The sequence below is a fragment of the Carassius carassius genome, chromosome 14, assembly GCF_963082965.1.
Source record: "Carassius carassius chromosome 14, fCarCar2.1, whole genome shotgun sequence".
Classification (NCBI taxonomy): Eukaryota; Metazoa; Chordata; class Actinopteri; order Cypriniformes; family Cyprinidae; genus Carassius; species Carassius carassius.
This window is the reverse complement of record NC_081768.1, coordinates 33,661,833-33,714,332: the sequence shown is the minus strand read 5'-3', so window position 1 is coordinate 33,714,332 and position 52,500 is coordinate 33,661,833. Positions and strand designations below refer to the sequence as shown.

General features: G+C 47.1%; 3 protein-coding genes across 3 annotated transcripts in view; 2 read left to right on the top strand and 1 right to left on the bottom strand.

The window, feature by feature from the left end:
- LOC132157533 (solute carrier family 12 member 2-like) overlaps window positions 1-346 on the top strand; it is a 38,983-nt gene extending 38,637 nt beyond the window's left edge. Inside the window, exon 27 of the mRNA XM_059566904.1 lies at window positions 1-346. This exon is cut by the window's left edge and continues 20 nt beyond it. Coding sequence (XP_059422887.1) covers window positions 1-116 — 116 coding nt within the window. The 3' untranslated portion in view covers window positions 117-346.
- Window positions 347-13,207: 12,861 nt separating this feature from the next.
- LOC132157550 (long-chain fatty acid transport protein 6) lies at window positions 13,208-31,195 on the bottom strand. The gene is made up of 11 exons (XM_059566923.1): window positions 31,182-31,195; window positions 30,455-30,993; window positions 27,946-28,143; window positions 26,418-26,576; window positions 26,192-26,316; window positions 25,850-26,044; window positions 25,633-25,723; window positions 25,154-25,352; window positions 23,264-23,361; window positions 22,922-23,052; window positions 13,208-13,747 (listed from the first exon to the last, which is right to left on the bottom strand). The coding sequence occupies exons 1-11, from the start codon at window positions 31,193-31,195 to the stop codon at window positions 13,571-13,573; spliced, it is 1,926 nt and encodes a 641-aa protein (XP_059422906.1). The 3' UTR covers window positions 13,208-13,570.
- Window positions 31,196-52,479: 21,284 nt separating this feature from the next.
- The window catches only part of slc27a6 (solute carrier family 27 member 6), a 31,639-nt gene continuing 31,618 nt past the window's right edge, over window positions 52,480-52,500 (top strand). Inside the window, exon 1 of the mRNA XM_059566903.1 lies at window positions 52,480-52,500. This exon is cut by the window's right edge and continues 580 nt beyond it. The gene's annotated coding sequence lies outside the window, so the exon portion shown is untranslated.

Sequence of the window (52,500 nt, the reverse complement as noted above, 5' to 3'; positions counted from 1 at the left end):
AAGGAGCCGTCTCCAGCGCTCTTTACATGGCCTGGCTGGACACACTATCCAAAGACCTGCCGCCCATCCTCCTGGTGCGTGGGAACCATCAGAGCGTCCTCACCTTCTACTCGTAGAGCGCTCGGAGACAAGCACAGCACTTCAGACTCATGATGATGATGATAGACATTTCTCCACAGAGCTGAAACAAACAGACTCCTTCAACAGGGACGATCTGGGTTTATATTGTCGTCTGCTCACAGGTTTCCGAGCACACCTTCTTACACTGATTATCACTGTTATCCTTATTATGACTGTCACAACTTTTTGACTTGTGGATTTTTTTTATTTGCTCTTGATGAAGCAATAATAACCTCATTTCTTGTTTTCTCACTTTGAAGAAAAACACGATTCTTTGCAACACTTTTGATGGCCTTGTGGATGTGCCTTTCTGTACAATCAGATTCAATTCTTACACTTTTCCCTGACTGGGGATTTATAACGAATAGTGTTTTTATTGGGTTTTAAATGTAAATCTTCCTTGATTTGATCAAGTTTTAACTGAGGTTTCCACTGCGTCACGTTTTCGCTCTCTTGTAGAGCAGTTTCTTGTTTTTTTTTCTTCAGCGTTTTACGTCTTCCTTTAAGAATTGGATGAGTTGTGGAGGTCTAGCGCAGCGCTAACTGCCCCTCCATGTTCTTGTTACAATGATCGAGCTGAACTACAGGGTGATTACAATCTTCTTTCAAGTAGTCTGCTGTACCAGAACTATATTAGTTTCCCTAGTGTGCAGTTGAATGGTTTTGGAGAGATGAAGACTGACAATCAACCGAAGCGCTCCAATCACAGATCCTGCTGCAGACCGCACCTTTGCCTTAACAGATGACTTCAGACAGAAGTGACTCCTCTTCCCTCCTTCCCTCCTGCTGTCATCGCTCCGTGCGTCTCTGTGCTTAAAGGCCTGAACTGTGTTCATGTGTCACCTGAAGCTGGAAGAATGTATTGGGTGTTGAATGAGACGGATGTGTTCCTCTATGCAGGAGTCGTGCGTCCGTGTGTCTGAGCTCAGGATCGTCTGTAACGTAGTTTTTCTTCAGATGTGTGGAGGAAACTGATGCAGATTCGCTCTGTTCTGTTCTTGAATGTGATTGGTTTGTCCGGTTGATTCTAGTGATTGAATGCTGGGATGTTTGAGCAGATGTTTGTCGTATGGCCCATCATGCCTTAGTTCAAGGTGTCCCTCGCACGTCTGACACTAGTTCTGCTCACAGGCTCAGTGTTGAGCCGTCTGTGTACCTGAGAAATACTCCATGTGACAAAGTTAGGATCAATATATTCATATTTCTAGTTCTCATTAACCATGTGTGTGCCGCAGGTGTTTGATTTGAAGTGACTCTCACCTGCTCTGTGTTAGGGTGACCATATGCGCCGTTCATACGGGACACGTCCCAGCCAGGATTTTAATAATGGCTAAAACATCCAGAGCAGTTTCACCAATAACATGCAGGTATTGTACACAATCGACCAATCGTGGGGCTGCGTGTGAGAAGGTGAGCTCTAGAGGGAACGATCAAAGCGATGCAAATATGTGCACGTGTTTGTTCGTTCGATTGACTCGAAGCGTCGCTGCGCACAAATCCAAAAAAAAACAAAGTGCGCCACAATGCTTCAAGTCAAATGAAAGAAGAAACACGTGAAAGTGATTCAGAAGCATAAGGAGCCGTCTGCTCCGCTCTTTATCGCTCTCATGAATGTTACACAACGATCAACCTGCAGTGCAAATAGCCAAAACCTGGATATTTTAGGCATTATTAAAATCCTGGCTGGGACGTGTCCCGTATGAACAGTGCATATGGTCACCCTGTCCTGTGTGTGTTCAGCACCTGACACTGACTAAATCACCAGTTCAGCTGCCTGTTATCTTGAGTCATTCAAACACTTGTCTGTTATATGTAGAGATAGAAAAGGGAGAGTGTGTCACAAGCGTATAATGTGTGCGAGGAGACGTTCCTCTGCTGTTTCTGTAGATCAAGCCGTCTTCTCGTTTCTTGTGTCATGGTGTTTCTCATCCTGCAGAATGTGTTGCCAAGGTCCGTTTCATTTCTCGGTAGCTTATTTCTGCATGTGAAAATGAGTTCACACCTCAAGGTCCAGCTCTAGTTCACACTAGACTTCCTCACTAACTTATTTATCTTTATATCTTTAACCTAATAAGATTAATCAAAGGAGAGGAATAATAACAGTACATTAACATGGTGATAAATATGTTTGAGGAGTTTTCTCTTACAGTAGTTTCATGTGATTTTTCTTCTGTAGTTGTTTGGGTTTAGTCTGCAGATTCTCATCTTCTGGACCGCTCTTAAAGAAGGCTCTTGAGCAGGGTCTGACCGACTGATTGTGCTGGAACAGTAATGTTTTAATATACTGTACTGTTATTTGTCACATGTATGCTTTTTTTCTAACATTGTAATGGTAAAGGGTATCAATGCTTTGTACATCTTTATTGCAATATATAAAAATAAACTGAGATGATAATTCTGGCTGCTCTAGTCTGTCTCTGTGGGTGTCAGATGATCTTCTGTTCAGGCCGTACAGTGCACGCTGGAAGTGTTAGTTTAGCAGTTTACATTAGTATGGTGATTATACTCTTCTCTACACTGAACTGAACTTGTGTCATCTGTGCCTTCGTGTGCTGCTCAGAGAACATGTTGAACACAGACGTCATATTCAGCTTCTGGTTAAACAGTCAGCTGAGGATCATAAGAAACATCTGATGGCCCTGTCAAAATGAACTGCTAATAAATTACACCGTCATATATATATAAACACGATTCCAAAAAAGTTGGGACATTGTGAGTAAAAAGACACAAATTGTGAGTAAAAAAGGAATGGAACAATTTACAAATCTCATAAACTTACATTTTATTCACAATATATTGTAGATAACATATCAAATGTTGAAAGTGAGACATTTTGAAATGTCAATATGCCAAATATTGGCTCATTTTGGATTTCATGAGAGCTACACATTCCAAAAAAGTCGCGGACAAGCGAGTAAATGTACAGCATAAGAGGCTGAAAGTACATTGTATAAGGCATAACAGCTGTATGTAACTTATTAGGTCAATTGGGACATGATCGAGTATAAAAAGAGCCTCTCAGAGTGGCAGTGTCTCTCAGAAGTCAAGATGGGCAGAGGATCACCAATTCCCCCAATGCTGCGGCGAAAAATAGTGGAGCAATATCAGAAAGGAGTTTCTCTGAGAAAAATTGCAAAGAGTTTGAAGTTATCATCATCTACAGTGCATAATATCATCCAAAGATTCAGAGAATCTGGAACAATCTCTGTGAATAAGGGTCAAGGCCAGAAAACCATACTGGATGCCCATGATCTTCAGCTCTTAGACGTCACTGCATCACATACAGGAATGATACTGTAATGGAAATCACAACATGGGCTCAGAAATACTTCCAGAAAACACTGTCGTGAACACAATCCACCGTGCCATTCGCCATTCACAGCTAAAACTCTATAGAAAGAAAGAAGCCATATCTAAACACGATCCAGAAGCGCAGGTGTTTTCTCTTGGCCAAGGCTCATTTAAAGTGGACTGTGGCAAAGTGGAAAACTGTTCTGTGGTCAGACGAATCAAAATGTGAAGTTCTTTTTGGAAAACGAGGACGCCATGTCATCTGGACTAAAGAGGACAAGGACAACCCAAGTTGTTATCAGCGCTCAGTTCAGAAGCCTGCATCTCTGATGGTATGGGGTTGCATGAGTGTGTGTGGCATGGGCAGCTTACACATCTGGAAAGGCACCATCAATGCTGAAAGGTATATCCAAGTTCTAGAACAACATATGCTCCCATCCAGACGTCTTAACATGATCCACTCCATTCAGAAGTCAGCTACAGAACAGGACCGTCTCCTCCTGAGGAGTCAGCTACAGAACAAAACAGTCTCCTCCTGAGGAGTCAGCTACAGAACAGGACCGTCTCCTCCTGAGGAGTCAGCTACAGAACAGGACCGTCTCCTCCTGAGGAGTCAGCTACAGAACAGGACCGTCTCCTCCTGAGGAGTCAGCTACAGAACAGGACCGTCTCCTCCTGAGGAGTCAGCTACAGAACAGGACCGTCTCCTCCTGAGGAGTCAGCTACAGAACAGGACCATTTCCTCCTGAGGAGTCAGCTACAGAACAGGACCGTCTCCTCCTGAGGAGTCAGCTACAGAACAAGAACAGGACCATCTCCTCCTGAGGAGTCAGCTACAGAAAAGGACCATCTCCTCCTGAGGAGTCAGCTACGGAACAAGAACAGGAACATCTCCTCCTGAGGAGTCAGCTACAGAACAAAACCGTCTCCACCTGAGGAGTCAGCTAAAGCACAGGACCGTCTCCTCCTGAGGAGTCGGCTACAGAACAGGACCGTCTCCTCCTGAGGAGTCAGATACAGAACAAGAACAGGACCATCTCCTCCTGAGGAGTCAGCTACAGAACAAGAACAGGACCATCTCCTCCTGAGGAGTCAGCTACAGCACAGGACCGTCTCCTCCTGAGGAGTCAGCTACAGCACAGGACCGTCTCCACCTGAGGAGTCAGCTACAGAACAGGGCCGTCTCCTCCTGAGGAGTCAGCTACAGCACAGGACCGTCTCCACCTGAGGAGTCAGCTACAGAACAGGGCCGTCTCCTCCTGAGGAGTCAGCTACAGAACAAGAACAGGACCGTCTCCTCCTGAGGAGTCAGCTACAGAACAAGAACAGGACCATCTCCTCCTGAGGAGTCAGCTACAGAACAAGAACAGGACCATCTCCTCCTGAGGAGTCAGCTACAGAACAAGAACAGGACCATCTCCTCCTGAGGAGTCAGCTACAGAACAGGACCGTCTCCTCCTGAGGAGTCAGCTACAGCACAGGACCGTCTCCACCTGAGGAGTCAGCTACAGCACAGGACCGTCTCCACCTGAGGAGTCAGCTACAGAACAGGACCGTCTCCTCCTGAGGAGTCAGCTACAGAACAAGAACAGGACCATCTCCTCCTGAGGAGTCAGCTACAGCACAGGACCGTCTCCACCTGAGGAGTCAGCTAAAGCACAGGACCGTCTCCACCTGAGGAGTCAGCTACAGTACAGGACCGTCTCCTCCTGAGGAGTCAGCTACAGAACAAGAAAAGGACCATCTCCTCCTGAGGAGTCAGCTACAGCACAGGACCGTCTCCACCTGAGGAGTCAGCTACAGAACAAGAAAAGGACCATCTCCTCCTGAGGAGTCAGTTACAGAACAGGACCGTCTCCTCCTGAGGAGTCAGCTACAGAACAAGAACAGGACCATCTCCTCCTGAGGAGTCAGCTACAGCACAGGACCGTCTCCACCTGAGGAGTCAGCTACAGAACAGGACCGTCTCCTCCTGAGGAGTCCACTACAGAACAAGAACAGGACCATCTCCTCCTGAGGAGTCAGCTACAGCACAGGACCGTCTCCACCTGAGGAGTCAGCTAAAGCACAGGACCGTCTCCTCCTGAGGAGTCAGCTACAGAACAGGACCGTCTCCTCCTGAGGAGTCGGCTACAGAACAAGAAAAGGACCATCTCCTCCTGAGGAGTCAGCTACAGAACAGGACCGTCTCCTCCTGAGGAGTCAGCTACAGAACAAGAACAGGACCATCTCCTCCTGAGGAGTCAGCTACGGAACAAGAACGGGACCATCTCCTCCTGAGGAGTCAGCTACAGAACAAAACCGTCTCCATCTGAGGAGTCAGCTAAAGCACAGGACCGTCTCCTCCTGAGGAGTCAGCTACAGAACAGGACCGTCTCCTCCTGAGGAGTCAGCTACAGAACAAGAACAGGACCATCTCCTCCTGAGGAGTCAGCTACAGCACAGGACCGTCTCCTCCTGAGGAGTCAGCTACAGAACAAGAACAGGACAATCTCCTCCTGAGGAGTCAGCTACAGAACAAGAACAGGACCGTCTCCACCTGAGGAGTCAGCTAAAGCACAGGACCGTCTCCTCCTGAGGAGTCAGCTACAGAACAGGACCATCTCCTCCTGAGGAGTCAGCTACAGAACAAGAACAGGACCATCTCCTCCTGAGGAGTCAGCTACAGAACAAGAACAGGACCATCTCCTCCTGAGGAGTCAGCTACAGAACAAGAACAGGACCATCTCCTCCTGAGGAGTCAGCTACAGAACAGGACCATCTCCTCCTGAGGAGTCAGCTACAGAACAGGACCATCTCCTCCTGAGGAGTCAGCTACAGAACAGGACCGTCTCCTCCTGAGGAGTCAGCTACAGAGCAAGAACAGGACCATCTCCTCCTGAGGAGTCAGTTACAGAACAAGAACAGGACCGTCTCCTCCTGAGGAGTCAGCTACAGAACAGGACCGTCTCCTCCTGAGGAGTCAGCTACAGAACAGGACCGTCTCCTCCTGAGGAGTCAGCTACAGAACAGGACCGTCTCCTCCTGAGGAGTCAGCTACAGAACAGGACAGTCTCCTCCTGAGGAGTCAGCTACAGAACAGGACCGACTCCTCCTGAGGAGTCAGCTACAGAGCAAGAACAGGACCATCTCCTCCTGAGGAGTCAGCTACAGAACAAGAACAGGACCGTCTCCACCTGAGGAGTCAGCTACAGCACAGGTCCGTCTCCTCCTGAGGAGTCAGCTACAGAACAGGACCATCTCCTCCTGAGGAGTCAGCTACAGAGCAAGAACAGGACCGTCTCCACCTGAGGAGTCAGCTACAGCACAGGACCGTCTCCTCCTGAGGAGTCAGCTACAGCACAGGACCATCTCCTCCTGAGGAGTCAGCTACAGAGCAAGAACAGGACCGTCTCCACCTGAGGAGTCAGCTACAGCACAGGACCGTCTCCACCTGAGGAGTCAGCTACAGCACAGGACCATCTCCTCCTGAGGAGTCAGCTACAGAACAAGAACAGGACCGTCTCCACCTGAGGAGTCAGCTACAGCACAGGACCGTCTCCTCCTGAGGAGTCAGCTACAGCACAGGACCGTCTCCTCCTGAGGAGTCAGCTACAGCACAGGACCGTCTCCTCCTGAGGAGTCAGCTACAGAACAGGACCGTCTCCTCCTGAGGAGTCAGCTACAGAACAGGACCGTCTCCTCCTGAGGAGTCAGCTACAGAACAGGACCGTCTCCTCCTGAGGAGTCAGCTACAGAGCAAGAACAGGACCGTCTCCTCCTGAGGAGTCAGCTACAGAGCAAGAACAGGACCATCTCCTCCTGAGGAGTCAGCTACAGAGCAAGAACAGGACCATCTCCTCCTGAGGAGTCAGCTACAGAACAAGGACAGGACCATCTCCTCCTGAGGAGTCAGCTACAGAACAAGAACAGGACCATCTCCTCCTGAGGAGTCAGCTACAGAACAGGACCATCTCCTCCTGAGGAGTCAGCTACAGAACAGGACCGACTCCTCCTGAGGAGTCAACTACAGAGCAAGAACAGGACCATCTCCTCCTGAGGAGTCAGCTACAGAACAAGAACAGGACCATCTCCTCCTGAGGAGTCAGCTACAGAACAAGAACAGGACCGTCTCCACCTGAGGAGTCAGCTACAGCACAGGACCGTCTCCTCCTGAGGAGTCAGCTACAGAACAGGACCATCTCCTCCTGAGGAGTCAGCTACAGAGCAAGAACAGGACCGTCTCCACCTGAGGAGTCAGCTACAGCACAGGACCGTCTCCTCCTGAGGAGTCAGCTACAGAACAGGACCATCTCCTCCTGAGGAGTCAGCTACAGAGCAAGAACAGGACCGTCTCCACCTGAGGAGTCAGCTACAGAACAGGACCGTCTCCTCCTGAGGAGTCAGCTACAGAGCAAGAACAGGACCGTCTCCTCCTGAGGAGTCAGCTACAGAACAGGACCATCTCCTCCTGAGGAGTCAGCTACAGAGCAAGAACAGGACCATCTCCTCCTGAGGAGTCAGCTACAGAACAGGACCGACTCCTCCTGAGGAGTCAGCTACAGAGCAAGAACAGGACCATCTCCTCCTGAGGAGTCAGCTACAGAACAAGAACAGGACCATCTCCTCCTGAGGAGTCAGCTACAGAACAAGAACAGGACCGTCTCCACCTGAGGAGTCAGCTACAGCACAGGACCGTCTCCTCCTGAGGAGTCAGCTACAGCACAGGACCGTCTCCTCCTGAGGAGTCAGCTACAGCACAGGACCGTCTCCACCTGAGGAGTCAGCTACAGAACAGGGCCGTCTCCTCCTGAGGAGTCAGCTACAGCACAGGACCGTCTCCTCCTGAGGAGTCAGCTACAGCACAGGACCGTCTCCACCTGAGGAGTCAGCTACAGCACAGGACCGTCTCCTCCTGAGGAGTCAGCTACAGAACAGGACCATCTCCTCCTGAGGAGTCAGCTACAGAGCAAGAACAGGACCGTCTCCACCTGAGGAGTCAGCTACAGCACAGGACCGTCTCCTCCTGAGGAGTCAGCTACAGAACAGGACCATCTCCTCCTGAGGAGTCAGCTACAGAGCAAGAACAGGACCGTCTCCACCTGAGGAGTCAGCTAAAGCACAGGACCGTCTCCTCCTGAGGAGTCAGCTGATGCACAGGACCGTCTCGTCCTGAGGAGTCAGATACAGCATTGTGTCTCCAGCAGTGCAGAGCTTACTCAGGAATGGCAGTAGGTTGGTGAGAGAGCATCTGCACACACAGTGAGGACAAGACTTTTGGACAACGGCCTGGCAGCAAAGAAGCCACTTCTCTCCCAGAAAAACATCAAGGAAAGACTGAAATTCTGCAGGAAAGTACAAGGATTGGACAGCAGAAGACTGGTGCAAAGTTATTTTCTCTGAGGAAACTCCCTTCTGACTATTTGGTACTTCTGGAAAATCAATTGTTCGGAAAAGAAAAGGTGAACGCTACCATAAGTCCTGTGTGGTGCCAAGAGTGAAGCATCCTGAGACCATCCATGTGTGGGGATGCTTTTCAACCGTCCTGCAAGTGCGACTTCTTGCATCAATCCATGAGCAATTTGGTGATGATCCGTGCATTTTCCAGCAAGATAGAGTCAGCAAGTGTGATAAAGAAGTGGCACTGAAATTTTTGATCTGTGTCCAGGAAACTCCCCTGTGTTGAGTGAGGGTCGCCAGCAGTTAAAGGGCAGCCATTGTAAATAAGAACCTGTTCTTAATGACTTTGACTGTAAAAATAAAGGTTAAATTAAGCTGACCCTGATGGTACTCACCCATTTACTCTGGAAATCTGTGTTGATCAGGTGCGATAAGTTTTTTTTTTTTTCATTTGATTTGATTTATTATTGTGTTGTTTGTAATAAAGAAATCCTGGGAAGCATGTGTACAGAGTTTAATTAATAGAATTAATTAGTTAGAATTAATAAAGTTTCCTAACCTAACCAAAGCAAGTGATAAAAAAAGAATAGAGTAAAATCTAACAAAATAAAATAGACGACAAACTGGAAACATTTTTGTTCTATGTGTTTTCTACAAGGCATAGAACAAAGCTTTAATTCACTACACATGTTTTCTAGGATTTCTTTATTGGAATACATTTAAGCCAATGGAATTCAAAAGCACATTCATATGGACCTAGAGACTTAGGCACAACATTGCCTCCAGGCAGAATCTTCCAGCCCGGGCTGCAGATGAGATCCACACACATTAGGTCTGCACAAACACAATTAATAAATGCAAAAGAAACCTATGAGACAACGCAATAAGAGGTAATCTGCACACCGATAATTATACATGCTTAAGTATAAGAAGTTCAGTGTAAAACTGTTCATATATCTGTCACACTCTCTATGCTTCTGTAACAACGACATATGTTTCACTCAGAAAAGCCCACGTATCACAGCCTTATATTCTAATAAAAGCTGCATTAGTTTGGATGTGTGTCATAAGACTTGTTTTTCCCATCTCTGAGACCCATCCATATGAACTAGATCCTCCTTTGATTTAACCCAGCAAACCTTTACAGTCAGGTTAGTTTAGGAGATGAATGAATCAGAGCAGATCCTGTTTTTGCCCTGAAATGCAAATAAAGCCCTGAACTGAAAGACAGGAGGAGAACAGCTTGTGGAGGAGAGGATGAAGAGGATCCTAAACTTCTGTCAATGTCATTTATAAATGTAAGAGTCATTTTGTGACACTCAGTAGCTGCTGTACATGAAGTGTGATCGGTCGTGAGAGGAATGAAACTGCTGTGGCTCAACCAGTCCAGCTTTACAGTCATATATTTTAGTGCATTCCTCCGAGACGTAGTCTGTCCTGTACAGAGCACAATCAGTGCTTCTCAGAGATATCAGATGTCTGGAGGTTTGATCATAAACTATGTCATACCCTATACTTGTTCTTTAAGTTTGACTGCTTTTGACAGAATGATCAAATTTAACACTCTTACCCTTACGAAAATTAACCATGGTTTTACTACAAATAAAACCAAAAAACCATGGTTACTATAGTTAAACCATGGTAACCACAAATTAACCATAGTTTTGCTATATTAACCATGGTATTTGTAGTAAATCTGTGGTTATACCAATGGTAGTCAACACGCCAAAAAACCATGGGTTACGACAGTTTTACTATAATAAAACCATGGTTATTTTTAGGGAAATATTTTCATCTAAGGAGAATGTTATGGGGTTCCAAATACGAGTATGACTTTTTTGTTACGAAACAGGGCATAACTTTCAAACCTGTTTTCTGCAGAGGACAAACATCATGTTCATCAGGCCTTTTGAGGAAAAACAACAAGTCAATAGGGAAAGAAATTATCAATATTGATCAATATTCCTATGAGACATGAGATATTCTTATAAAAAAATGTTGCCGTTATTATTCCCATTATTGAACTTTTTTTTCCATTATGGTCTGCCCCAAGAACACATTAATATGCAAATTAGCTGCAATGTATAGATACATTGTATAGAACTGAAAACCAATTTATGGGTATTAAAGCACATATTCCATAAAGTACAGTAGTATATCAGATCATTCTGTTATATCTTTCATAACATAGTTGACAATTTGATTTGGATAAAAAAAAAAATCCGTGTTTTAGCTACAGCATTGACTTCCACGCTGCTGCTTCCTCAAATCCATTCCGCTTGGTTCATTCAGAGCATAGACATGTATAGAAAGGCTAGAGTCAGCTGTGTCGTCACTTGGCGGCCATCTTAGGTCAGGAGACTGCGCTGCTGCTCCCTGCTGCTGTGGACGGAAGGTGAGTGACATACGCCAACTAAAATGCTCGTAACTTGCTGAATTCTTGACGGATTTACAAACGGTTTGGTTTATTTCAAACCTTATTAACGTGGCTATGATTTGTGCTGATGCCGATGTTTAAATTGTAGCTTCACGTTTTGAGAAACGCTTAACATTGCAGCGTAGCTGTGTGTTTCATGGCTGCCCTCTACTCTAAAGTGATACCACAGTCGACATTTTCAATTATTAACAGGTTTCCTGAGACCAACAACGTTTCTTGACAACCTAATCTTTTGTCTAAATGTCATTTTGTGGATGTGGTTGTATTTATTTGCTGGCTAGCAGTGAAGAGGTCGTAAGTGAGTCACCAAGCAATTGTAAATTGGTGGGAGAGGCAGGGTTAGTCTTTCGTTTCAACATAGCTTTGAGTTACACATGATTTCCAAGTGGTTTGGTTTCTTAAAAACATCTTTACATTTGGATTACTTTGTTGGTTTTTTGTTTACAGAACTTCTGATTACGCTTGTGGAAAATGAGAGGAGGAGAGGGAGGGAGCTGTATTGATTATATTGTATTGATGGAAAGAGTTTTGTGTCCAATTGTGTCTTAATGTTTTTTGTTTTTTTTTGTATATTTTGTATATTTTGTTTGTAAGTTTTTTCTAATTGTGTGCCTTTGGACCGAAGTAAAAAAACAAAAAACAAAGACCCATCTCTTTTCTCTTTATTTTACAGAATGGCAACTTGAGACAGATTTATATTATACATAAATTTACACATGTATTTAATAATGTAAATATTAGTAATAAACTAAATTGCACTATTTCATGTTTCATGTACCTTATAAATATTGACATCATTACTGTGTGTGTGTATGGGTATACCTAGTACTTTACCTGTCTAGTCTACTTAATATACTATTTTCTTAATAAACTCCGTGGCTATAATTTTTCACAAGTATGCAGTTAAATAGCCGCATCCCTGAAGTTTATGACACACCAAGCCGTTTGAAAATCGGTTGAAAACTGAGCAAAATATAGTTATTTCAGCACTACATGCACAATAGACTTTAATGTTATAACTGGGCGAGCGGTCCTGTCCTAAGATGGCCGCCGTGTGACGTCGTCGGGTCCCATTGGCTCTCAGCGCCGGTAAGCTATCTAGCCTTTCTATACATGTCTATGATTCAGAGTCCATATAAACTAAACTCTATTCCGTGTTTTAGTTCTCGCTCCTGCTGCCTCTAGCGTCTCTTCCGCTTCCGCTCAGCTCACAGGAGGCTGTGTGCTCACATCCTGTCGCTAAACAAGCTGCTATTAACTCAATGTTCATCATTTGTTCGCCTGTTGCTTTTTAAAGCATCATATAATATTTCTATGCAGCACTGAATAACAGTTAGACGCCCGTGCTTCAACCCTGTATTTTTAAAGGTACTTTTTACTCGTACCTTTAATCTCAAAGTGATCTCGTTGAACTCACCTTACATACATATATAAATAATCAGGTTCACTTCTAGGGGGTTTTTACATGCACCTCCTTATTGAATAAATTTTTCCTTAAAACTGTATGCTGTGGGATAGTAATAAACCAAGGACACACACACACACACACACACACACCGGCATATAATGTATGTTCTTTATTACAAATCACATTTCTGTTGACTTTTATACACAAAATGTGTAAGGTTAGCACTGCCCCCTTGTGGTAAACTACTGCCTTTACAAGTTTGTTATTAACGCTATTGGATCAAGTGCAATCTAACAGATTTTTCGAACAATGAAAAACTGAACTTTATTACAGTGCAACTGAGATTCTAACAAAAGTCATTATCAAGGATCTCCAGTGACCAGTACTACAGTCAAACAAACAGCAGACACAAACTCAACACAAATGAAAGGTGAACATGATTTAAAAAAATCATATACTGTCCAGTCTGTTGCATATTAATGAAATGACAATTTTTGCTCTTTGATGTTCATGACTGCAGTTATAAACCATTTCTGAAATCAAACATACTGCAGCTGGAATATTAATTAGTCTTTTAGATGAAGAAAAGTGTTTGTATTTGATTATTTAACCTATGTAACATTATTAAAGACATTTCTCTACTCTTAAAAATAAATATAAAAACTTTACAGTTAATAAAAAGAGGAGGGAAAAGTTACACACTGAGTGAAGTGGTTAAGAGTGCATTGGTTGCAATAGTTCTTCTCTGTATCAATGTTAAGAAATCCTAACAAAGTCATTCCAGTTTATTTGTGTGCTCAGTGGCCCATAGAGACTAACACACTAAAACACACCAGCCCTGAAATGCCACATACATTTGTGAAGTACACGAATACAAGGATCACTGTAGCCATCTGGTGATGTGGACACTTTCCACTGCATTTCCCACAATGCATCTAAAGTCTGATCTTGCCTGAAACGATGTGGTCATACAGCTGTGCAGTGAGGGGCATGTAGGTTTTCCTCGAAGCGTCCAGGAAGAAGAGCGGCTGCTGGACTGTATCCGGACTGAAGCCCTGCTGCACCAGTCTGCCCTTCTGCTGCTTGAACGTATCCGTCACGTCTAAGGAAGTCTGCGGAGGACAAAAGCAGGAAAACACATGAAGACAATAGGCAATGCCACTGCAGGCAGCATGAATGTGCAAGAGCACACACACACAGACACACACACACACACTCGCTCACACCCTCTCACTCAATCGCATATACACAAACCCACACACGCACTCACTCGCATAACCGCACACACCCACTCACTCGCATAACCACACACACACACTCACTCGCATACACACACACACGCACTCACTCGCATACACACACACACACTCTCATTCGAACGCATATACACTCACACCCACCCTCACTCACTCGCACTCCCACTCCCTCGCATATACAACCACACACACACACTGGGGCGGCAGTGGCTCAGTGGTTCATGTAGGTTGTCTACAAACCGGAAGGTTGGTGGTTCAATCCCCGGCTCCACCTGACCAAGTGTCGAGGTGTCCTTGAGCAAGACACCTAACCCCAGCTGCTCCCGACGAGCTGGATGGCCTTGAATGGCTGACACCAATGCTCTCGCTCGCTCAACCTCACGCTCTCGGTCACACCCACGCTCACACACACTCGCTCACCCTCACACACACTCGCTCACCCTCACGCTCTCGCTCGCTCACCCTCACGCTCTCGCCCACGCTCACACCCACGCTCTCGCACCCTCACGCTCACACTCTCGCTCGCTCACCCTCACACACGCTCTCGCTCACACCCATGCTATCGCTCGCTCACCCTCACACGCTCGCTCACCCTCACGCTCGCTCACCCTCACACGCTCGCTCACCCTCACGCTCGCTCACCCTCACACGCTCGCTCACCCTCACGCTCGCTCACCCTCACACCCACGCTCTCGCTCGCTCACCCTCACACCCATGCTCTCGCTCGCCCACCCTCACACACTCGCTCACCCTCACACACGCTCTCGCTCACACCCACGCTCTCGCTCGCTTACCCTCACACACGCTCTCGCTCACACCCATGCTATCGCTCGCACCCATGCTATCGCTCGCTCACCCTCACACTCACGCTCGCTCACGCTCTCACTCGCTCATTCTCACACCCACGCTCTCGCTCGCTCACCCTCACACCCACGCTCTCGCTCGCTCACCCTCACGCTCTCGCCCACGCTCACACCCACGCTCTCGCACCCTCACGCTCACTCTCGCTCACCCTCACACACGCTCTCGCTCACACTCACACCCACGCTCTCGCACCCTCACGCTCACACTCTCGCTCGCTCACCCTCACACACGCTCTCGCTCACACCCACGCTCTCGCTCGCTCACCCTCACACACGCTCTCGCTCACACCCAAGCTATCGCTCGCTCACCCTCACACACGCTCTCGCTCACACCCACGCTCTTGCTGACACCCATGCTATCGCTCGCTCACACTCACGCTCGCGCTCGCTCACCTTCACACCCATGCCCTCGCTCGCTCACGCTCTCGCTCACACCCACGCTCTCGCTCGCCCACCCTCACACACTCGCTCACCCTCACACACGCTCTCGCTCACACCCACGCTCTCGCTCGCTCACCCTCACACACGCCCTCGCTCACACCCTCGCACCCATGCTATCGCTCGCTCACCCTCACACTCACGCTCGCTCACGCTCTCGCTCGCTCACCCTCACGCTCTCGCTCGCTCACCCTCACACCCACGCTCTCGCTCGCTCACCCTCACACCCACGCTCTCGCTCGCTCACCCTCACACTCACGCTCGCTTACGCTCTCGCTCGCTCACGCACTCGCTCACACCCATGCTCTCGCTCGCTCACACGCTCTTGCTCACACGCTCTCGCTCGCTCACCCTCACACTCACGCTCGCTCACGCTCTTGCTCACACGCTCTCGCTCGCTCACGCTCTTGCTCACACGCTCTCACTCGCTCACCCTCACGCTCTCGCTCGCTCACGCTCTTGCTCACACGCTCTCGCTCGCTCACCCTCACGCTCTCGCTCGCTCACCCTCACGCTCTCGCTCGCTCACCCTCACGCTCGCTCACGCTCTTGCTCACACGCTCTCGCTCGCTCACCCTCACACTCACACTCACACTCACGCTCTTGCTCACACGCTCTCGCTCACTCACCCTCACGCTCGCTCACGCTCTTGCTCACACGCTCTCGCTCACCCTCACGCTCTCGCTCGCTCACCCTCACGCTCTCGCTCGCTCGCTCACTCTCACGCTCTCGCTCACACCCACGCTCTCGCTCACACCCACGCTCTCGCTCACACCCACGCTCGCCCTCACACACACTCTCGCTCACACCCACGCTCTCGCTCTCGCTCACACCCACGCTCTCGCTCACACCCACGCTCTCGCTCTCGCTCACACCCACGCTCTCGCTCGCTCGCCCTCACACACGCTCTCGCTCACACCCACGCTCTCGCTCGCTCACCCTCACACACGCTCTCGCTCACACCCACGCTATCGCTCGCTCACCCTCACACACGCTCTCGCTCACACCCATGCTATCGCTCGCTCACCCTCACACTCACGCTCGCTCACGCTCTCGCTCGCTCACCCTCACGCTCTCTCACCCTCACACCCACGCTCTCGCTCACTCACCCTCACACCCATGCTCTCGCTCGCTCACGCTCTCGCTCACACCCAAGCTCTCGCTCGCTCACCCTCACACACTCGCTCACCCTCACACCCACGCTCTCGCTCGCTCACCCACGCTCTCGCTCACCCTCACACACGCTCTCGCTCACACCCACGCTCTCGCTCACACCCACGCTCTCGCTCACCCTCACACTCGCTCTCGCTCGCTCACCCTCACGCTCTCTCACCCTCACACCCACGCTCTCGCTCGCTCACCCTCACACTCAAGCTCGCTCATGCTCTCGCTCGCTCACGCTCTCGCTCGCTCACACGCTCTTGCTCACCCGCTCTCGCTCGCTCACCCTCACACTCACGGTCGCTCACGCTCTTGCTCACAGGCTCTCGCTCGCTCACGCTCTTGCTCACACGCTCTCGCTCACACCCACGCTCTCGCTCGCTCACGCTCTCTCACACCCACGCTCTCGCTCGCTCACGCTCTTGCTCACACACTCTCGCTCACACGCTCTCGCTCGCTCACCCTCACGCTCCCTCACGCTCTTGCTCACACGCTCTCGCTCACACCCACGCTCTCGCTCGCTCACGCTCTCTCACACCCACGCTCTCGCTCGCTCATGCTCTTGCTCACACACTCTCGCTCACACGCTCTCGCTCGCTCACCCTCACGCTCCCTCACGCTCTTGCTCACACGCTCTCGCTCACACCCACGCTCTCGCTCGCTCACGCTCTCTCACACCCATGCTCTCGCTCGCTCACGCTCTTGCTCACACGCTCTCGCTCACACCCACGCTCTCACTCGCTCACGCTCTCTCACACCCACGCTCTCGCTCGCTCACGCTCTTGCTCACACACTCTCGCTCACACGCTCTCGCTCGCTCACCCTCACGCTCTTGCTCACACGCTCTCGCTCACACCCACGCTCTCGCTCGCTCACGCTCTCTCACACCCACGCTCTCGCTCGCTCACGCTCTTGCTCACACACTCTCGCTCACACGCTCTCGCTCGCTCACCCTCACGCTCCCTCACGCTCTTGCTCACACGCTCTCGCTCACACCCACGCTCTCGCTCGCTCACGCTCTCTCACACCCACGCTCACGCTCACGCTCTTGCTCACACACTCTCGCTCACACGCTCTCGCTCGCTCACCCTCACGCTCTCGCTCACATGCTCTCGCTCACACCCACGCTCACGCTCTCTCACACCCATGCTCTCGCTCGCTCACGCTCTTGCTCACACGCTCTCGCTCACACCCACGCTCTCGCTCGCTCACGCTCTCTCACACCCACGCTCTCGCTCGCTCACGCTCTTGCTCACACGCTCTCGCTCGCTCACCCTCACACTCTCGCTCGCTCACGCTCTCTCACACCCACGCTCTCGCTCGCTCACGCTCTTGCTCACAGGCTCTCGCTCGCTCACCCTCACGCTCTCGCTCGCTCACCCTCACGCTCTCGCTCGCTCACGCTCGCTCACACGCTCTCGCTCGCTCACCCTCACGCTCACCCTCACGCTCTCGCTCGCTCACGCTCTTGCTCACACGCTCTCGCTCGCTCACCCTCACACTCACTCATGCTCTTGCTCACACGCTCTCGCTCGCTCACCCTCACGCTCTCGCTCGCTCACGCTCTTGCTCACACGCTCTCGCTCACACCCACGCTCTCGCTCGCTCACGCTCTCTCACACCCACGCTCTCGCTCGCTCACGCTCTTGCTCACACACTCTCGCTCACACGCTCTCGCTCGCTCACCCTCACGCTCCCTCACGCTCTTGCTCACACGCTCTCGCTCACACCCACGCTCACGCTCTCTCACACCCACGCTCTCGCTCGCTCATGCTCTTGCTCACACACTCTCGCTCACACGCTCTCGCTCGCTCACCCTCACGCTCCTGCTCACACGCTCTCGCTCACACCCACGCTCTCGCTCGCTCACGCTCTCTCACACCCATGCTCTCGCTCGCTCACGCTCTTGCTCACACGCTCTCGCTCACACCCACGCTCTCACTCGCTCACGCTCTCTCACACCCACGCTCTCGCTCGCTCACGCTCTTGCTCACACACTCTCGCTCACACGCTCTCGCTCGCTCACCCTCACGCTCTTGCTCACACGCTCTCGCTCACACCCACGCTCTCGCTCGCTCACGCTCTCTCACACCCACGCTCTCGCTCGCTCACGCTCTTGCTCACACACTCTCGCTCACACGCTCTTGCTCACACGCTCTCGCTCGCTCACCCTCACGCTCCCTCACGCTCTTGCTCACACGCTCTCGCTCACACCCACGCTCTCGCTCGCTCACGCTCTCTCACACCCACGCTCACGCTCACGCTCTTGCTCACACACTCTCGCTCACACGCTCTCGCTCGCTCACCCTCACGCTCTCGCTCACATGCTCTCGCTCACACCCACGCTCACGCTCTCTCACGCTCTTGCTCACACGCTCTCGCTCACACCCACGCTCTCGCTCGCTCACGCTCTCTCACACCCACGCTCTCGCTCGCTCACGCTCTTGCTCACACACTCTCGCTCACACGCTCTCGCTCGCTCACCCTCACGCTCTTGCTCACACGCTCTCGCTCACACCCACGCTCTCGCTCGCTCACGCTCTCTCTCACACCCACGCTCTCGCTCGCTCACGCTCTCTCACACCCACGCTCTCACACGCTCTCGCTCGCTCACCCTCACGCTCCCTCACGCTCTTGCTCACACGCTCTCGCTCACACCCACGCTCTCTCTCACACCCACGCTCTCGCTCGCTCACGCTCTCTCACACCCACGCTCTCGCTCGCTCACCCTCACGCTCCCTCACGCTCTTGCTCACACGCTCTCGCTCACACCCACGCTCTCGCTCGCTCACGCTCTCTCACACCCACGCTCTCGCTCGCTCACGCTCTTGCTCACACACTCTCGCTCACACGCTCTCGCTCGCTCACCCTCACGCTCTCGCTCACACGCTCTCGCTCGCTCACGCTCTCTCACACCCACGCTTTCGCTCGCTCACGCTCTTGCTCACACACTCTCGCTCGCTCACCCTCACGCTCCCTCACGCTCTTGCTCACACGCTCTCGCTCACACCCACGCTCTCGCTCGCTCACGCTCTCTCACACCCACGCTCTCGCTCGCTCACGCTCTTGCTCACACACTCTCGCTCACACGCTCTCGCTCGCTCACCCTCACGCTCCCTCACGCTCTTGCTCACACGCTCTCGCTCACACCCACGCTCTCCCTCGCTCACGCTCTTGCTCACACACTCTCGCTCACACGCTCTCGCTCGCTCACGCTCTCTCACACCCATGCTCTCGCTCGCTCACGCTCTTGCTCACACGCTCTCGCTCACACCCACGCTCTCGCTCGCTCACGCTCTCTCACACCCACGCTCTCGCTCGCTCACGCTCTTGCTCACACACTCTCGCTCACACGCTCTCGCTCGCTCACCCTCACGCTCCCTCACGCTCTCGCTCACACGCTCTCGCTCACACCCACGCTCTCGCTCGCTCACGCTCTTGCTCACACACTCTCGCTCACACGCTCTCGCTCGCTCACGCTCTCACACCCATGCTCTCGCTCGCTCACACTCTTGCTCACACGCTCTCGCTCACACCCACGCTCTCGCTCACACGCTCTCGCTCGCTCACCCTCACACTCACTCATGCTCTTGCTCACACGCTCTCGCTCGCTCACCCTCACGCTCTCGCTCGCTCACGCTCTTGCTCACACGCTCTCGCTCACACCCACGCTCTCGCTCGCTCACGCTCTCTCACACCCACGCTCTCGCTCGCTCACGCTCTTGCTCACACACTCTCGCTCACACGCTCTCGCTCGCTCACCCTCACGCTCCCTCACGCTCTTGCTCACACGCTCTCGCTCACACCCACGCTCACGCTCTCTCACACCCACGCTCTCGCTCGCTCATGCTCTTGCTCACACACTCTCGCTCACACGCTCTCGCTCGCTCACCCTCACGCTCCTGCTCACACGCTCTCGCTCACACCCACGCTCTCGCTCGCTCACGCTCTCTCACACCCATGCTCTCGCTCGCTCACGCTCTTGCTCACACGCTCTCGCTCACACCCACGCTCTCACTCGCTCACGCTCTCTCACACCCACGCTCTCGCTCGCTCACGCTCTTGCTCACACACTCTCGCTCACACGCTCTCGCTCGCTCACCCTCACGCTCTTGCTCACACGCTCTCGCTCACACCCACGCTCTCGCTCGCTCACGCTCTCTCACACCCACGCTCTCGCTCGCTCACGCTCTTGCTCACACACTCTCGCTCACACGCTCTTGCTCACACGCTCTCGCTCGCTCACCCTCACGCTCCCTCACGCTCTTGCTCACACGCTCTCGCTCACACCCACGCTCTCGCTCGCTCACGCTCTCTCACACCCACGCTCACGCTCACGCTCTTGCTCACACACTCTCGCTCACACGCTCTCGCTCGCTCACCCTCACGCTCTCGCTCACATGCTCTCGCTCACACCCACGCTCACGCTCTCTCACGCTCTTGCTCACACGCTCTCGCTCACACCCACGCTCTCGCTCGCTCACGCTCTCTCACACCCACGCTCTCGCTCGCTCACGCTCTTGCTCACACACTCTCGCTCACACGCTCTCGCTCGCTCACCCTCACGCTCTTGCTCACACGCTCTCGCTCACACCCACGCTCTCGCTCGCTCACGCTCTCTCTCACACCCACGCTCTCGCTCGCTCACGCTCTCTCACACCCACGCTCTCACACGCTCTCGCTCGCTCACCCTCACGCTCCCTCACGCTCTTGCTCACACGCTCTCGCTCACACCCACGCTCTCGCTCGCTCACGCTCTCTCTCACACCCACGCTCTCGCTCGCTCACGCTCTCTCACACCCACGCTCTCGCTCGCTCACCCTCACGCTCCCTCACGCTCTTGCTCACACGCTCTCGCTCACACCCACGCTCTCGCTCGCTCACGCTCTCTCACACCCACGCTCTCGCTCGCTCACGCTCTTGCTCACACACTCTCGCTCACACGCTCTCGCTCGCTCACCCTCACGCTCTCGCTCACACGCTCTCGCTCGCTCACGCTCTCTCACACCCACGCTTTCGCTCGCTCACGCTCTTGCTCACACACTCTCGCTCGCTCACCCTCACGCTCCCTCACGCTCTTGCTCACACGCTCTCGCTCACACCCACGCTCTCGCTCGCTCACGCTCTCTCACACCCACGCTCTCGCTCGCTCACGCTCTTGCTCACACACTCTCGCTCACACGCTCTCGCTCGCTCACCCTCACGCTCCCTCACGCTCTTGCTCACACGCTCTCGCTCACACCCACGCTCTCCCTCGCTCACGCTCTTGCTCACACACTCTCGCTCACACGCTCTCGCTCGCTCACGCTCTCTCACACCCATGCTCTCGCTCGCTCACGCTCTTGCTCACACGCTCTCGCTCACACCCACGCTCTCGCTCGCTCACGCTCTCTCACACCCACGCTCTCGCTCGCTCACGCTCTTGCTCACACACTCTCGCTCACACGCTCTCGCTCGCTCACCCTCACGCTCCCTCACGCTCTCGCTCACACGCTCTCGCTCACACCCACGCTCTCGCTCGCTCACGCTCTTGCTCACACACTCTCGCTCACACGCTCTCGCTCGCTCACGCTCTCACACCCATGCTCTCGCTCGCTCACACTCTTGCTCACACGCTCTCGCTCACACCCACGCTCTCGCTCGCTCACGCTCTCTCACACCCACGCTCTCGCTCGCTCACGCTCTTGCTCACACACTCTCGCTCACACGCTCTCGCTCGCTCACCCTCACGCTCCCTCACGCTCTCGCTCACACGCTCTCGCTCACACCCACGCTCTCGCTCGCTCACGCTCTCTCACACCCACGCTCTCGCTCGCTCACGCTCTTGCTCACACACTCTCGCTCACACGCTCTAGCTCGCTCACCCTCACGCTCCCTCACGCTCTCGCTCACATGCTCTCGCTCACACCCACGCTCTCGCTAACACAGGGTGTGGTTTCATCAGAAAGCACAGAAGCATGATCAGTACTTTCAGAGCTGCTGTCTTGTTTTTAAACACAGACAAGGATCAGTCGGTAATGTGAACAGTGTTATATATCAGAATTAATGACATCTCAACATTTTCTTTGGTCACCTTTGCTTTAGATTGAGCCCATGATGATGAAGACATTACCAGAACTGGGGTCAAAGGTGATCTGTGTTGTTGTTGTAGTGTGCAACAGTGCCTGCCCACTTTTCCAGCGGACTTGCTTCCTCAACTATTGTTCCTATTAATTTTTCCCATAGGAGGTCTTTGTTAAAGAACTTTCTATTCTTTGATTGGTGGACTGTTTTTGCAGAATCATGGGTATGGTCATTTTTCACCAGGAACTTTGATGTTAAAATAAGTTGAAATAATGTAGAGTTATTAATAAAGGCGGTGCTCACAGCTGGTCTCAGTCCAGGTGTAAGATACACTCAAAGATAGTGCTCAATGCTGAAAAGATGTGGAAACAGGGTCCGAAACATTTTCTGATCACAGAAGACTCACGTAAATACACTTTCAAAACTTTCTGAGAAACTTGTGTGTCTGGTCTGACGGATCAACTTCTGTCTGAATCAGAGATAAGGAGATATAAAGCTGAAGTACCTGCACTCTCAGAAAACATGGCCATGCGTACGGAGGAAGAGTGTGGAGAAGATGACTGTAGAACCTCTCTCCATCCAATCCATGACCGTCCTTCAACACCACAGCAGCCATCCCTGCTCGACCCTCGTATCCTGCCAAAAACATCAGCCGTCAGTCACACCACGTCCAGTGCTCCACTTCTCATCTCCAGCACACCTGGAAACTTATGAAATCTGTTTAACGGTTCATTTAATAATAATTTAAAAACATGATTTAAAAAATAGACAGCAAAGCATATACTACAGAGCAGCAGTGTAAATCTTTACTCCAGCAGTTTTAGACACAGCCGGAGACTCAAGGCACCTGGGACAGTGACCCCGTACACACTGACGTCCAGCAGGAAGTCCAGACACCCCAGCACCTCAGACACCTCCGTGGTGGACACGTTTTCTCCTTTCCACCTGCAAACCAGCAAAACAGCATGATCAGTGTTGATCAACCACGGTCCAATGAGGTCAGTGTGCAAATAACATCACAGAGAGCCAGACAAGATCATTTTGACCTTTCTTAGGATGTGAAGACTACAAGCATAGCAAATGGACCATTTGAGTTCATATTTCACATGCTTAAGCCAGTCAGCATCAGAGAAGTGACTTCCAACAGACAGATAAAGGTCTGTAAAGCACTCCTTCATGAGCACAATTAATGCCAAGCCTTGATCAAGAACTCACGTTAAACATCATTAGTCAGCTTGACACATCTGGATCACTCCAATCAGAAAGAAGGGCAAGGTTGAACTGACGGCGATGGACGAGTGCAGGAGGTTATCCTTTACCAAAAAGTAGTATACTTCAAGTTTATTTTACAAAGTACACTTAAGTAAAGTTCAAGTATATTGTAAGTATACTTTATGTAGCAAATATACAAATATCAGTGTTCTAGTAGTATACTTGTGAGGGTTACGGTTTCAATACTCTTGGCACTAAATTGGCCCTCTTTCTAGTATATAAAAGTATACCTTAAATATAACAGGAGCAAACTGTGAGTACACAACTAGTTTCCTCTCTGTTTGTAGTTTGTACTTCAATTATACTAAAAGTGAACTTATATACTGATAGTTTACTAATTAAATACTTTGTACACTCTGAAGTATAGTATTGTACACTAGTTTAATAGTTTTATACTGCAAGTATAATCATAAGTTTTCTTTAAGTGAACTTTACATCATTCTTTACGTATGTTACTATGTCCCTATTTAGGTTTTAATGTGTATATATTTTGTTACATGAATATCTGAACATACAAAACATCCAAAGAAAGAACAAAAACATTTTATTCTAGCTTCATTTGTTCTTTTTTTGAAACACTTTAATGTGTTTAATAAAAAAATTGAACAAAGCTGAAAAAGACTATGAATTGGATTCAGAATGATAATCAGAATGTAAGCTTGACTGTAATTATTACCTCTTCATCGATCGACATTTTATTCCATAACGTGACAGTTTTGATGCCGTTTCATGTCAGATGATGGTGTTACATGTGTTAGTATCTGGTGTTTCTTTTTTCTTCTTCACTTTTGTTTTTGGGAAATTCTGTACAGAAGATGTGTACTAGCGCCCTCTAGCGTATAACAATGAAAACACAGATTCTAGGAGTATAGCTCAAATATACTTAGAATTTTTGTCAGTCAGTCAAGTATACTTAAATGTCATTTGAGGAGTACATAAAGCCCATTTCTGAGAAGAACATAAAGTAACTAATACTAATAGCACACTTGTATAAACTATTTTTTTGTAAGGGATATCTCAGGCAGGTTTATTTGTAGCATGTGGATACTCAACACTGATTGGGTGAATTTAAGTTTTAAGTCTGCTCTAAACTAATGTGCTGCCTCACAGCACTCACACACAGCGCTGAACCCAGAGCGGAGGAGAAATAACACTCACGTACTCTGCTGTACAGGCTTGAGATGGAAAACACAATTCATCAGTACTGCCAGAACCCGTTTTGGCTCACGGTGTCCCTTCCTGTACAGCAGTGTTTTATGTTTTCATGCACACAGTGAGGAATACTTTATTACTCTTTGTTCTGAGAGTGCTGTGAGAAGAAAAGGTCTAAACTGTCAGTCGATCCTCAGCGGTGATGAACCTCCACTAGACCTTTCTAAAGAATCACCGTGAATGTAGTCTACACAGGGTGTGTATGTTCAGATGTGTGTGTGTGTGTGTGTCAAAAGTTACATGAAATAAAGACCTGAATGTGTCTCCAATCCTGTCTTTGAAGTAGACGAAGTCTCTGTGGTCCTGAAGCATCAGATCTCCGGTGTTGAAGTACACATCTCCGCTCTTGAAGACGTCCCTCAGCAGCTTCTTCTCTGACATGGCTTTATCGCCCGCGTATCCCAGGAAAGGGTTGGTGAACATCACTGGAGCCACCAGTAACCCTGCTTCCCCTGAAAACACACCAGCCTGGGCTGAGCACATCACCACTCGCTCAAAACACCTTCTGATCTCACATCTGTCTTCAGGTCATTCTCTCCACTTCTCCTCATATTTCACAAAACTATTTTTGCAAACCGGCATAAACATGTTAGAAAGGTAATATCACTCCTGACAGGTTCCCTTCCAGTGATCCGGTCTCCTCACAGTCACACAGCAGCGCTCTAGCTAGCATGGACAGTGGTCTGCTCTTAAATATTAATGTATATATTAAAGCAGATATGATGATCTCACCTTTACTCACTTTAATGCAGTGTCCTGTGTCTGTCCGGATGGGATCATATGTTTGTGGATCACATTTTAAAAACTCAAACGGCAAACTGAGCTGAAATAAAACAGAGAAAAGGTCCACATCGGAGAAATACAGTTCACATTTCTGAATGAACTGCAATTCCTCTTTGAACCTCATTTTTTACATGTTTATTAAACAGTTAATCAATTAAAACCAGACCTTATTGAAATAACTGGCTCGCCCAATCGGTCCAATTTCATCAGTGTAATTAACAAAGCCAATACTGGCCTCCGTTAAACCATACGCTTCACGAATTTGTATTTTTCCAAAACGCCTGAGAAACTGCTTCCAAACATCAGCTCTGAGACCACTTCCTGCGGCGAGGCGCACTTTATGAGCCACTTCCTCTGCAGTCTAGAAAGGAATTGGTATGAAAATAAGCCAAAGATTAAAAGCAACATTTTCTACTATTCCATCAACACTAACACAATAAAATCTAACCTTTGACAAAACAATGTAAACTAGAAACAATGATACAGCACATATCTCAGAGTGTAGTACCTTTGGTTGATTGACCAGATATCGACAGAGTTCTCCAATATACTGAAACACAGTAATGTCATACTTCACACAGTCCTTCCAAAACTGGCTGGCAGAGAACTTCCTCTTCAGAACACACGTGGCCCCTGAAAGCATCAGGGTTACATTGAGCCTGACTCTTCTGTCCATGTGTGTAAACAGCAGGTCTATAGCCTCTCACAGCTGTGATGTGTTTGGCTGATCATACCGAGCTCGATGCAGCCGCCGATGCCGAGCAGAGACGCAGACATGTGATAGAGCGGCAGCGTCAGATAGACTCGGTCATGGGCGCCAGCGCCACACAGACGCAGGAAGGCCATGCACATCACCGCTTTGATGTGACTGATCCGAGCAGCCTTGGGCAGGCCTGAGGAACACAAACTGAGATCTAGAACTGTATTACACGACTACGAACAGGCTGGAGATGATGCTGATCTGAGGGGTCTGTGAACAAGGGCCAATAGGATTACTCAGGGAAATACTTTTCATATAAAGTAGTGCAACAGTAAAATAAATCTTTAATAAAAATGTAGCATGTGAACAAATAATTAACATTTGATCAAATTAATAACTGCACCAGCTTTATTTAATTGTGCTTTTCCAATATCCCTTACCAAAAAATTGTATACTTCCAAGTTTATTTTACAAAGTACACATAAGTAAAGTTCAAAATTATTTTTATATATACTTTATGTAGCAAATATACAAATATCAGTGTTCTAGTAGTATACTTGTGAGGGTTACGGTTTCAATACTCTTGGCACTAAATTGGCCCTCTTTCTAGTATATAAAAGTATACCTTAAATATAACAGGAGCAAACTGTGAGTACACAACTAGTTTCCTCTCTGTTTGTAGTTTGTACTTCAATTATACTAAAAGTGAACTTATATACTGATAGTTTACTAATTAAATACTTTGTACACTCTGAAGTATAGTATTGTACACTAGTTTAATAGTTTTATACTGCAAGTATAATCATAAGTTTTCTTTAAGTTGACTTTACACCAGGGTTCCTCCAATCTTGTCCTGGAGGGCAATGCTGTAACCCTGATCAAACTCAGCTAGCGGTGATCCTCTGATGATCCTGAAGACACGGATCAGCTCAGCTGTGTTTGATCAGGGTTACAGCTCAACTCTGCAGGAAAGTGGAGGATCCCTGCTTTACATCATACTTTACGTATGCTACTATGTCCCCGTTTAGGTTTGAATTTGTATAAAATTATTTTATTTCATGAGTATCTTAACATGCAAAACTTGTAGACAAAAACATTTTATTCAACCTTATGCATTATTTTTATAACACCATAATGTGGGTAAGTTTCATAAAAAATAAAGAAATAACATTTTGAACAAAAAGACTATGAATTGGATTCAGAATGATAATCTACTGTAAAATAAGTGAGTCTAGGAGTATAGCTCAAATAGATTTAGTATTTTTGCAAGTATAAGTCAAGTATATTAAATGTCATTTTAAGTATATTTCTGAGAAGTACATAAAAAGTAAACTAAAAGCATACTTTCCTATTTTTATTTCCTATTTTACAGGCATTCATTTACAGTGATGGGTCAGAAGCGATTTCTGTTTTGATGCCCTTGGTTCATCTGATAATGGCTGCATGATTGGTGATAGCGGTGCATGAGCTCCTGCTACATCAGAGAACTGTAGAGTCCTTACAACTGAGGAACCAGTCCCAGCACTGACCCAGCACCAGATGATCAAGCTGCTGTACTGTACCTGTGGTGCCCGAGGTGAAGATGAACAGGAAGTTGGACATGAGGTTGGGCTGAGGGGCGTCTGTCATGGGCTTCTCTGGAGAGGCTGATTCCAGCTTGTCCAGCAGTGTCCCGACGCTCGGGTGTGTGGAGCTCTCTGCTGCCACCCAAACCTCCAGCCCAGCGTCCAGCAGCGCCTCGTCCACACACCCGATCAAGTCTACAAGCAGACCACGCCATCATGTGCAGGCAGGACGCATCTCACGTGATCAAACAGTAGGACTATAGATGTTATTCAGTGGTGCTCAGAAGTCTACACACCCTTTGTAGAATATGCTAAATGTTCATTATTGTAACAGAATAACAGGGATCATGAACATTGCATGTTATTGTTTATTTAGTGCTGTCCTGAAGAAGCTATTTCACACAACAGATGTTTATATATACACTCCACATGACAAAATAATAACTGAATTTATAAAAATGACCCCGTTCAGAAGTTTACATACCCTTGAATATTAATAGTGTGTGTCATTTTCTGGAGGATTCATGACTGTTTTTCTGTTTTGTGATAGTTGTTTGTGTTTGTCGTGACCTCTGAACCTGCCTGCTGTTCTCCAGCTCCTGCAGATTCTGAGTCAGCCGCACCACAAGGATGCGCTGTTTTCTTTCAAATCACAGCTTACATAAACATAAAAAACATATCTGACACGGTAGAGCGTCAGCTCATATTCTCCAAAATCTTGCTATGGTGATGCGGACAGACATAGGAGACAAATTGTTGAATAAAGTCATTATTTATGTTTTATTCACGTACAAAAAGTATTGTGGTCGCTTCGTAACGTTACGTCTGAACCACTGATGGCAGATGGACTATACTGATGATGCTTTTATATTTTCCGGACCTTGACAGTGTAAAGCCCCTTTCACGCGGCACGTCGAACCCGGAAAACTGCCGGAACATTGCTGGGCCGCCTTCTGTGTGAACGCAAACACGTCCCGGGACTGATCCTGAGTCAGGGATCAGTCCCAGAACGAGCGCTGCGTGAACAAAAGCCAGATCTAATAAAGAGTGTATCGTAGCGATGACGCACATTATCGCTCGACTCTTTTAGCAAGTGTTTTTGAAGGAAGATCAACATTCTCGACTAAACAAATGTGTGCAAACTGTAATGAAGCAGAGATCAGTTAGTTCCTCACTATCCGCGCTGACGCTAAGATCGTTCGCCAGCTTCAAAGTATAACGTGCCTAGCGTTTTCGACTCGTACATTACACGTCACGCCCTGATGTCTCGTGTCGTTACGGGATCTTTACAGGTTGTGTGTGAACACACCCACATATCCCGGGAAATCACTGGGGCAAGTGCAAAATCTAGCGACCCGGGAACAATTGCTGGGACACATTACCCGTGTATCTTCAGGAATGGCAGTGTGAAAGGGGCTTAAGTTACTTGGCAGTCTATGGGACAGTCACAAGCCTCCCAGTTTTCATCCAAAATATCTTAAACTGTGTTTTGAAGATGAACAAAGCTACAAAGGGGGTAAGTTATTAATGACAATATTTTGATTTAGGGGTGGAGTATCCCTTTAAGAGAGGAAGAGAAGGGGTGTGTGTGTGGGGGGGGGGGGGTCACTGCTGGAAAGGGTTCAAATATACAGAATCTGCAGGAGCTGGAGAACAGCAGGCAGGTTCAGAGGTCACGACAAACACAAACAACTATCACAAAACAGAAAAACAGTCATGAATCCTCCAGAAAATGACACACACTATTAATATTCAAGGGTATGTAAACTTCTGAACGGGGTCATTTTTATAAATTCAGTTATTATTTTGTCATGTGGAGTGTATATATAAACATCTGTTGTGTGAAATAGCTTCTTCAGGACAGCACTAAATAAACAATAACATGCAATGTTCATGATCCCTGTTATTCTGTTACAATAATGAACATTTAGCATATTCTACAAAGGGTGTGTAGCACCACTGTATGTTTCATGTAAATGATGTCAATATGGTACTATGTTAAAAGAACTTAATTGTACAGACATTCTGATCTGATTTGTAGACATTTAAGAAGCTCTTATTAAAGTATCTTGATTGCTGCAGGCACACTTTGTCTAGCATTCATATCCTCACAAATTAAATGATCACACGTTAACTTTGTTTTGTTCAGCTTCTAAAGATGGTTTATCCTCAGAACTCAGCAGTCCGTGTGAATGTTTTAACTCAAGCGGACTAATTAGTGTTTATATGTGATTAAATATATATCTATATCCCATAGACTTGATGTTCTGGGTCGATCTCATTATGTCTGTGAAATCATACATTTTGTAATTCACACACACACACACACACACACACACACACTGCTGGTGATACTTGTTCGAAGCTGCAGTGACTTGAGGGCAATCTCTATACTGTAGACTGCAGATGTGTAACGTGTCGCCACATGTGTCTGTGGTCGTGTTCAGAGCTCGCGAGCTCTTCTACCTGCGCGTCGCGTCGCGTTGCGTCGCGTCGCGTCGCTTACCTGGGCCAATGACGAGCGCTTTAGCTCCACAGCTGCGCAAGCAGTGGCGCAGAGACTGGGCTTTGATGTTGAAGTTGAGGAACGCGACCTCGCAGCCCAGTTTCGAGAGTCCGAACCAGACGCAGATGAAGTCCGGCTCGTTGTTCATCAGCAGCGCCACGACATCGCCCTGCTTCACACCGCACTGAGACCGCAACACGTTCGCCAATCTGTTGCTCCGCGCGTCCACGTCCCTGTACGTGAGGGTCTGCTCCTCGAACACCACGAAGGGTTTCTCTGGGATGTTTCTGGCTTGTAGCTCGAAGCACTGAAGATACGTGACGACTCCGCGCTTCATCCTCGCCATCATCGCGCGCCCCACGCGCCGAACTCTCGTGTAATACAGCAAGTCGCCCCAGAAGTAGGGGCAAAACTTCCTCTGAACGAGCAGAAGAGTGAGCAGCCCGACGGCCAGAGTGCTGAAGGCCCAGCTCATCGTGACGCTGGAGATAACTCTCACACTGATCACAACTGCTTGTGTTGAGCTGGGTGTTTTCAAACTGCTGGATGTTTCTAAATCATGCAATCTAAATGATCCCCCTTACCCAACCCCACCCCTAAACCAACCATCACTATGACGTCAGCCAATCAAGTATCATGGTCTAAAAACACCCTGTTCTGGTAACTCCCATTACTTTCCTGCAGAGACCTATACTTGTGCATTCAGCCCAGATTTAAATACCCTCACGAGCGACTGCGCATGCGCAAGACCTCAGACTCTGTCGCTGTGATTTTGTCAAGACAGACATGTTTATGGCGTTATTTTTGTGCCACAATCCTGAGCGAGTAATTGTACGTTTTGAGCACAGAGAACTATATTTTGCAAGCATATTACATTATATTTTGAACAGAAATAAAAAATTGCAAAAAAATTAACGTGCAGTAATAAATCCTCTCACGCAGTTTACTCAGGTGCTCTCTCACAAACTTATTGTAGGCTAGAAAGGGAAAAATCTAAATTTCTGGTCAAATTTGGCACTAAAAAAATACTGTATACCCATATGTAAAAAAGTGTGCTAGTTTGTGCAAGTACCATTGTATGTGCTTTGTGTATGGAAAAACTATACTATACTAAACTATACTATATCATATTATTAAGAATATTTTAACTACGACCAACAGCACAAATAAAATACAATAGAGTAAAGATAAAAATAAAATAAACTCACTTTCAGGGTTTTTTAGGGAGGTCTAACGTTAGATTTTAGGTAGCCTACAGAAATTAAAGTAATCAAATGTAAAATAGAATTGCATTTTGGACTATAAATTAAAAAATATTCTTTATTAAAGTTCCAAAAGCTTTTCAATCAAGAGCAGTGAGTGATTTCTTTGTTGTTGCTGTTCGATTAATATAAAGACTGTCACTTTAAGAGAATGCACTGATACAGTGTTCGTATTGAACAAGAGTGAATAGTTTGTCCACCGGTTTTCTTTTTTTTTTCTCATCGCTGATGTTGTAATGTCTGGGAACCCAGAATGCTCATCCATCAACAGAAACAAATATTATCTGAACCCCGTTTGTTTGACATGTTCTTTAGCTATAGTAAACAGATGCTTTGTCAGATTTAAGCTGAACAGCGGTCCCAGCACGTGCCGATCAGTGTGTGGAGAACGTACTCGGTTACTAAACGTAACCTCGGTTCTCTCTAGAAGAGCGAACGAGTACTGCGTCTTAGCTAAGACGCTACGGGAAAAGTCTCTTTTCACGAAATACTGAAGCAAAAAATTATCCTTAATTTTGTATTTTTGTAAAGCGCATTTGCAGCAGTACACAGCCATAGGCGAGACGGCTCGTTCGCTCATTGGCTTGTTCTGCGGCAACTGCACAGCCTATCGAGCGCGGGCTGATGCAACATCAGACCAATAAGGGCGCTTCGCGCCCTTCTTGCCACTTCCCGCCGAAACGGGTGTGGCCCAACCTATAAAAGGAGCTCGAAAAGGCTGACTCACCTGATTTATTTCATCGCCGAAGCGAACCAGAGTGAATCGTGCGCACGGCAGAGAACGCAGTACTCGTTCGCTCTTCTAGAGAGAACCGAGGTTACGTTTAGTAACCGAGTACGTTCTCTTACGAGAGCTCTCTCGTACTGCGTCTTAGCTAAGACGCTACGGGAACCCAATGTAAAACGCCGTGCGCGCAGGGATCACACACCAATAAACCTGAAGCAACGCTCAGGATTTACAGTGCACAGTCACCTGAGGGACTCACAGAGAGTCCAGGACAGAAAAGGGAAAAAGCCCTCCGTCCCATATCTAGCAGCATCCGTAGATGCGGCAATATGACGTCACACAGCCGAGGCAAGGCCTGACCAATGTGGCAATGCGGGTCTTACGCAATACTGCCCATATAACAGTCGGCAGCGCATAGCGCTCGTGAACTCAGAATTCCCCTCAGGGCCCTGATTCGCCTATACCGACAGCAGCCTTGCTTGCAAGGTGGGAACCTCCAGGTTATAGAACCTGATAAATGTAGACGGCGAGGCCCAACCTGCCGCCATACATATATCCTGCAAGGAGATCCCAGTAGACCACGGCCACGACGAGGCGATGCCTCTTGTGGAGTGTGCTCTGACGCCCAACGGGCACTGACGGCCCCTGGAAGCGTAAGCTAACGCTATGGCGTCAACTATCCATCTGGATAGAGTCTGTCTCGAAACAGCCAGTCCCTTGGAACGCCCACCGAACGAGACAAATAGCTGCTCCGTCTGCCGAAAGGCAGCAGAGCGAGACACATAAGCTCTTAAAACCCTGACAGGGCAAAGAAGACTCGAGTCTCCATCCTCCCCTGACACCGGCAGGGCAGACAGGGCAATAACCTGAGCCCGAAACGGTGTGTTGAGGGATTTCGGCACATAACCGTGCCTAGGTTTGAGTATGACTCTTGAGTCATTGGGCCCAAACTCCAAGCACGACTGGCTCACCGAGAGCGCGTGCAAATCACCCACACGCTTCACAGAAGCGAGAGCCAACAAGAATACTGTCTTGAACGACAGATGCTGAAGGCTAATCGATTGGATAGGCTTGAAAGGGGGACCTTTCAAGGCCTCCAAAACCGCCGCGAGGTCCCACATAGGGACTGACGGAGGTCTGGGAGGATTCAGCCTCCTAGCTCCTCTGAGGAACCGGATGACTAAATCATTCCTTCCTATTGACTGACCGGACGCCGTTTCAGAAAACGCCGCGATGGCAGCCACATAAACTTTGAGCGTGGATGGGGCTCTGCCCTTATCCAACAGCTCCTGAAGGAAGGAGAGGACCTCCGTCACCTCACAACTAAGGGGTGAATAACCTCGAGCTGTGCACCAGCTGGAGAACACCGACCACTTCGAGGCATACAGACGTCGTGTCGACGGAGCTCTAGCCTGAGTGATGGTATTTAGCACTCCCACTGCGAGATCAGCGGGTAACCATTGAGTGCCCATACATAGAGGGACCACAACTCCGGTTGAGGGTGCCAAATCGAGCCCCTGGCCTGCGAGAGGAGGTCTCTCCTCAACGGTACCGGCCACGGGGCGACATCTGCTAACTGCATCAAATCTGGGAACCATGGTTGGTTCTTCCAAAGAGGTGCTACAAGCAGTATTGAACATCTCGTTTCTCTCACCCGTTCTATCACCTGCGGAAGGAGGGAGACGGGAGGGAACGCATAAAGCGGGCAGCATGGCCATCTCCGTGACAGCGCGCTTTCGTTCTTGGAAAAGAACGCGGGGCAGTGAGCGTTTTCGTGGGACACAAAGAGGTCCACCTCCGCCATGCCAAATCTCTCCCACAACAACCAGTTTGCGGGTGTAGAGACCATTCGCCCGTTGGAACATTGCCTCTGGACAGCCTGTCTGGACCCAGATTCTGCAGTCCAGGCACATGCACTGCTCTCAGCGAGCGCACGTTGCGCTGAGCCCAAATCAGGAGGCGTTCCGTCAGCCTGCACAGGTTTCGGGACCCGAGACCGACCTGGCGATTTATGTAGGACACCACGGACATGTTGTCCGAACGGACTATGACGTGGTGATCCTTGATATGGGGACAAAAGCGCGTCAGCGCGTTCTCCACTGCCAGCATTTCCAGGCAGTTGATATGATGGAGCTTTTCCCGTTCTGACCATAGGCCAAAGGACGGTCTGCCTTCGAGCAGCGCTCCCCATCCCGAAGTGGAGGTGTCCGTCGACACCATTTTCACACTCGGGGAAGTCCCCAGGCTTACACCTGATCGGTACCAGCCGTTCGCTGTCCAAGGTGCTAGAGCCGCAACACAGCTCTGATCGACCTTGAAATGCAGCCGGCCAGACGCCCACGCTCTGCGCGGCACCCGAGCCTTCAGCCAGAACTGCAGGGGGCGCATGCGGAGCAGGCCCAGCCGCAGAACCGGAGATGCTGAGGCCATGAAACCCAGCATCTTTTGACAGTGTTTGAGCGCCACAGTCGCGCCACAGCGGAAAGAACTCGCTGCACGCTGAATGCCCATCGCGCGCTGTGGTGACAGCCGCGCCGTCATGGAACACGAGTTCAGAACTATACCCAGAAACAGGATCGTCTGACTGGGGTTCAGCGAACTCTTCACCCAATTGACACTGAGGCCGAGCTTCTCGAGGTGATCGAGTAAAACGGCTCTGTGGTCCATGAGCTCCGCTCATGATCGGGCCAGAACCAGCCAGTCGTCCAAATAATTCAGCACTCGTGTGCCTCTGAGTCTAAGAGGAGCGAGCGCTGCATCCATGCACCTCGTAAACGTACGAGGAGCTACGGACAAGCCGAATGGCAGGACTGCAAACTGGTATGCCTGGCCCTCGAAGGCGAATTTCAAATATCGCCTGTGGTTTGACGCTATCTGTATTTGAAAATACACGTCCTTCAGATCTATTGACATGAACCAGTCCCCTCTGCGAATCTGCGCGAGGAGCTTCCTGGTCGTGAGCATTTTGAAACTGCGTTTCATCAATGCCTGTTCAGCTGTCTTAGATCCAGTATGGGCCGGAGACCCCCGTCTCTCTTGGGCACCAGAAAGTATCTGCTGTACAGCCCCCCCTCGCTTTGAGACACAGGCCCTACAGCCCCTTTGCTCAACAGTTTTGATATTTCGGCCCGAAGTATGTGTGCTACTTCTGTTTTGACCGTAGTTTCGACGCGCGCTGAAAAGCACGGTGGGCGTCGAGAAAACTGTAGCGAGTAGCCTCTCTTTATAATGCCTAGCACCCAATCCGAAACCCCTGGAAGCACTGACCATGCATCTGCATGAATGGCTAAGGGCTGGATGCGAAACGCGCTCTGTTGACTGGGCAACGGCGGCGCTCGCGTGTGCTGCGCATCTGAGGCGGGGAGCGCGCTGATCACAGCGGGCAGATCGCTCTTCCTCGACCCCGTTCCGGCGCTTAACCGACTGGAGGGAGGCTGAGCGGGTCCCGTGGGACTCGATATATCTGCGAGTAACCGTGGGCTGCATGTGTGCACTTTTACCACTTTCAACTCGCTGTCTGCCTGTGCAGAATGTACGTGCACGGGCCTCGTTTTTACAGAAGCCCCGCGCCGTATGTGACATAGTGTATGTGGGCACTGGGAAGTGGGCACGTTTACTATGCGGCGCGCTCGACCGATCTGTGTCGATCTTATGTGCGCTAGCCCTGTGTGCAGGGCTGTGCTTACATGTGGAGATGGGCACTGGGTAGTGGGCATCGTCACTGCATTTATAGCACCATCGGCCGTGGCCGGACGAGCATGCACGGGTTTCGTTTTTACAGAAACCACATGACGCGTGTGACATAGTAATTGTGGGCACTGAGGGGTGGGCACGTTTACTATGCAGTGTGCGCGACCGACTTGAGTCGACATTATGGGCGCAGGCCCTGTGTGCAGGGCTGTGCTTACATGTGGAGATGGGCACTGAGGAGTGGGCATCGTCACTACATTTATAGCACCATCGGCCGTGGCCGGACGAACGTGCACGGGTTTCGTTTTTACAGAAACCACATGACGCGTGTGACATAGTGATTGTGGGCACTGAGGAGTGGGCACGTCTACTATGTAGTGCGCGTGATCGACTTGAGTCGCTTTTATAGGCGTGAGCCCTGTGTGAAGGGCTGTGCTTATATGCGGAGATGGGCACTGAGCAGTGGGCATCGTCACTACATTTATAGCACCTTCGGCCGTGGCCGGGACACCAGGAATTACACCTTTTTCGGGAAATATCTGGGTAGCCGTGATAACGGTTTTCGTGTGCAGGCAAGCGGGCAACCGTACAGGCTTGCGCATTGCAAACAACGCTGAAACAGTCACAATCTCTGGAAACTGAAAACAGCGGCGCGCTTAGGTGAGAGCCCGGCCGCAGCGTAACTCGTACACCGGCGCTTCGATGAAGCAGCCATCGTGTGTAGTGCCGACGCAGCGTCATGCAGCATGCGTAGATGGCTTTCCCAGGATGGCTTCGGGGCTCCCGGCCTCACCGTAATCCTCTGCCGCGGTCCCCGCGGCGCGGGGCGACGGCCAGTAGAGCGAGAACGGGGGTCTCGAGCTGCGTTGCTGAAGCTGTTGTGATAACGGCTTTTGTGTGCAGGCAAGCGGGCAACTGTGCAGGCTTGCGCGTTGCAGAAAACGCTGAGACAGTCACAATTCCTGGAACTGAAACAGCGGTGCGCTTGGGTGAGAGCTCGGCCACAGCGGAACTCGTACACCTGCGCTTCGATGAAGCAGCCATCGTTAGTAGTGCCGACGCAGCGTCACACAGGAGGCTTTAGATGGCAACACCGCTTTTGCCGCCGTCCAGCAGAGGGCGGACAAAGGTGCGTCGCTATCGCCTGTTCCACCGGCGGAAGTGAGTGGTAGTTCCTGTTTTTAGCATCATCAGTGTGGAGAATGCTAGTGAGACAGACGAACGAGTTCGTGCTGAATATGGAGCGTTCCAAGCCTTCGCCACCTCTTCGTGAAGCTCAGGAAGAAATGAGACGGGCTTTGAGAAGTACGCTCATCCGAAAGGGAAATACCATCCAGCCGGGAACGAGAGGGGGGGCGCTGGTGCAAACCACTCGCGGCCGAGACTCATCGCGGCCAACACGAGCCTTCGCCCCGGCTCCTTCTCGATGTCAGCTCGTCTGCTGGGCTTCTGAGCAGAAGGCGCGAGATCCTCGGAGCTCGCCCAGCCCTCACTGCCCGAAGCTAGCAGAGAGCGTGTGTCCTCCTCCCCCGACGCAGCCCTGAGATCGACTTCCTCGGACGACGCGCCGGCAAACAGCGGGCGCTGCCCACCGGGAAGCGATGCAGTGGGGGCCGGTGAAGCAGGGCGAACCGGCGAGCTCGGTTGAGCTGAAGACGGTTCCAGAATCCGCTGGAAGCGATGCTTTTACGGCGCCTCAGCGCAGCGGAGAATGCAGGCTCAGAGAAAAAGGCCAGGCGAGTCCTCAGAGTCACCATGGCAACAGCTCGCAGTGGGGGCATCCGCCGTCAGCGAGCGAGCGCTGCATGATCTTCACCCAGGCAGGAGACACAGATGACGTACCGGTCTCCCTCGCTGAGTGGGGTTCTGACGAGCCGCAGGAAGGCATCTTAAAAAAGACGCGAGCTCTTTTACGAGTGTGTGTCGCAGGGCGAACACACACACACACATAAAGAACAGCTTGTATATAACAGGATTGAAAGGATATAGGCGCCGGATAGCGCAGCAGGAACGGCAATGGAAGGCGGCGATGCCAGCAGCTTCAGAATGGCTCGTCCTGCTGATGTGCTTTCTCAGACGGCGCTTGCTTCCTCCGTGATCCAGCGATGCGTGAGCTTCGCTGAAGAGATGAAAAATCAGGTGAGTCAGCCTTTTCGAGCTCCTTTTATAGGTTGGGCCACACCCGTTTCGGCGGGAAGTGGCAAGAAGGGCGCGAAGCGCCCTTATTGGTCTGATGTTGCATCAGCCCGCGCTCGATAGGCTGTGCAGTTGCCGCAGAACAAGCCAATGAGCGAACGAGCCGTCTCGCCTATGGCTGTGTACTGCTGCAAATGCGCTTTACAAAAATACAAAATTAAGGATAATTTTTTGCTTCAGTATTTCGTGAAAAGAGACTTTTCCCGTAGCGTCTTAGCTAAGACGCAGTACGAGAGAGCTCTCGTAAGAGAACCGAAGGCTTCGGTTTTTTCAATGAATCGTCCCACCCCTGGAAAATATAATGTAAATGTATTTCTGACCGACCTGCTTCCTACTCGCGAACATGGCTGGGATTTTGCAGCAACTTGCTGCGTCTGTGGAGGGTACTTTTCTCCTTTTTATACGTTCCCTCTCTTTTGAACGATTTTCTAAGATAAAGCCTGCCAATAGGCAGTACTTCGCTAATGTTGGGCATGTGGTGGTTTCATTTTCACCAGCCATCGCCTGATTCTATATTCATAAATCCATAATGGGATGCTCTCATTACTATGAAACACAGCGAGTTATTTGTTTTATACGATTGGAAAAGTATGACAATAAACACACAATAACCTTTGTATTGCCCACAAGTGCATTTTAATGTTTTACGACTAAGCAGCACTTTAACACATATTTATTATATAAGTTACAATTAGCATTCATTTTATTAGGCTATCAAATTTGTTCAGTGTTGAAAACAGTTTTGCTACTTCATATTTTTGTAAAAACGGTGATACATTTTATTTTTCAGGATTCATAGATATATATAGAACGTTCAAAACATTAGAATTTAATAAAAATATTTAGTAACATTAAACTTGTCTTTACTGTCAATATAGATTAATTTAAGTTTTTGTTTTTAACTTACACCCAAACTTTTGAATGGTTTCCACAAAATATGAAGCAGGTATTTTAAACATTGATAATAATTAAAAATGTTTCTTGAGCAGCAAATCATCATATTAGAATGATTTCTGAAGATCATGTGACACTGAAGACTGTAGTAATGATGCTATTTTTATGCTGCTATTTTAAATTATTTCAGTCTTCCTCCACCACTAATGCCTCTACTGAAAAAGGACATATCACAACAAAATCAACAATTCGTTTAACTCGGATGCTCTTTGAAATATTTTCCTCACTTCTTTGTCCTCCTCCTCCCCCTCCTGCTTCATCTCTAATAGCTGACAACTTTGCCACGTTTTTCATTAATAAAATTAAAAACATTAGTGCACAATTTTCAACACCACAATCAGTCAAGCTCATATCACCAGCAAACATACACTCATTTACATTCTTCTCTTCACTCTCTGAGGCAGAAGTCTCAAAACTCGTCCTTTCTAATCACCCTACAACTTGCCCACTTGATCCTATTCCATCTCATCTCCTTCAAGCCATTTCTCCTGCAGTTGTTCCTGCACTCACTCACATCATCAACACATCCCTCCACACTGGTGTTTTTCCCTCATCATTTAGACAGGCTCATATAACTCCACTACTTAAGAATCCCAACCTCAATCCATCTCTTTTAGAGAACTACAGACCAGTTTCCCTTCTTCCTTTCATTGTTAAAACACTTGAACGAGCTGTGTTCAAACAAGTCTCTACATTTCTCACACACAACAACCTCCTTGACAGCAACCAATCTGGCTTCAGAAGTGGACATTCAACTGAGACGGCCTTGCTCTCAGTTGTTGAAGCTCTAAGACTGGCAAGAGCAGAATCCAAATCTTCAGTACTTATCCTGCTTGATCTGTCCGCTGCTTTTGACACGGTTACCCACCAGATCCTCCTATCAACCCTACTGGCAAAAGGCATCTCAGGAACCACACTTCAATGGTTTGAGTCTTACCTATCTGATAGGTCCTTCAAAGTACAACCCGAATTCCGGAAAAGTTGGGACGTTTTTTAAATTTTAATAAAATGAAAACTAAAAGACTTTCAAATCACATGAGCCAATATTTTATTCACAATAGAACATAGATAACATAGCAAATGTTTAAACTGAGAAAGTTTACAATTTTATGCACAAAATGAGCTCATTTCAATTTTGATTTCTGCTACAGGTCTCAAAATAGTTGGGACGGGGCATGTTTACCATGGTGTAGCATCTCCTTTTCTTTTCAAAACAGTGTGAAGACGTCTGGGCATTGAGGCTATGAATTGCTGGAGTTTTGCTGTTGGAATTTGGTCCCATTCTTGCCTTATATAGATTTCCAGCTGCTGAAGAGTTCGTGGTCGTCTTTGACGTATTTTTCGTTTAATGATGCGCCAAATGTTCTCTATAGGTGAAAGATCTGGACTGCAGGCAGGCCAGGTTAGCACCCGGACTCTTCTACGACGAAGCCATGCTGTTGTTATAGCTGCAGTATGTGGTTTTGCATTGTCCTGCTGAAATAAACAAGGCCTTCCCTGAAATAGACGTTGTTTGGAGGGAAGCATATGTTGCTCTAAAACCTTTATATACCTTTCAGCATTCACAGAGCCTTCCAAAACATGCAAGCTGCCCATACCGTATGCACTTATGCACCCCCATACCATCAGAGATGCTGGCTTTTGAACTGAACGCTGATAACATGCTGGAAGGTCTCCCTCCTCTTTAGCCCGGAGGACACGGCGTCCGTGATTTCCAACAAGAATGTCAAATTTGGACTCGTCTGACCATAAAACACTATTCCACTTTGAAATAGTCCATTTTAAATGAGCCTTGGCCCACAGGACACGACGGCGCTTCTGGACCATGTTCACATATGGCTTCCTTTTTGCATGATAGAGCTTTAGTTGGCATCTGCTGATGGCACGGCGGATTGTGTTTACCGACAGTGGTTTCTGAAAGTGTTCCTGGGCCCATTTAGTAATGTCATTCACACAATCATGCCGATGAGTGATGCAGTGTCGTCTGAGAGCCCGAAGACCACGGGCATCCAATAAAGGTCTCCGGCCTTGTCCCTTACGCACAGAGATTTCTCCAGTTTCTCTGAATCTTTTGATGATGTTATGCACTGTAGATGATGAGATTTGCAAAGCCTTTGCAATTTGACGTTGAGGAACATTGTTTTTAAAGTTTTCCACAATTTTTTTACGCAGTCTTTCACAGATTGGAGAGCCTCTGCCCATCTTTACTTCTGAGAGACTCTGCTTCTCTAAGACAAAGCTTTTATAGCTAATCATGTTACAGACCTGATATCAATTAACTTAATTAATCACTAGATGTTCTCCCAGCTGAATCTTTTCAAAACTGCTTGCTTTTTTAGCCATTTGTTGCCCCCGTGCCAACTTTTTTGAGACCTGTAGCAGGCATTAAATTTTAAACGAGCTAATTAAGTGGATAAAAGTGTAAAATTTCTCAGTTTAAACATTTGCTACGTTATCTATGTTCTATTGTGAATAAAATATTGGCTCATGTGATTTGAAATTCCTTTAGTTTTCATTTTATTAAAATTTAAAAAACGTCCCAACTTTTCCGGAATTCGGGTTGTATCTTGGAGAGGTGAGGTGTCCAAGTCACAACATCTAACTACTGGGGTGCCTCAGGGCTCAGTTCTTGGATCACTTCTCTTGTCTGTCTACATGGCATCATTAGGTTCTGTCATTCAGAAACATGGGTTTTCATACCACTGCTATGCTGATGACACTCAACTCTACCTCTCATTCCATCCTGATGATCCGATGGTACACTCTAAAAAATCCGGGTTTAAATTTTTTTAACCCAAATGCTGGGTTGAGCCTTTTGGGTAATTTTTTGGGGTTATTTTTTCGGTGTTTTGGGTAGTTTTTGTGTTACCCAGCTCCTGGGTCAAACGTAACAACCCAATTTTTGGGTAGTTTTTGTATTACTCAGATCCTGGGTCAGACTTAACCCAGCGGTTGAGTTATTTATCGCAGGGATTTGCTTCTCTTCCAATCACAGTATATTTCAGCTATGAATGAAACGCAGGGTGGCTGCCTCAGGCGTGAGCAGTTCCATGCCGAACACGACTCTAGCTCGGGCATGAGAACCAGTGCAGTGCAGTTACAGTGGAAGCAGAACAACAGAGACTGGTTAATAACACGTAAATTACTTCTGTTTAACGTTTAATTTTTAGTTTTATTGTTTTTTAAACAAGTTTAAATATGGGTAATTTGTATAGCCTATTAAAAACGAAATAAACAATGCTGTAAATGATAATTAAAGGAAAATAAAGAAAGTTAACATGCAAACCAGTGGTTGTGTGGATTATTTTAGAAAGGTTTAGAGGATTTAAGTTAATCTGTAAACATTATTTAATGTATTAATTAAAAAATAAGATAGTAATACAGTAAAAATGAATAAACTATCTGGGTTAAATCAACCCCTTATGCTGGGTTAAATAAACAACTTAATCTGCTGGGAAAAATTAACCCAAGATGGGTTCTGTCCTATATTTACCCAGCCCTTAGGTTAATAACAACCCAATTTGGGTTGTTTTTAACCCAGTGTTTTTAAGAGTGTAGCTATTCGCATTGTCTAATAGACATTTCTTGCTGGATGAAGCACCATCACCTTCAACTCAACCTTGCCAAGACAGAACTGCTTGTGATTCCAGCAAATCCATCGTTTCATCACAATTTCACCATCCAGTTAGGCACATAAACCATAACTCCTTCAAAAACAGCCAGAAGCCTTGGAGGTATGATTGATGATAACCTGACTTTCTCAGACCACATTGCTAAAACTGTCCGATCCTGCAGATTTGCTTTATTCAACATCAAGAAGATCAGGCCCTTTCTTTCTGAACATGCTGCACAACTCCTTGTTCAAGCTCTTGTTCTGTCCAGGCTGGACTATTGCAATGCTCTCTCTGCAGATCTTCTAGACAATTCTTAATAAGCAGAAAACAATACACGTCACACCTCTGTTTATCAGTTTACACTGGCTAACAGTAGCTGCTCGCGTAAAATTCAAGACATTGTTTGACTACAAAACTAGCACTGGCTCTGCACCCCTTTACTTAAATTCATTACTTCAAGTCAAGTCACCTTTATGTATATAGGGCTTTAAACAAAATACATTGCGTCAAAGCAACTGAACAACATTCATTAGGAAAACAGTATGTCAATAATGCAAAATGATAGTTAAAGGCAGTTCATCATTGGATTCAGTTATGTCATCTCTGTTCAGTTAAATAGTGTCTGTGCATTTATTTGCAATCAAGTCAACGATATCGCTGTAGATGAAGTGACCCCATTTCAGACATATGTGCCTCTAGAAGCTTGTGTTCTGCAAGTGAACATCGCTTGATTGTTCATCCCAAAGAAGCACATAATCACTTTCACCAGGGCCATGCACAGACATTTTGAGGGGCAGTGGCCCAAACTAAAAAAGGGGCACTAGTGGGGTGGGTGCTTATTAATACAAATTATCCAGTTGCTACAAATATACAATTACCTGAGAAGACCCTGTTTCCTGGCAACTGTACACTTTTTCTGTCTTGTGACCATGTATTTATGGAACCACCCATCATTTCTGCCAGACTGTGAAAAGGAGAAACACATGGGGGAATGGAGAGTGCCCATTTTCTTTAAAAACTGTTTTTGGCTTGTCAGTGTACAATTTTAATAATTAATGTTACATCAAAGCAAATTAATCCAGGTCTAAATATATTTATTATACATATAGGTGATTTAGCAACATATAAAAGCATGCAAATCATTTAGCTAAATATTAGCCTGAACAGATAAGCAAAAGAGCATTTTTTTTCCAAAATGCCAGCTATGGGGCAAAGTGAGCCAAATGTTGTGGGGTAAATCAAGTCAGTATTTTAACTTACCCCACCATAAGGCACTGTAGTTAAGTTAAATCTCTGAATTATATACTAGTATTTTAATATGTATATATATATATATATATATATATATATATATATATATATATATATATATATATAACAGACCGATCAGTGCGTGACACCATCATCACCATCAGACCGATCGGTGTATGTGACATCATCATCACCATCATCATCACCGATCGATGCGTGACATCATCATCACCATCAGACCGACCGGTGTGACATCATCATCACCATCAGACCGATCACTGCGTGACATCATCATCTCCATCAGACCGATCGGTGTGTGTGACATCATCATCACCATCATCATCACCGATCGATGCGTGACATCATCATCACCATCAGACCGACCGGTGTGACATCATCATCACCATCAGACCGATCACTGCGTGACATCATCATCTCCATCAGACCGATCGGTGTGTGACATCATCATCACCATCATCATCACCGATCGATGCGTGACATCATCATCACCATCAGACCGATCACTGCGTGACATCATCATCACCATCAGACCGATCGGTGTGTGTGACATCATCATCACCATCATCATCACCGATCGATGCGTGACATCATCATCACCATCAGACCGACCGGTGTGACATCATCATCACCATCAGACCGATCACTGCTTGACACCATCATCACCATCAGACCAATCGGTGTGTGTGACATCATCATCACCATCATCATCACCGATCGATGCGTGACATCATCATCACCATCAGACCGACCGGTGTGACATCATCATCACCATCAGACCGATCACTGCGCGACACCATCATCACCAACAGACCGATCGGTGTGTGCGACACCATCATCACCATCAGACCGACCGGTGTGTGTGACATCATCATCACCATCATCATCACCGATCGGTGCGTGACACCATCATCACCAACAGACAGATCGGTGTGTGTGACATCATCATCACCAACAGACCGATCAGTGCGTGACACCATCATCACCAACAGACCGATCGGTGTGTGCGACATCATCATCACCATCATCATCATCAACGATCGGTGCGTGACATCATCATCACCATCATCATCATCACCGATCGATGCGTGACATCATCATCACCATCAGACCGACCGGTGTGACATCATCATCACCATCAGACCGATCACTGCGTGACATCATCATCTCCATCAGACCGATCGGTGTGTGTGACATCATCATCACCATCATCATCACCGATCGATGCGTGACATCATCATCACCATCAGACCGACCGGTGTGACATCATCATCACCATCAGACCGATCACTGCGTGACATCATCATCTCCATCAGACCGATCGGTGTGTGACATCATCATCACCATCATCATCACCGATCGATGCGTGACATCATCATCACCATCAGACCGATCACTGCGTGACATCATCATCACCATCAGACCGATCGGTGTGTGTGACATCATCATCACCATCATCATCACCGATCGATGCGTGACATCATCATCACCATCAGACCGACCGGTGTGACATCATCATCACCATCAGACCGATCACTGCTTGACACCATCATCACCATCAGACCAATCGGTGTGTGTGACATCATCATCACCATCATCATCACCGATCGATGCGTGACATCATCATCACCATCAGACCGACCGGTGTGACATCATCATCACCATCAGACCGATCACTGCGCGACACCATCATCACCAACAGACCGATCGGTGTGTGCGACACCATCATCACCATCAGACCGACCGGTGTGTGTGACATCATCATCACCATCATCATCACCGATCGGTGCGTGACACCATCATCACCAACAGACAGATCGGTGTGTGTGACATCATCATCACCATCAGACCGATCGGTGCGCGACACCATCATCACCAACAGACCGATCGGTGTGTGTGATATCATCATCACCATCATCATCACCGATCGGTGCGTGACATCATCATCACCATCAGACCGACCGGTGTGTGTGACATCATCATCACCATCAGACCGATCGCTGCGTGACATCATCATCACCAACAGACCGATCGGTGTGTGTGGCATCATCATCACCATCAGACCGATCGGTGCGCAACACCATCATCACCAACAGACCGATCGGTGTGTGTGTGACATCATCATCACCATCAGACCGATCGGTGTGTGTGGCATCATCATCTCCATCAGACCGATCGGTGCGCGACACCATCATCACCAACAGACCGATCGGTGCGTGTGACATCATCATCACCATCATCATCACCGATCGGTGCGTGACCATCATCACCATCAGACCGACCGGTGTGTGTGACATCATCATCACCATCAGACCATCATCATCATCTCCAAACAGGGGCGCTGCACAAGATCCTGGGCCCTATGCATAGGCAGTCTTAATGCCCCCCCCCCCTCTGAAAATATATATTCCTGACTTTTCAAGGGCCTTCTCTCAAGATGGACAGTTCTGATTTGTCTTTTATCTTCTGGTTGGCAAAATTGAGCAAAACAGTCAACATTGTGTCTAAAATAACACAATTAACTTGTTAATGAACTATTGTATAAGATGAGTATCACATTTGCACTTGTGTGATATTGCACTTATCCTACAGCTCGTGTGCTATTTCTTAACTATGTGATGTAAATATGAGACAAAATCTCAAACGGGTGTTTTGCCCCATATTTTGAGTTTTAGGGATATCCTCTAGGCTCCATCACGCAGTCAGTTGTTGCTCTGCCTCATATTAGTCATCAATCGACTGTATGAAACGGCAGATGATCCACATAGATCTGGGGCGGGGCAAGTGAGCAAATGCATTCATAATTTTAACGCGTTATTTTTCTCCATAATTAATTAATCTAATTAACGTGTTAAATTACCAGCCCGAATATATATATATATATATATATATATATATATATATATATATATATATATATATATATATATATATATATATATATATATCTAACTATATCTATCTATCTATCTATATATATAGATATATATATATATATATATATATATATATATATATATAGATATATATATATATATATATATAGGGACAGTGTAGAAGTGCACCAAATCCTTCGCTGATAAGAACCAGAAAATGCTTTTCATCACATTATAATCAGATACCATCTGATGTATATCTTTCCTTTAGTAATGACCAACAAACTGTCTGTTTAGTCTGTTTTAGGAAGGCTACAACTTTAGTCTTCAACATATTGTTTGAGAAATGCAAACAATTAAATATTGAAATTTAAACTGCATTTGGTTGGTTTTATGTTGTTAAAGTTAACTTCATGAAAATAAATATTTAGGAATATTATTAAATTAGTTTTTATTATTATTATAATTTATTTTACATGTGTTTGAATCAGATTCGGTCACATGGTCATTTTACACCCAGATGGTGCATCTTACCCACTGACTCGACTCGGGTCAACTTACCCCAAACCTGGGGCAAACTGAGCCATGGGAACCCTTTTAATAAGAAGCCATATTTTTGGCTGTGCATGGCCCTGACTTTCACAGACTTTTACATGAACTGTTTCCTCCTGGTGAACTCAATCATCAGATCCTCTGACACATAGCATTCTCTGTTCATATAAAATTATATCTTCTTGCTTTCTTTTTATTTATTATAAAAGTGACTTACTAACACGCATTTCTATTATTCTTGTATTTTTTTGACTGGAAATATACCCTCTAACATGTGTTAGGGGGTGTCCTATTCTTTTTCTATTCTATCTTCTTACTTTCTTTTAATTTATTATAAAAAGCCTTGCTATGTGTACTGTGTTCAGTTAACTGAGTCTATAGCACTTGTGTAACATTGCTCTTTTGTTAGTTTTGATTGCTTCCATTGTCCTCATTTGTAAATCACTTTCGATAAAAGCATCTGTTAAATGACTGAATGTAGTCATATTTCACAATATTACTATTTTACTGCATTTATGATCAAATGAATGCAGTGTTGCTGAGCAGAAGAGAAAAACATCCTTTTGAACAAACCTTTGTCCATTATTAACTTTTGGTTGTCTAGTATGGATGAGAATTTGTAGTGTTCATAGATATCATAAATGGATATCAAAAAAACAGCTGGCTTCTGTGTTTATTAACATTAATGCATGTATGTTGCTGTCAGAATCCCAAGTGAAGGCAGTGCAGAGGTAATGGAGACCAGATGATGGCGCTGAACCTCGAGAGCACGATTACAGCAGATGCTTCGCAGTGTGGCTTCAGATCAGTCTCACATTAGAATATCATACATGAACTGTGAATGGATATAGTTATGAAACATAGATGAATATACTTGTACAGGAATGTTTTAGATCTCTTACAGTTAGTCTAAATGTGCAGACTTGTGTTTCTCTGAATGACCGAAGAGGGCCATGTTTCATTCACAGCATCACACTCTCATTTCCATGTTAACAATCTGCAGTTCCTTGGGCCAGTGGAACACAAAACACATTTGGATGTGAACAACATGTCCCACATATAAGACTGAATGATCCCCAGCAGCACACAGCCTGACCCAAAGCACTGGACATGACCTGGATCGGTCAGCAGAAGAAGCCCTAATGAGTCCTGTGATCATTCTCTTGCTCCTCACTTCCTCACATATCCTTATATCAATGCAGATCTCATGAAGAAAGAATCATTTTTAGATAAGAATGTACTTTTTTTTAACCAAAACTATATTTTTGTTTAGTGCACCGTTTGAAAATGAAATCATCTGACTTCAGTTAGGTTGAATTGTAGTTTCTCAGGCCAAACGTGATGCATTTTTAATGCGTGCACTCCACTAATATCAGCAAAGATGGCTGTGGAAATAAATCTGCATTGTTGATCCTTTTGATGGTTCATTAAAGAAAAATCACAAAATTCTAGCCTATCATTGAAGTAAACCAATTGAAAGTGGAGGGAAAATCTCATTACGATTTGTGTTTTTTTTTGGCCTTGCTACATCCAGGTTTTCTCCTGTAATAATGTCTGAAGAGGAGATCAGAGAGCACTCCTTCACCAGATTCACCTCACTCATCCTCTACAGGGCTCAGGTCACGCCAGAATACTCCAGATTCGCTCAGTGACACATTACTGTGTTGATTTTGATGATTGTTTCGGATCATTGTCCAGCATGAGATTTAACAGAGACGGTCAGGAAGATTTTTAATCTGTTGGTATTTGAATTGATTATACCTGGTGGATCTTGTATTGAGTTCGATCTGGATGTTTCTGCAGCTGTCCAGCTGTGATCCTCGGAGAGTGTTTGACCTCTCAACTGTGCATCAGGACCATACACACACACCGGTTAAATCTCACCATAAACTTTCTTTTTAGGGTACCTTTTCTTGCTTATTTTATAATCTTTATATGGTGTATTCTGTTGTTTTACTTATGGAAAATAATTCAGATGTAACATTAAAAGGCACTATAGAAAATAAAGATTATTATTATTGTTGTTAATTTCTCACTACTTAGACTTCTACTGGACAGAATACCCCACCTAGAAATGTTTAATGTTTTAGGAATGTTTTCAGCGGCTAGTTTTATTTTAGTTCCTAGAATGTTCTGCTAAAAGTTGGGATAACATTCTCTAAAAACATTCTAAAAATGTCTATTGATAACATTGTTACAACGTTATTCTCTAACATTCTAATAAAGCTTCCCATCACAGTAGATGTGGACTGACGTTGATCAGAAGTCAGGTGTTGGTTGAAAGTGAAAACCCAACCTCTGATTGGTGTCAAACTCTAGCATACATACTCCAAAAACAGTATTACCAACTTCACTTATTATAAACAAGATTCATTTCTGTCATAAATGTAAACAAGTTCTTATTGAGATTAACAGAGGTGTTGATGGTTTATTGAAAATAACAGTTTAGTTTGACATCACCATTATGGTGATCAGTGCTTATGCAGCATGACTCTTTTCAGTGTTACTGTTCATTTAACTGCTGGAATACAGGGAGAGAAAATGTCATCAAGTGATGAACTGGTTTTATCAGGTGTCTAATCTATGCTATTATTTTAATATTAGTGTCTATAGCAGATGTATTGCAACCCACAAGATCCTGCGGATTTATGTCATATCTATTTTTGTCTGTTCTTTTAAAGTTAAATTGTTCATGAATGAATGCTTAGACACACAGAGACCTCAAGAATTACTGTATGAATCCCAACTATGGTGACATGCTTCATGCCGCAATGCATTCTGGGTGCCATGGATGAGTTTTGTATGATGTACCCAGAATACATTGCAGCATGAAGCATGTCACCATTGTTGAGATTCATACACTGAATCTTGATTTGTGTTGGACAAAGAAATGTGATTATTTATTTATTTATTTTAATGTGTACTAATCACCCAGTAGTTCTGCACCATAGGACAGGTAAAAAACATTTGTGTCAATTACACAGACATCATGGCATCTGTCACATCTGCTTCTTCTATATTAGGAAAAGTTTCAGACAACCTAGCATTTGAGAAATGAATTCTGTGAAAGATTTCCAGTTGTATCGAGCACATATTTTACTAGAACCTATTCTGTTCAGCTCAGAACTGAGTCTATATATTATGACACAGATATTATGAACTTGTGAAGATTTACTGACCAATAGCAAAACATGGCACTGGGTCAAGAAAGCCCACCACTCACTCACATCTATGAAGAAATGCTTTCTCAGTTCTGGGAGCGTTACTACTCCACAATAAATGAGTAACAATCTGATCAATAGATTTAGAAAACAAATGCTTAGCAATAAACACAATGAAAAACTTAGCAAAAACCTTCATATTCCTGACACTGATATACGACCAGTCAGTGATAAGGGTGCACTGCTCCATCTCTGAACATCAGCCCTAAGGTGATGATCCACGGGGTTAGGGACACAACACCCAGGCCCACGGCCATCTGAAGTGTCCAGACAGACCTCAACATCACCTTTAGTCTGTTCGTAATATTGACGCCTAGGTATCTGCATCCCATTAAACTTAATTTAACAGCAACATCTGATTTCAGCAGACCCCCAGCAGCGCTTTAACAGGGGAACACTAGATGATGGAGCGTGGTTCTGTGACCAGTGCAGACAGCAGATTAGAAAGTAAACAGTCTGGTGAGGCTGCTGTTCATGCTTCCTCTGTCTAATCGCTTGTTCCCCGAGAGTGGGGTCGAGTGTAACAAAGACACTCTGTGTGTCTGACATCAGCTCATGAAGCCCGAGTGAAGCGCTCTAACTAGTGCAATCTGTAGAGAACAAATCTGGCTACTTTGTAGAAAAGTTTGAACACATTTTTGCTGAAAAATTCAGGGAGTCACAGACACTGGAGCAAAAGGGGACGGTCGTCACAAGGGCCCTCTATTAACCCTGACTCCTTCTGTTAAGGTTAGGGTTAGTTATCTTCTGTGTACTGTAGATAGTGCTGATGTTTGGCCTGTGATTCTGTAGCTAGTTCATGGCTATAAGACTCTGAGTTTGTTGTAACATCAATGAAACATGTTAAACATCTACCTCAAGCAAATTTGTTGTTGTATTTGTTTTCTTTGAATTCCAGCAGGTCTTGGAAGAGAAAGACAAACTGAGGCGGTGTCTGTCGATGTTCAGTTTTATTATGGCCAATCATTTTGACTGACACTAGAAAACATGTTCACACACACACACACACACACACACATTTGTTGAAAAGTAGTGTTGAATAAAAGGCTTTCAAAATCCATTGTTTGGTCATAACCCGTATTTTATAATGTTATATCTCAGCCCAGGGTATGGGGCGAACTGTAACATTTCCTCCTCGTGTTTGAGACTAAACAATGCCTTTTCTGTTTGTTCTGCAGAGATAACAGTGAGGTCACTTCACAGCAGACACTTGTAACTAGTTTGAGACACATTTTGAACACTCTGTCTTGGAAGAACCCCGAGATACAGACAGAAAGTCGAAACTGTTACAGTCCTCCGGTGTGCAAGAGCCGATCCTCAAAAATAGCCTGACGAATCAGGATTAAAACATCCAAAACAACTCTTTAACTTTACCATTTCATTACACCTGATTCCTCTCAGAGGCATTTATCCAAAATGCAGCTAATCTACTATAACTAATAACTATTAAAAATAATAAAATGTGAAGATACTAAGAGCAGTACCGCTAATGACGTCGCTTCGCGTGCTGTTTATGAGATAACAGTGAACATGTATTTGATTATAGAAGCTCGCGCTCGCTCTCTTATGGGCGTGGTGCTCCCAGTCTGTGCGCCACGCCCTGTTACTATGGTAACTCCTATCACAGACATCAAACTGGATAAACAGGGCCGAGCGCGTGGCCCTGGAGACACGCCCACCAACGA

What these genes read in the sequence shown, in the direction of transcription:
- LOC132157550 (XM_059566923.1), bottom strand. An exon ending in GAGCCAGTTATTTCAATAAG is followed by an intron (nt 25,724 to 25,849) that starts GTCTGGTTTTAA and finishes GTTTTATTTCAG; the next exon opens with CTCAGTTTGCCGTTTGAGTT. An exon ending in AGGATTGGAGACACATTCAG is followed by an intron (nt 23,362 to 25,153) that starts GTCTTTATTTCA and finishes GCTGGTTTGCAG; the next exon opens with GTGGAAAGGAGAAAACGTGT.